Source organism: Phyllostomus discolor, chromosome 8 (assembly GCF_004126475.2).
Source record: "Phyllostomus discolor isolate MPI-MPIP mPhyDis1 chromosome 8, mPhyDis1.pri.v3, whole genome shotgun sequence".
NCBI classification, from domain to species: Eukaryota; Metazoa; Chordata; class Mammalia; order Chiroptera; family Phyllostomidae; genus Phyllostomus; species Phyllostomus discolor.
Genome location: NC_040910.2, coordinates 87,292,066 through 87,363,998, shown reverse-complemented (window position 1 = coordinate 87,363,998; position 71,933 = coordinate 87,292,066). Strand labels below are relative to the sequence as shown.

The following is a 71,933-nucleotide window of genomic DNA, read 5'->3' as shown; positions in this document are numbered from 1 at the left end:
CTCCTTCCATCACCATTTATACCCCCTTTACCCTCTTCTGCAACCCCCAGCCCCCTTTCTCTCTGGTGAGCACCATACTGTTGTCTGTGTCTATGAGTTTTTTTCTCAATCCCTTCATCTTCTTCACTCAGCCCCCCAACTCTCCTCCCCTCTGACAGCGCTCAGTCTGTTCTCTATATCTATGAGTTTCAATTTGATTTCTGGGTTTTTTTATCATTAGATTCCACATATAAGTGAGATCATATGGTATTTGGCTTTCTCTGACTGGCTTATTTCACTTAGCGTAATAGCCTCCAGGTCTATCCATGCGGTCTCAAAAAGGTAAGCTTTCATTCTTTTTTATGGCCAAGCAGTATTCCATTGTGTAAATGTACCACAGCTTTCTTAAAATTTTTTACCCAAGAATATGTTTAGAGAGAAAATGGGTGGGAAGAAAGTGAGAAACATCAACTGGTTGCCTCCCATATGCACCCTGACAAGGGATTGAACCTGCAACTTAGGTATGTGCTCTGATCAGGAATTGAACCCACATTTTGGTATACAGGATGACACTCCAACCAACTGAGCCATCCAGCCAGGGTTAGGGTTCGGGTTTATCTCACAAATGCAACGGTGACTCGATACTTAAAAATCAATCAAGGTAAGTCATTACCAGAAAAAAAGTAGAATCATGAACCATCTTGATAGATGCATAAAAATAATGACCTCAGGGAAAGAACCTTTGAGAAGTAACATCAAATTCATCTTTCCTTCCTCCCACTAAATTCTGTCCCCCCCAATTTGAACTAACTTGTAGGAAAAAACTAGAGTGTGTTCCAGGCCTGGCCTGAGCCATAGGACCCTGATAACAGGACCCCCTGGCTTTGCATATGGATCCCCATCTCTGGTTCTATGTGTCTTTTCCTGATGCTTCCATCTATGAGGCAAACAGAAAGAGGCTGGCAAGCAGGTACAATTAAGCAGTTAATTATTGTACCAAAAGCTCTGGCAGGTACTAGAGAAACAGAGAGGAACCAAGGTCCTAGAAGATTAAGTAGCTCATCAAAGGTCCCACTGTTGATAAATGGCAGGCCTGAGATTTGAATCCAGTCAGTCTGGTTCCAGAATCCATACTCTTACTCATTCTGCATCACTAACTCCACGCGTACTTAACTAACCATAACACTAAGCATTTAGCACCCAATAGACATAAGGTACATGTGCTATGAAAACACAAAGGAAAGAGATTAATTTTGATTGGGGTGGGGGTAAGCTGATTCTGGAAGGCTCTTAAAGAGAGGTAGCATTTAAACTGGTACTTAAAAGATGAAGATTTGAACTGACAGAAAATGAGAGTGTGTGAGTCAGGACAGGCTGGGTTATACTGTAGTACCCAAGGTTTAATGCAACAAAGACTTCTTTCTCACCCAAATGCTAATTCAAGTTGGCAATGTCCAGGGTACTCCCTCAATGTCATGACTCAGAGAACCAGGCTGCTACCATCTGTGGCCCCTCATTCCATTGCATGCTTTCACTATCACTAAGCAGGGGAAGGGACAAAAACGCAAAGAATTTGCAGCTGCCCTTCAGTGCTTTCAGCTTGGAAGCCACACACATTTGTGTTCATGGCCCAGTGGTTCTCACTAAGACAGCACATGGGCTCTTGGGCGATGTGGATTTACTGCCTCGGGCACTGAGAAAAGGGGCATTCCAGGAGGAGGAGCTAGCAGGTGCAAAGACATGAGAGGAGGAAAATGCAGGGCAGGCATTGGGAAGAACAAATAGATCTAGGACCCAGCGAGCCTAAGACCTCACTTCATAGGCATATTAGTTTGCTCAAGCTGTCATAACAAAATTCCAGACTGGGAAACTTAAACATCAGAAATTTATTTTCATACAGTTCTGGGAGCCAGAAAGTCTGAGATCTTGGTGCCAGCAGGTTGGTTTCTTCCCAGGCCTCTCTGCTTGCCTTGCAGGCAGTCGCCCCTCTGGATACACGCTCCTCGTGTCTCTCCGTGTGTCTTTTTTTTTCTCTGTGTGTCTTAATCACCTTTTATTATAAGGACACCAAATTGGATTAGTATCCACCCTAATAGCCTAATTTTAGCTTAATCGCCTTCTTAGAGGTTTTATATGTGTTACAGACTGAATGTTTGTGTCACCCCTGCCCCCAAGTCCACCCACTGAAGCCCTAACCCCTATGTGTGACTATATTTGGAGGTGGGACCACTAGGAAGTTCTTCAGGTTATGTGAGGTCATAAGGATGGAGACTTGATCTCAGAGGATCCGTGCTTATGAGAAGAGACTAGAAAATGTGCTGTCTCCCTCTCTCTCTGGGAACACAGATTTAACTTAATTGAATGCTTTTTATGGAACCAATTTTATGAGAGTTACAAAAAACATAATCTCTGTCCTTTAGGAGTTGGGGTGACAACATATATAGGCAGATAAAGATGAACACGCAGCACAGGGTAAATTGTGCCCCAAGTGCATGATTATTGAGATAGTCAAGGAATGCTTCCTGGAGGAAGTAGACTTTGAAGAGAACTCATGTTGTGACCAGATTGAGAGACCCAGCTGCATTGGAGGGAAAGAACCATGCAGGGGAGCCCTAACTTGTTAAAAATCTTCCTGCCACCTCCCCCTCAGCCAGCCAGCTCCTACAGCTGGAAGGTTCCCAGCTCCCCAAGGAGGGAAGGAGTGTGGGACAGTGTCCTGAGTCAACCTGACAGCAGGGATGTCCTCTTTCAATCTGTTGCTGAACCAGAGTTTGCAGCTGAATCACCGTCTCAAGGGACAGCTACCATCAGGAGCATGGTCAGGGTCACTCAGGGCACAACGCTAGCATTCAGCCAGCAAGACTGACTGCGGGCTGGCGTCATCTGCACGGACACTTGCTTGGCTCACACACTTGTTCTGGAATGGAAACTTCATTACAGCTCCATGCAGAGCTGCAAACCTTGGTCTTTGCAATGTCAAGGCCTGGCAGTGTCCCACTGGGTCAGCAGAGCAGCCTGCAGCAGCGAAGGGAGCAAAGAGGTGCCCCCAACATGGTGTGGGGGTTGCTGGGAGGTAACCCCACTCCTCCTGGACATGGCCAGGGGACCTAGGAGCCATGGGCTGCAGAAGTCACTCCTTTTGGTAGCAGCCAGCTGTCCCTTCTTCCCCAACACACACACACACACACACACACACACTGTTATTTTAGATTCTAACAACAGGGCTTAAAACTTTCTCTTCCTTTCACTCATTCATAACTTTTCAGGTTATAATAACTTTGTACTGAAAACACTTACTACCTCACTGGGTGAAATGACCTTCTTCTTAGGGAATCAGGGAGCTGAGCAGTGGATAGAGGAGTTTTACCTGTTCTGCTAGTTTGAAATGGAAACTTATCTGATGAAAATATCAGCAGCTTCATTCCTTTCCCTCTATGTTAAAAAAGAAAGTATTAATCTATAAGGAATTTTGAACAAATCTTCAAAGAGACCAATAAGAACTATTTTTCTTTTTTATTTTTTATTAAGTTTATTGGGGTGACATTGGTTAATAGGGTCATATAGGTTTCGAGTGTATATTTCTAGATACAAGATTTGTACATTGCATTGTATACCCACCACCCAAGTCAAACCATCTTCCGTCACCATATATTAGGCCGCTTCCATCCCAAGAACTAGTTTTAAAGTCACAATAAAGAGAAGCAGGCTTCTTTACAGCAGGAAAGTCCCACTGTATACAAAGTAAGGTTTTGCTGGGAAAAGTGGAACACGTATGTTCCATATGTGTTTTTAGGGAGTCACTATGGTCTGAATGTTTGTGTCTCCCCTAGCTTCATATGCTGAGACCTATCCCCCACAGTGATGGCATTAGGAAGTGGGACCTTTGGGAGGTCATGAGGGTGGAGCCCTCGTGAATGGGATTAGTGTCCTGATAAAAGAGACCCCAAGAGATCCTTTGTCCCTTCTACCATGTGAGAACACAACCAGAAGCCTGTGACCAAGAAGACAGTTTGCATCAGAACCCAACCATGCTGGCACTCTGATTTCAGCCTCCAGAACTGTGAGAAGTAAATTTCTGTTGTTTATAAGCTACCCAGCCGCTGGTATTTTGTTTATAGCCGCCCAGACTGACTAAGACAGGAGTCTTCGCATTAGGGTACAGGATAATTTTCCTCTGACCTTTTCCCATGTAAATTAACTTAAGTGGTTCTCTAAAAAAAGAGTTATAGCCCAGGCTGGTGTGGCTCAGTGGATTGAGTGCTGGCCTGCAAAGCAAAGGGTCGCCAGTTCAATTCCTGGTCAGGGCACATACCTGGCTTGCAGGTCGGGTCCCTGGTGGGGGGTGTGCAAGAGGCAACTACACATTCATGTTTCTCTGCTCTCTTTCTCCCTCCCTTCCCCTCTCTCTAAAAATAAGTAAGTAAAGTCTTTTTTAAAAATTATAATAAATCTAAAGTGTAAGAAATATGACCGAGTCCCAGGGTCTTAGAGATGTAATCTTGGTCAACAGGAACCCTGCCCACCAACGACAGAAAATCTACCTTGATTTTCAAGCTTGCCAGGAAAGGTACTGCTGTGGCCTTGCTCCAGGTTGCCTTCATCTTTGTGTTCTGTGTGCATCTCTCCTGAGCTACTTCCTTTCCTCAGACACAGTGAAGACCCCCAGCCCTTCCCCAACCTGTCACTGCCCCTCCCCCAACACACACACACCATAGAGCAGACCCCAGCTTCTGGGCTTTCTAGAATCCAGACACCTCTCCAACTACTTCCTAAGGTCACAGACAAATTCTGTAAGAAAAAGGCCATCGTTGGCCTATCTGACCCCACCACAGGCCTAGCTTTTCCCCTCTCAGATTGCATGTGACTGAGATACAACATCAGGCATATCAAAGAATCCAGACAATCACTAAAAGTATCAGCAGTTCATGGCTTTGATGTGCTGTCCACCCATACTCACAGTTACTTTTCACGTAAAGTGGCTGCCACTCTCTGTAAGAGATCTTAGGGAGTGAAGTGTTCCTCATTCCCTAAGGACAATGGGAATCGTGTCCTGGCTGTGTAAAGATGTACTAGTGATCAAAAATAAAATACACTGCACCCTCTTTCCTAGTAGGGGCTCATAGCCCAGCTGCAGTGCTGCCATTCAAAGTCCAAATGCCCAAGTGCCATATGCTGTTAATCCTCATTTTTGTTACATTCTCAATAACCACTGAGAATCATTCTCAACCTCCTTCCAGAATCATTCCAGAACCTCCTTCTAGAAACAGAATTGCCTATTGGCCATCATTCTCTGGCTCTGATCAACAGCTGACACACAACAGATCCAGAGCTGAATGCATGTCTCCTGTGTCACGGCCCTCTTCCAGCACCCCAGGGCCTTAAGAACCTTCTCACATCTTTCAAGATGCAACTAAAGCACCACCGAATCTTTCAGAATCCTTTTGTGATATTCCACCCAGGAGGCAGTGAATGCCTGCACTTGGACACTTCCTCTACCCTCCAGGTTTCTACTGTGGCACCTGTGATGTGCCATTGGGTTGGTGTATGTGGCTGTCCCACAACTGGACTGGAAGCTACTTGAACACAGGGACCATGTCTTGAATGTCTTCATTATCCCAGTGTCTATCAATGTCTGACACATAGTAGGTACTCAATAAATGTTCAATGGAAAAACATACATGATACAAGAATTCTAAATCCACTCAAGCCTCATTAAGATCCCTACTCCTTGCAGTCCTTGCCAAGCCCAGCTCTTTCTGTCGGAGAAGAGGAAAGCATTTTAGAGAGCTGCCCAGACATAGGAGGTAAAAGGCAGCAGCCAGAACAGAGCCCTGTGGATGCCAGAGGCCACAGCAGGCTGCCTAGGCATGCTCTCGGGTCCACTGTGCATCATCAGCTAACTCCCCCAGGCAAGGCTCCTGGACTGTGGATGCTCCATCTCTTTCCACCACATCTTAAGCCCAGGAGCCCTCCCTGTTTGGGTGCTAGTCATTAAGCTTTGCAACTCAGAGAGAATGGCACTGTGGCTGGTGGGACTGTCTACTCGGTGTTTCAGTGGGCATAGGAGCCACAGGAGAAAGAAGAGCCCTTCGGCCCAGCACCTCTTCCCCAACCTGTCATTTCTTAGGCAGCTGGAATACAGTGGACACAGGAGGACCCTAAGTGAACTCTCTTAGTTGAAGGAAAAGAAAAAAACACCCCAACCATTTCTCTTGTTCACATCAGAGTGGTCTTTTGAACTTGAATCTGACCACATCACTCACCTGCTCCAAAGTCTTGAATGGCTTCTTCTGGGAAAAATCGGATGAACTTTGAAAGGCATAGGTCTAAGGAGATCTTCATGATCCACCTTTGTTAAGCAACAGTGAACAACTTGCTTCAAACACAACACACTGGCACAGACCTCTACTCTGGCACATACTTCTGCCCTCAGCTGCCTGGGTCTTCCTTCTGCCCTTTCTTTGCAGAAGCCCAGCATCCTTCAGTCTCAGCTTCAAGGTTCTCTCCCCATACTCTTTATGGGGAATTGTAGAAGCACCTTCCCACTGCCCACTGTACTGTATGTTTCTCCCATTGCAGTGAGACCAGTGTCACTGTCTCACAACCTTCCAGTGTTGGTTCTCAATTTCCTTACCTGTAAAATGTGAATAATAATCTCCTAGTGTTAGTGGAAGGATTGATCCTGAGAAGTGGCAGCAGAGGTCTGGGGGAAGTGAGCAAGGGGAAGAAAGGAGGACAATCCAGATTCATTCTTTGGACCACTGGAGTCCTGAGTGAGCAGAGCCTCTGGGAGAAACAGTGTGGAACACCTCCAGAACAGTCCCACCCGAGAGAGGAGGAAGTTCCTGGCAACAGGCTCTGCACCCTCCAGCACTCTGCACAAGCAGTGCTGATTCTTCAGGATCAACAGGCCAGCACAGAAACCTAAACACATAACTGTTGTCATTCCACTACATGCTAGTCATTTAAGACCATAAGAAGTGCTCTCCACTCCTGCCCACACGCTCCAAAATTCCCAGCATCTCCGCGGACACTTCCCAGAGTTGGGTCCCTGCCCAACTCCCATGGCCCGGGTGACCGGACCACGCTTACCTTCGGGAGAAATGCCATCCTCGGCCAGTAGTGCTGGCCTTGGTGTTGGATTGTCATCCTGGATCCTGGATAAATTCAGAACCAGAATGCAAAAGGGAGAGAAAAGGACAATCTTGCAAGCGAAAGAGCCCTCGTGCTTCCCTCACACCCTTAAGTCTAAGGGGAGATGGGGGGACTGAAAGGCGCGGGGTGGGGGCGGCAGTGCTTGCGGCGCCCCTTTATTCTTGTAGCGCTCATGCCCCTGGGAAAAGTAGCTGGAATCAGCGCCAGCCAATCAGCGAGCAACGTTGAGGGCTCATTAGCATGCGCTGCCCTTGCGCCCACCTGCCGCCAGGAGGCCGTGTGTGGCTCTGCCGGGACCCAGCAGAGCCTCAGGTGAGACCTGCGAGTGGGAGGCTCTGTCGCAGAGATCCAGCTTTGGCTCACACCACTAAAGCCTGGAGAAGTGAAAACAGTCTACCACGAGCTTTGGATCCCTGGCTGGCTTGCCACCAAGTCACTGGATGGTGGTTACCAAATTATTTAAACATTACAAGCAGGTCAGTTTCCTCATCTAAGCAGAGAAAAGGAAATTAGTGCGTGGGAAATGACACCTGCCTGTCAGGTGCTATGAGGACGAAATGAATAACTGAGTCAGTTGGTAGTGGAGTGTAGTTGGCAGCGAAGAATGTTGCTCACCTGCCAGATGGGCTGGTTCTAAACACCAGATTTGCCACTTAGCTGTAGGAACTCAAGGGAATTATGGAAACTCTGTGGCCTTCATTTTCCCACTTGATAAATGAGGATACTGTGCCCTCTTCGTGTGTGTTTTGTTTGGGGGTTTTGGGGGATGATTGTTTTGGTTTTGGTTTTGGTTTTGGTTTTGAGATTACTGAGCTAACACTTGTAAAAGCACTCAGAACAGTAGCTGGCACATGCTGAATGTTAGGTAAACCATAGTTTCTCTTGCCTTGAGACTCTTTCTTAAAGGTCGCCATGCCTAGTGGCTCTGTTATATACATAATCCGAGGTCTGTCCTGTTAGAATAATAAGGGAACTGTTGGAGTAGTAAATGGAGGTGAGGTATAGGCTCTGCGTGCAAGCAGACTACCTGGGGTCGGATCTCAACTCTGCCTCTCACTAACTAGCTGTGTGTTTCAGGGCAAGTTACTTAACCCCTCTGTGCTTCAGTTTCTGTAACATGGGGATGGAGCAACGACTGCCTTCCTCATAGGGTTGTGAAGGGGTGCTGGAGTAAACCAATCAGTAGATATCAGTTGTTAACATTATTAACATTAGTATTATTAAAGATAGTGTAATAGGCCCTGGCTGGTGTAGCTCAGTGAATTGAGCGCGGGCTGGGAACCAAAGTGTCCCAGGTTTGATTCCCAGCCAGGGTACATTCCTGGGTTGCAGGCTATAACCCCCAGCAACCCCACATTGATGACTCTCTCTCTCTCTCTCCCTCTCTCTCTCTCTCTCTCTCTCTCTCTCCCCCTCCCTCCTTCCCTTCCCTCTCTAAAAAATAAATAAATAAAATCTTTTTAAAAACTATCATTTTAAAAAAAAGATAGTGTAATAGAGCACACAACTTGGAATGAAAATAGTCTCAAGTTGACAGTTACTTTCTTATTCTCAATTTCTTCATCTTTAAAAGAGGGACTGGAACTAACCAATCTCTGACAAAATGAGACCTCTCACATCTAACACTCAGCATTCTCAGGATCAGGGACATACCTGTTTTTCATTTTTGGAGCAGGGCAATGAAGGTGGCAGATTAAATGGAGATCAGAAGGAAGTGGGTGGCCATTTGCCATAAGAGGTCCAATCAGCTAACAACTCTTCACATACTCTGGTTCCTACCCCGACGGAAGAGCCGAGTTCCTGCCAGGCTGCCCAGACATTTTAGCTTTGAGTTAAAGCACTGGGATAACACTTTCCGACACCAAACTCTGAAGTCTGGTTGACTCATAGGGAAGTGACTTGACAGAAAGCTTACCTGACATGTAGCCTGCAGCCCCAGCTGGGGCCACTGCAATCGTGTGTGATTGGGGGCGGAGGGAACTGCTAGTTCCATCCAGGCTTTCAAACTTACCGGAATGGGTTAAGCAAAGTAACCTCAGAATCATTTTAAATGTGTGACTATCTACAATCATTTCCTCATTCTCATATTTTCTTGCTTTGGGCTTTCTACCTTTTTTCTTGGTCAGGTTAGATAGTGATTTGTCTACTAAAATGAAATAGTGTGACTGTGTGTGTGTGTTACTTGAGAACCAGATTTTATTGCATAGTTAACACTTTAAGATCATTCAGTCATTGGATATTTATGCTGTTTAAAGTAGTTAACAGATGTGAGAGGGCTCTGTAAAACAGAAAAATACTTTAGGTGTATGGACTGGCCACCTGTGGCACTTTGCATCTATTGCCCTAAGGTAATTCATGGTGTCCTCTTGCACTCTCAAAAGTGACTATGGATGATAAATCATGATCCTTCTGATCATGTGGTCTAACGATGGTCTAATCAACCTCTTCATTTCCTAGATGAGGGGGACATCATGGGGTGGTGGGAAGAGAGTGTGACTAGGACTCAGGACACTGGATTCTGATTCCAGATCTATTACTGACCCACTGGGGGATTCAGGCAAGTCACATCACCTCTTGGAGACTCAGTCCCTGGCCAAAGTCATTCAGCACTGTCCAAAGTTTGCAATGCAAGTCATGTTTCTCAAACTTGAGTGCACACACTGGAGAACTTGTTAAAACACAGGTTCAGATTCTGTAGGTCTAAGGGAGGCTGAGAGTCTACATTTCCAGCAGGCTCCCAGGCGGCCCCAGGCTGACCTCAGTCTGAGTAGCAAAGGTCTACAAAGACTTGTTCCACAGACTATAAATAAACATGACATTCAACAACAGCAAAAAAAAGTGGGGAGAGGGTTATAGTGAAATACATTCAGAAATCCATATGCCTCATACATTTAAAAGGGAGTGCTTACTTTAGGGCTTCCCATGCCCTCTAAACACACTTCCACAGAGGATGACTTGAGCAACTCAGAAGAAAAGATTCCCAGAAGGACAAAGGTCCTCATGTTATCAACTGATGCAACAGAGGCAAAAAGGCAGCTGGTTTGCCACGCCCATGCTCAATCCCTCACCCAGGTGAAGAAATGAAATCTTTGCTTGCTTGCCACACTTAAACCTCTGTGCAAAGAAAACGATTTCACACACAGCTCTCTCCACATCCCCACCCCAACCCCTAGCTCATATTTTGGACCACGTGACTTGACATGTGAGTAACTGTACCAGGGACATTGGAGTACCTGACCCAGGCCACCACGTCATAGACTGGCCAATTGTAACATGGCCAGATAGAAAATGATGACCTGGACCAACCAGATTGTCACTATTGCAAACAGTCATTTGAGCTGGCTAGCAGAGGTGGCCAAATCTGAAAAAGCAGCCCCCAGGTGGAATCAGGCCCATGATGAAGCAAAGCCATAGCTGAGCTAAAGTTGTAAGAGAGACAAACTCTGAGCAGGCAGTGGGAGGCTGGGGTGGTAACAAGAATAGGAGAGCCACACAGAGCCAGGCAGAGATAACCAGGAGCGCTTCCAAATAGAAGTGAAGGCCACGGTGGGGCTATTGGTAAGTAACAAGAGCAAATTGTATCATTTTTAGTCAGTCTTCCCAGGAGGTAATGGGCTACAGACTGGGGAATGAGGGACACATGATCCTGTGGTGTTCCAGGAAGTCCAAAGCAAGCCAGCAATTTGTAACAACAGTGGAACCTTATTGTCATCAGATCTTCATTCTGTCCAACCTCTTCCTATACCCACCCTGGTCTTGACACTGTATTTCATTTGTTTTCCCTGTTCTCATATTTAATTTACACTTCACTATTTATATTATGCATCTCCTGTATGCCTTACTGACTCAACTATAAAAAGAGACATGGTATAGGTAAATAAATAGATCAGATGAGAACTAATTTAAGTGGAATTGTGTCTGAATGACCATATCCCCAAATCCTCCTTAACCATCAGTGTGGGCATAGAGATAGGTCTCCAGCTGCACGTTACAGGATTCACCCCAAGTTGACTCCTGTTTAAAATCATAACGATTTGGATGATGACAGTGTTTACGTTTTTCAAACAAAGACACGATAAAAGAATAGCTAATACTTTAGGAACAGCACTTGGACCCAAAAGATCTTGCCAGTGACAGCTTAATCCAGTACACTGATCAAATGCCCACCCTGAATCAGCATCTCTGGGCTAAAATGCAGTGTTAGGATTTCTAACTGCTACCAAAAATTATGATAGGAACGAGCCATGGGAATTTCTTTGTGAAAAAATTCTGGTTTGAGCCAAAACTGTTGTCAAGATATTGACCAGTCTAACTCTCTACTATCTACTGCAGGATACATTTCTTTCAAAGTTTAGTACCAAGGAAGACTCAGTTCTCCCTGTAACCGCCCACACTGTGTCCGTTTCCCCGATCAGGAGAGATGTGCATTTCTTGTTTCCCTTTTCATCTTGACCAGCAGAACTCTTCAAATATATGGCAACAGGCTCCCTTGGAACAACTGAAATGAACATTTGATTTCTAATTTTCTTCTCCAATCTGTTTTCCTATTCGAGTTCACATATCATTGGTTTTATTGTCTGAGCTTCTTTCTTTTCGTAAGCCACAACAACTCATTTTTGGAATGACTTGAAATATAAATATGTCAAATAAACTATATTTGAATGATGAGTGGGAGATGGCTTGATGAATTGGACAAGATGAGGAAAAAAAGAAAAAATAAGCAATCCTAACAGTCTTCAAGATAAACAACTATATTTATCCAAATGATGTGTTAAACCTGTACTGTTTCATTTTAGTCTAGGATGCCTATTAGAGAAAGAACAGTCTGGTAAAAATATATTCGAGTTTGATAAACATCTTCCTGTTCTTACAACACAATTGATTAGAGCACGTCTGTTCATCTAAATTGATTAGTTCAGCTCAGAAGTAAAAGGATGTCTCATTCCTGCAGGCCTAGGTCTCCTCCCTCTTCCCCGCACCACCTTAATTTCCAGGTGGGGTGTGTAGTGAGGACCCGAGGGAGGGAGGAAGCAGGTAGGAACAAGGATGGATGACTTGACATGAAGGATTTCATGTAGCATGATCTGACCTCAGAAAGACCACCCAGTCACCCCCAGTAGGTCAGCCTATAATAGGAAATGTTTTCCCTCCATCCTTCCCATCCTAGGGAGCGGAGTCCCTGCAAGGAGCCCAGAAATTTCCCAGAAACTCCTGCTAGAAATCATCAAAGGCAAACAGGACAATATGTCCCATCCTCTGTACCTCAAGAGACACCACAATACGCCTCCCTTAAATGGGAGCCAGGTGGTTTCTGTTGAATGATATTGATGTCTTTCAATATCATTGAGCAAATCTTTCTTCTCCCTTATAAATGTACATGCTCACCACTAAAAATTTAGAAATAGAGAAAAGCACATTTAAAAAAATTTAATAATATCTAATCTGGGAAAAGAAGCTTGCGTGCCCCGAAGTGGAATGCATGAGGCAAAGGGAAGTGCTGGGAGTCAGCAGGCTTGGATTCTGGCCCTAGCTGTGCTTGCTGCAACTAGCTGGCATGACCTTGGGCGACTGATTTATTCTTGATGGGTTTTTTTTCACTTGTTCAAGGTTGGGCCGGGCACACCCACTTGTAACACTCCAGGATCACAGGATAGTTAAACAGACAGATGCTGTAGGCCCACTGCCTGGCTTTGCATTCCTAGCACTGTCCTTCATGGGTTATTTGAGCCTCAGTTTCCTAGCCTGTCCATGTTTCAGTATTCCCATCTATAAATGGAGACAATGGTACTATTTCTCACTTACTGAAGATGTGGCGAATGTTGGCCACTACTAGTATCTTTAACACAGTCCAGCCTGCCTTCCCAGCCACATCTCATGCCACACAGACCTCTTTTCAGGGAGCCGTGTGTCCAACATTGTCTACACAGCATCACCATGACCTCTTATGGCATTTGGGATCTCCACTCTGTGACGTCCGAGACAGAGGGGATACGGCCCATGGTCCTATAGGCCTCCTTCAGTGTCCCCAGTCTCAGCAAATACCAGCACCCACGTACTTGCTCAGGCCACAGACCTGGACATCGACCAGATAACCTGCCCTATTCTACCTTCCACAGGCCCGTGCAACTATCAGACTAAGCTCAGGTCTCCAACTTAGCCTCTATCAGAAAAAAAGGGGCTGTTTCCATGCTCAATCTATCCAATTCAGGCAGAGGAAGGGGGCTCTATCAGATATGCCATCAGAGACCCCACACTCAGTAGGATCTTCAGGGTGTCCTGAGCGGCCTTGGCAGATGAGTGGCTTTCAGTTCAAGGTCCCTCTGAGTTCAGGCACTACAACCCGAACTCCCAGCGGCAGGTATCTGGGACAGGTGCCTCCACTCCCACCGACACACTGCCCCTGCTGCACCTGCCTGTGAGTGGGGAAAGTGGAAGGCGCCGCTCAGGGATGGGAGGTCGAAGGTACCCTCATTCCACCTGGTGGAACCCAGGCCTGGTCTAGATACCTCCACCTTGTCCTTGAAGTCTCTGCTTTGTCAGAGCTCCTCACGGTACCACAGCTGATGCTAAAGGAGATAAGCCACCTTTACTGGGTGGGTATAGGATGCTGAATCCTTATACCTTTCAACTCACTTAATCCTCACAACATCTCCAGGGGGAACCTACATTTGTGATCCCCACTTTACAGATGGGGAAACTGAGTCAAGTAGGCTTTAAATGAGTACCCCAGATCATGTAGCCTTGAATGGCAAGTGGCAGAGCTGGGGTTTCACCCCAGGCAGGCTGTTCTATAGAGTCCACACTCTGCCCTGGGCTGCTTTCACCCAAGTGGGCACCAGCTGGTGACCCTCAGGGGCACCAGCCACCACGACCTCCCTCAGGGTTTTCACATCCCCGGTGTTCCTGCGGCGGGCTCAGCCACCGTCCGAGACCTGAGCCCCTCCTTCAGCTGCCAGCAGATACCTTCTTCCCAGGCGAACAGATGGGGGAGCAGGAGCGTGTGTCTGTCCAACTGAGACTTTCCAAAGCAAGGGACTTTCCAAAGTTCCCACTCCGCTGCTCTCTGCCTCTGGTTTTCCTGGGAATACTGACAACGATGTCTTAAAGGGCACAGGAAGACGACTGATCCGGGATACACACAGGAAATGAAAACATGGGCACCTGCAAGGACTTGTTTATCATCCACACGTTTCACTTTCTTTATTTAGACAGTTTTGGGTTCCATCTCCATCACTAGTACATCTCTGTGCTCCCACTGGGTCTAAATACTGCCGCCCTCCCCTCTCCTCCACTGCCCACCCCCCAGCATCCACTTGCTTTTTCAGGCTACTTGCTTTTTCCTGGGCACCTGAACCAGCTTGGGGCTCTTGCATCTCCCTCTGTCCCATTCCCCTCCTCCACGTGGTTGACCGTTGCTGCAGCCCGAGCCCCCTTCCGGACCATAGGCCCCAGTCAGAGCCAAGCTTCCTTCCTCTTCGTTGGCCCTAGTTCTGTGCCTGCTCTTGACACCCACCGCTCCCAGGGGCTCCTTGTCCCCTTTGGACTGCAGGCGTCCCCAGGGGCACAGCCAGGGGGCTGGATAGCCTCCTCACACCCCTCACCCTGCACTGCACACTTTGCCACCCCACCCCCATCTTACCTGCAGTGCCCCAGGAGCCCCCTTCCTGAGCAAACTGCCCTCAGTCCTCCCAGAACCCCACCCTGACACTCAGCAGCCCTGGCCTCTCCCCCAGCCCCACCCCCACACAGAAGGCAGCAGTAAGCTGAGTTCTCTTTGCTTCCCAGGACACTCCCTGAATCAGATGCTACAAGTCAGCCTTCTCTGGGGTTCATGCTTCCCCGTTTTGCCTCTTTTCACCCACCCAGTCATGGCTCCAGCTTTTCTCCCTATATTCAGTTTCTTGCCCTCCCACCCACAGACACACCCTCAGATTTCACAGGCCCTGGGGCAATTCCATACACGAGTGAATGAGAGAATTGGAGGAAAACCCCACTGTGATAGCCCAGCAGTGCAATGCCAAGGTTACCCACTCCCTCTGCAGCTCTCTCACACATTGGCCCCCTTCTCAAGTCCCCATCAAACCTCCACCCCTCTCATTCTCCCCAGGCAACAGGGCGTTTTCTCAGCTGAGCAGCCAGTGGCCTTGACTCCCACCTCCCCCTCCAGCTCATTCTTATTCACTCCTGCTGGAGGATAGGTGTCCTTTCTCCTGGTCAAGGCCACCGCCTCCAGCTGTGTGTGCTTCTGGGTCTTTGTCCTACTATCTCTTCCTTGACCTTCTTCAATCCTGCTACTCTTCTCTCTGCCTTCCCCCACCCCCCCCCCCTCTCCCATTGATATAGGCCTTGCCAAAAATAGGCTGGTGAGACTGGTGATATGCATTGAATTGCATCCCCCAAAAGATATGTCCAAGTCTTGACACCTAGCACTTCAGAATGTAACCTTATTTGGAAATAGCGTCTGTACAGAAAAAAATCAAGTTAAAAATGAGTTTAGGCACACCCTAATCTGATATGAATAGTGTCCTTATAAAAAGGGAAAGTTTGGACAGAGGAAGATGATATGAAGACACACAGTGGGAGGATGGTCCTGTGAGGTACAAGCCCCTGGCAAAGGAGTTCTGGCAAACACCAGAAGCTGGAAGAGTTTGCCTGGAGAACTCAGGAAGGGCTCTTCCCTACAGCTGTCACAGAGAGTATGGCCCTGCCTACACCCGGATTTAGAACTTGTAGCGTCCAGAACTGAGACAATGCATGTCTGTTGTTTGAAGTCGGGGCACTCTGTGACGGCAGCCCTGGGAAATGCCTGCAGTTGGGGAGGCTGACCCTGAGAGTGGCTTTGACCCCTCCTCGCTGTGAGGCTGGCATCCTGGAATGACGGTTGGATGAGGACTCTTCCTGGGCCTCTGCTGGGAACACTGAGTATATGTCCTGGCAGTCACCAATATAAAGTTGTACTTTAAAAGTGACTCTATAGGTCTGTGACATGTGGTAATTTGTAAACCCGAGGCACCCCAAGGACATATCCTAAGTACGTTCAAGTCCCCAGCACCTGGCACTGGGCCTGGTACCATACAGGCTTCCAGTGCTGTGCACTGACTCATTGAGTCTGGTCACCTAAGGTAGCAGAAGTCCAGGGAGAGTCTGGGGTTTCCAGAAGCATCCCCAAGCCTAGCATAGCTTTAGTGCCCATTCACACAGGTCAGTCCCCAGGACACACTTGATCTCACGCCATGGTGGAGACAACCAAGTAAAGTTCTGAGATGCCCCGGTGGAGTCTGCTGACAGTTTCCCAGGGGTGACTCACAGCTCTGCAGAGAGAAGTAGGGCTCTCCTGTTCCTCCTTCTGCCTTTCCGGGAAGCCCTGGGAACAGAATGCAAAAGCAGCTCTTTCCCTCCAGCCTGGCATCTGCTTCCAGCTGCGGGAGAACCAGCAGGCCATCAGATAACATTGAAGTGGCTGTGACCACAGTGTTCCCATTGGAAGCCCGGAGCCCAGCAAGTGCCCTCCCCCACCCCCATCCAGGCCTTTCAAGTGGTCCAAATGGCATCTTCCACTTTCATCAGTCTTCCCTACTAGATGCAACCCCTGTCGTATTAATACTCTTTATAGACTGGGGCTCATCTCCTAGTAGGAGCTCAACAAATGTTTAATAAAATGAATTTTTAAAGCAGTTCTTGAGTCGTCAGGTCAATGCTGGGGCAAAGTGACACAAAGGAACCTAACTCGGCGGAGGTTTGTCAGCCACCTATTCTATCGGGCTCCTTCTGGCACCCCCTGCCAGTGACCCTCCTGAACCAGCACTCCACGGGTCCTCCGAGTCCACACCCTCTTTTCTCCCAGGTGCTCACAGCCCAGATTCCCAGACCAGCAGGCAGGAGCCGAAGCGGACTGGTGTTTAGGTGGAATTTGGATGACCGTGCTTTCAAGTGAAATGGATAACAGAGGTTCCTCTGAGTGTCTGATTGATAAATGGAAAGTGCTTTTAATGTCCCCAGGGTCCATGGTGGGAGCTAAGTACCCTGGAATGGGCAGACTAGGGGCCTGGAGGATCAAGGAACATGAGTGCCTGCAGGTCAAACCCCAAGGCACAATCCTGATCTCACATTTCCAGCAGCCTGTTTGATAAGCCAGTTGAGTGAGTCTCCTCATGGGTCTATTGAAAAAACGCGTTCCTTCAGGCAGCACCGTTGTCTTGGTGGCTCTGAAGGATGGGCTCGGGCCTGGAAAAGCTTCACTGTATTTACATGTGATTGGTGCCCCAATCAATTGGTTGAACGATGAGGTGCCGAGCTGAGGAATGCCGTAGACCTCGCGGCATTTATGGAGCCCTTTAGCACATGCTCATCGTGGTGGAGAATCAGAGGCAAAGACCCAGCCACTAGAGGAGAGTCTGCCTGTGTTGGGAAGCCAAGAGCCGCACAGAACAGCACAGCATCGAAAAGAGCGTTCGGGGCACAGGCTTCAGAGCCGGGCTGGGTTCCAATCCCGTTCTGCCCCATCCAAGCTGTGTGCCCTGGACTGAAGAGGCTACGCAACTTTTTCCTGTCTCAATTTCCTTAAATGTACTAATCGTAGCACCTACTGTGTAAGGCCACTTCTCAGGATTGAATGGACTATGCACGGAGCGCTTAGAACAGTTTCTGGCACGTCGTCAGTGTTAATGGCTGTCGTCATTGTTAGTGTTGACTAGACTGCTAAGTGAGATAGTGTGTAGAAAGTGCTAAGCAGTGCCTGGTACTCACCGAGCAGTCAGTAATATTAACTAATACTATTACCATTGTATGTTTAAATTATGAATCAGTTATCTATTACTGTGTGTAAAATTACCTCTAAATTTAGCAGCTTAATCCAACAATAAACATTTATTGTCTCATACTTTTTGTGGGTCAGAAATTTGGCAGCAACTTAACAACTTCATGGTTCTAGCTCAGGGTTTCTCAAAAGGATGCAGAAGAGCTGCTGCCTGGGGCTCGACTAGGGTCTGCTTCCTAGCTGGCTCACTCTCATGGCCAGGGGCCTCGGTTCTTCCCCCACGTGGACTTGTCCTGGGGCTGCTGGAGTGTCTTCACGGTACGCAGGCGGGTTCCCCTCTGGGGAGTAACCCAGCAGAGAAAGGTGGAAGCCACGTGTCTTTGACTGTGAAACTCTGTGCCACAGGAACCCATCAGTTACACGGGGCCGCCCTGTTCACTTTGGGAGGGTTACACAAGGCTGGGGATCCCAGCAGAGACTCCCTGGGGGCCAGCCTGGAGGTGGGCTGCCCCAAGTCCTAAACTGTGTGGCAAAGACTATGATTTCGGATGAGGGAAAAAAAATGAAGGTTAAAGTACTCAGGGAGTGGGGTTTTGTTGTTGTTGTTGTTGTTGTTGTTTTAAGCTAAATCTTGAAGGATGTCTTTCACCATTTCTTTTTCCTCAGAGTCATTACTTCTGTAGTACTTGGAAAGAGAGGAGGGTAGGACTTTTATAATCATAAGGACAATAGAGTAGCAAGGGTAATATGAGGAAAAATTTAAAAGAGGTGACCTATTTGAGGGATGGCAAAGGGGAGACTGACATTAGGAAGGAAAACTGTCTAGAAATAAGGTAACAGACACAGCCTGGGCCTGTCCAAAGCCAAGAAAATACACTTGGAGTAGCTGAAGTAGAAAGTAAACATTAAAGGCAGAAGGCTTTGGCTAAACACATTTTCAAAATGCCTGTAGGCTTGTTTGATGTGGGGGTTTGAGGCTGCATAGTGGATTTCTGAAGGTGAAAAATATTCTCCTTTAAGGGACAGTCTCTTCAAAGCAAGCCTGCCTGGGCAAGGTCAAGGCAATACCAGGAAACGGAGTTGAATAGCGTCCTTTTATTAGGATAGGAAGCTCCAGTTGATAAGAGAGTGGGAATCAAGTATTCCAGTTGGAGGAAGAGCCTCCCCAGAGGAAGCGTTGGAGTGGGAGATAGTCTGTGTTTACTCAGCGTGCCCGCAGGTCTGCCGTTTATACAAACTGCAGCATCGGCATAGCTGAAGATAGACCCGCCTGACGTAGAAAGACCAGTGTCTGATGCTTAGCCGGCCCAAGGGGAAGCGCCTGCCCAGACCCACCCAGCTGGGGGGACTCGCAGCCGCTCAGACACGTTGGGGTGGGGAGGGCCGCTCTGCACACTACGGCCCCAACGCTTCCCGCTGCGGTGCTGCGCAGGGCCAGGACACTCGCGAAGCACCCCCTTCCTGCCCTGCAGGAAGCATGGAGTGTCTTTTCCGGTGACTCGTCAGCTGCAGGGAGCACCTCATGACCCCCTAAGACAGGACTGTGGTCCAAGCATCAAGACAACACTAAAACCCAACATTTGTAGATCAGCGTGGGGGCCCCACGTGCTCCCGGCATGACGCTGGACAACGTGCAGCCCTGCAAGGACTGTGCTGCTGAGGGGGGTGGCCAAGTCAGACATTTCCAGGTTTGAACCAGCACCTCCCCTTGCGTTCGATCTCGGCTTGTGCGGCTGACCGCTCAGGGCTTCAGTCTCCCAATGTGGGAGATGGGGAGAAGGCTTACCGGTGAGGAGCCCTCGGACGGGGCCTAGCATTGAGCAAGAACTCAGAGACAATGACCACCACCGCGATCCCATTGTTAAATTCCGTTATTATTCCACGCCTTCGAGTCTTCATCTGGATGTTATTTCCAGCCCAGAATGCCCTGCTCCCCACCCCCCTCTTCCCCTTCTCTTCTTTCAAAGCTTAACTCAAATACCACCCACCTGCTTTCAATGAGGCCCCAGGCTGGTTGAGATGCTCTAATTCACAAGCCCTGGGCAGCTGTCCCCACTCCCCTCCTGGCACAGAGCACTTAGTACAGTGATAACTGGTTGACCAGTTGGCCTCACCCACTGTAAACTCCTTGTAAATCCTTTCTTCTTTGTATTTCCCAACATGGACACAGTGCCCGGCCCAGCCAGGCACTCCCCAACATCCTGACAATGCACTACTGGGCTTGTTTCATAGTCCACAGTTCAGTCCCTAACTGTGCCAGCAGCCCCGGCAGGCTTGCTTTTGACCTGGATCATCTGCAAGTCAAGGCTGCAGATTACAGTGATTCAGGAGGAATGGGGCGGGCTGGGGTGGGGAGGTGGGGGTGAGCAGCTTCCTTTCTAGAAGAGCCTTCCCTCTTACAATACAGCAAGACCTGAAGTAATGCTTTTCCCAGGGAAGATACTGGGGGTATGAAAAAAAAAGTAGCCAGGGAACAGAGGGCTTGCAGCTTAGACCTTTCTTGTGACTTCTGGAAAGTCCTTAATTCAGCTCCAGTCTAGAACAAGCACCTCAAGGAGTTCCCTAGAACTAAGGAGCAACTTTCACAATCTCGAGAGACTCTGGACAAAGTCCGAGATCACCATGTGATTCATAGGGTGGAGTAGATGATATAAATTATACATTTGCTTTTAAAACTCCATAAAAAAAACACAGTCTCCTGGGCCTGGCTTCAGTGTTCTGTCCTAGGCGAGTCACTTCCTGACCAGCAGAAGCACCCTGGTTCCTTAAACTGTTTCATATGAACTCAGTCTCCCAGGCGTGCAGGCTCAATCCTCCTGCCGTCTCTGCCCCTTTCCTTGCCCTCACTCTAAAGAGCCTCTTTGTTTTCTTAGACCTATGGAGTCTGGCTTTGTAAAGCCTCTGGACGGTTCTATTGGCTCACACTAGCCAGGAGCTGTCACCACCCAGCTGAATCACAACAGTCATCCCCAAACCACTCTTCTCAGCTGCTGTCTTTCCTCTGTCCACCCACTCCTGGCACCTCCTGGGCTCCCATGCCAGATGTGATGGCCCTAAAACATTGCATGTGTTGCCCCTCCCCTGCTCAGAAATATTCCAGTGGTTTCTGTTTAGTGACAGAATAAAATCTCAGCATCATCACGGGGGATTCAACCCCTTTCCAACCTGACTCCACCATGTCTCTTCAGCCTCAACTGACTGGCTCTAATCAAACCGACTCCGACGTTGTCCCGACCACACATCAGGCACATGCCCACCCTCAGGCTGCTCCACCTGCCTGGATGCCCTTCTGCACTCCTTGTCTTGTGAGCAGTCATTCAAGGCTTCTGTCCACTTCCCATGGGTTGGCCCAGGAAATAACCACTAGCTCCAAGTAGCTATTGAGCACTTGGGATGTGGCTCGTGACACTAAGGAACTTAATTTTTGTATTTTATTTAATTTCAGTTAAATTAAATTTAAAGATGGATACAATGACTCAGTTTTTGGAAAACATTTAAGTACATTTGGGATGATTTGATTTTGTGAATCTGCTTTTTCAGCTGTAAATTTTATGAAATCTAAATACAGACAAGTTATCTTCAATGAAAATTTAGCATCTGAATTGAGGTTCCTGCAAATGTAAGCTGCACACTGAATTTTAAGACTCAATATACAAACAAGAATGTAAGGTATCTCTCCATTAATCTTTATGTTGATTATATGTTGAAATGATATATTTGGCTATGTTGGGTTTAATAAACTATATTGTTAAAATCAATTTCACTTTCTTTTTATTTTCTAAAATAAAATATGCTCCTAGAAAATTAAAAGTTACACTGTGACTTGCATTTTGCATTATATTAGTAGTTTTATTAAGCAGCCGTGCTCCAAAATCTAGTTCCTGAAGCAATTATCAGGATAGTTTACTTAAAACTTAGTATGAGCAACTTTGTTTTCTTAATCTCTATTTTTATATAACAAAATCATTAACCACTTTTAATCGCCAATGCCTATCAGCACGTGCTCTTATTATTATCTGACACCTGTTTTGCCTGAGCAGTTTGCTGGGTGCTTTACATGTTATCACACTTACTCCTCTCAGCAACCCAGGGAGGCGTGGGCATAATTAGCTCCATTTCTCAGATGAGGAAAGTGAAGCTCAGAGAGGTTAGGTGGTTTATACCAGGATACTACTAGTAGCTACATGAGTTAGCAGAGCTGGGATTTGAACCCATACCTGCCTGCCACTTGCTGATACTCTTTGTGACTTCAGCTCATACCTGTTAGAAATGAGCACTAAGTATTGCTGTTGAGAATAGTTCTAGTTTCTCCTGCCACCACTAGTAACTCCACTGTCCTGTATACCTCACTGTGAGAGGCTACTTGACTGATGTCCATTATGTGATGATATGTACTAATCATGCCTACCCTGCACACACCTCCCACTAATTCAAGTCACCTAATAACCCATTATGTGGTATTATCTAGCCTTTCCAGGTTAGTGTAGTATGTAGCAATATGTAGGATTCTGGTTTTGACAAATGGGGCTGAGCCAAAAATCTCCTGTCTAGTCACTGCATAGGTCCCCATAGTCCTGGAGGGGACCTCAGAAATGCATGAAAATGCTTTAGAAGTAGGCAGAAGGTGCATATGTATTTAAATGATATATGTTTAGTGAACCTTTACCATATGCCATGCTAGATGCTGAAGACACAAGATAAGTTAGCTGTGCCCTTGCCTTGAAGGGTCCACAGTCTGGCACAGTAGGTGAGGGAGGGGACAATTAATCTAGTGTGACCAGGGCTGTGATGGTGGGGAGTGAGGATGCTATAGGACCTCAGAGACCAGGTACCTTGACCAACCTGGGGAAGGGGAGCAGGGAAGGAAGGAAGGAAGGAAGGAAGGAAGGAAGGAAGGAAGGAAGGAAGGAAGGGAGAAGGGAAGGAGGGAGGGAGGGAGGAGGGGAGGGAGGGAGGGAACTAGGGAGGAAGGAAAGAAGGAAGGAAGGGAGGGAGGGAGGGAGGGATAAGACAGTGGGATGGAGGGCAGGGAAGCAGAGGGGAGCCTGAAAGGAAAAAGTTTAGGCTGGGGGATAGAAGAAAGGTTTTTCAGAAACACTTCCTAGTTCCTGGCTATTGAAAAAGTGCCCCCACAACTATTCTTTGTTTCTTTATCTGTGAAGATTGAATTAAGAATAGGGCCATAGAGGGGCAAATCTTTTGGGGACCCAAGACAAAATTGTAGGTATAAAATTAGTTTAGATTTTCCAGCAGAACTTATTGTGCTTCCTGGGTGAGTCTATTGCAGGGGAGTCAAACTCATTTTCACCGGGGGCCACATCAGCCTGACAGTTGCCTTCAAAAGGCTGAATGTAATTTTAGGACTGTATAAATGTAACTATTCCTTAACTAGGGGCAAGGAGTTTGGCACTGCCACTGGGTAGAAACAAGACGTTGGGCCGGAAAAAACAAGGTGGAGGGCCGGATTTGGCCCACAGGCCTTGTGTTTGCTACCTGTGATCTATTGGGTCAGTTATGTCTGGCCCTGGAGGAGTTACTTAGCACCCCAAATTCCAATTCCTTGATTGTTGCAACAAATTAGCCAACAGTCTCTGTGAATTGCTCAATTCTGAAAGAGAAAACCACCTAGGGAAATAGGTGTTTAAATTAATCTATTTAAATTAATTTTTTGAGGTAACACCAGTTGATAACATATTGATCTCAGGTATACAACATGATAATTTGATATCTGTATTCTCTGTTGTGGGCACCATGGAAAACACTGTGCAGGTTTCTTTAAGAAGTAAGAATATAAAATAAAAAAAAATAAAAAAAAAAAGAAGTAAGAATAGAATGATTACATGACCCAGCAATTATTCTTCTGGGCAGCTACCCCCAAAATATGAAAACACTAATTCATAAAAATATATCTACCCCTATGTTCCTTACAGCATATTTATAATAGCCAAGGCATGGAGGTAAACAAAGAAGATGTAACACACACACATACAATGGAGTGCTACTCAGCCATAAAAAGATGAAATATTGCCATTTGTGACAACATGGATGGATCTTGAGGGTGTGATGTTAAGTGAAATAAGTCAAATGGAAAAGGACAAACACTGTTTGTTAATCTTTTAAAATCTGAGCACCTAGCTCCTCCTGCCCTCCAGAATACACACATGGGCAGTCCTGCAGAACTCTGCCTACTCTGGGAACTGGCTTTAACGTTTTAAAAATAACTTCTTCACTTTCCTGGCAGCCCTTAGCAGAAACCCAGGGTAAATGGATAACTAAGAGTTGGTCCAGACCCATTTATGTGTCTGCTATTCTAGAAAGTGCTCACTGACTTTTTGCCCAGGGTAGCCTTGGGAAGGGCAGGAATACCCCAGAGCGTCAGCAGGCTCCTGCCAGAGGGGCACAAAAGACCTCAACCAAGGACTGGCTAATAAATGCCTTAAAGACAGTGTTTCAGCATTTCCTCATGGGGATCCACTTTAAGACCCCAGGAACTTGGGTGTTTTTGAGGTCTAGTTGAGGCCCCATGTAAAATGAGGTCCATTTAGATGTTACCTCATTATACCCTCCCAGCCAGCACGCACTTAGCTCCAGGCCAGAGAAGTTCTTACCACCACTCCTCCCTCAGCTATGCTTTAGAGGGTCCTGCTCTGGCCTTCCCCTGGTGCTGTCCCTACTCATGGGGCAAGGCCAAGGGGGCTGCCCAGAGCCTGTGCTCCCCCTCATATCCAGCACCAGGTCCCTGGGACCCCAAAATTCCTTATTTAAGCAGGCCAAGCCAGTTCCCTGGAGTCTGTCCTGACCAGGGCACTGCACCACTAATGTGCCCACACCTAGGCCCAAGGGCGGTCCAGTGGTTGCTGTTGATGGGGGTGTGAAGAGAGCCAGGGCATATGGGCTGAGGCATCCCCTCATTACCCTTGACCTCGATGACATGGGTGCCAGTTCACCAACTGGACAAGTACGTGTATACATTCTGATAGAAAGAAACATGTTAGCACTGACTGAAAGCCTGCTCTGTCACCTTATACAACTGTCCCCAAATACCAAGATTATTATACCCACTTTACAGACTAGAAGACAAGCCCATGGTCCTAATTCACTGTGCCAACATCCCCACTTGAACCTCTGCTCTCTGGCTGAGGAGATTCCTTGTGTTCCCTGTGCTGGTGGGAAATAAATTCCACCCCTCCAGAGTTCAGATTTGGGGGCCACCCCTGAAGTGCATGGATTTGACTCTTTGGACCAGAAGCAGATCTTACAAGGGCTGGGGGTGGGGAGAGCACATCAGCTGCCGTGAGGGAACCTGAGCACAGGAAGGAGAGCAGATCCATTTAAACCACAGAAAGACACGGGAGAGCGAGCAGGTTGGGACAACATTGTGAAACTTTCAAAGGGTTTTTTTTTTTTTGTCACTTTAAAACTGAACCTCTCATTTTGGACAGACACTGAGGGCATCTGTTCTACAATTTAGTCCTCATGCCAAATCTTTATAGGTAACTACTCCCATTTTGCAGATATGAAAGGCGAGGCTCAGACGTGTTCACTTGAATTCCACCCCCATACCACTATTCAGTCCCTCTCTGGAAACAAAACAACTAGCAAACAATCTGATACCATTTGTATGGTTTAGACAAAAAAGTGGATGGCCTGACTACTGAAGAGAACTTTTCCTATTCCAGTTTTGTTTATTAGCAGAGAAAGGGAATACAATCACACATGCAACGTTTGCTTGACACATGCAGAGCAGCTTGCTCTTGCTTTCATTTCCTCCTCTCATCATCTCACTGGGCCTGGCCCAACCCTCCCACAGCCAGCAGAAAGCTAATAACTAAAGCAAGAGAGGGACCTTGGTGACAGTGCCCATCTTCTGGACACCCAATCCTGTGATTCTGACTCAGCAGGAGCTGCCTTTCCTTGAATGCTCTCATGCCCTAATCCTTAGTCCTTTATTTCCTTAGCAGCTGACACAGAAGTCTGGGGACAGATACGTTGATGACATTATTTGCTCCGGGAGCCAGCCTGGCATAATCTGACAAAAACCACATGGACCATGTCCCAGTACCATCGGGTGACCCTTTACTGCTTATGGTGGACTCGGCCAGTGGACGCACTCTGGCGTATGGACCGAGGCAAAGGCCGGGTCTGTGTGCCGTGACACGTGATGCTACCCAGACAGCTAGCCAGGAGTGTGGTTCCTGGAAGCGGCAGGTCCAAGCTTGCTAATCAGTCCAGTGTTCTGAGGGAAAGAAAACTGCCGCTGAGTTGGGAGCAGAGGGTTCTAAGAATAAATTGAGACTCTGAAGACTTAAACTTCCCTGGAGAAACAGAACTTATGTTAAAAAAACAGTTACTATTTCCGACAAGGAGCAGCCCATTTACGGGCAGTGAAACATAAAAAGTATCCCTCATCTTTAAGCTCTGTAAGGGAACATAAAAGAGAGGGACAACAGGATGTTTTGAATTTCTCAGAAAGAATCTCAGATTTACAGGCAGAGCCTTGTGCTCAGTGTTATATAAATAGATTGCCCGTATGCGGGTGATGCAGTAAGGTGTGAGAGTTCCTATACATGTTGGTGAATTTAAGATGCACAGGCTTCTGACTTTGGATAAAGCCAGTGAGGTCAGAGCTGATGAACAGCAGCTCCTGGATCTTTCTTGGAGGGTGAGAAAAATATAACCAGTAATTAAAGTCATGTTTTCCATTAATAACAATGAGCAAAAAAAACACCAACAATGCAATGCCACATGTCTAGTTTCATGCAAAACTTTCCACATGAGAAGCTTATTCTGGTAAGGCAACCATCAATTTTCATCACAAAAACAGTGGCCTTTTCATATGTAGCTCACTTAAGGGGACGTCCGGGGCTCGTGCACCCTGTAAATACTGCTGTAAGCTTGGCTCCTCTTTTCTTATTTCTACACCAACCACCTGGAACATTTTACACACCAGAAGCTGAGCTCAAAGTATGGAACACTACCAGAATCAGCCCTGAGAGCTGGTTAACTTCCAGGTGGCAGTCAGCCTGAAGGGGGCTGGAAAAACAGACCAGCCAACCAACAGAACTACTGGACTCTATGCTACCGCATGGGTAAGTACAGATAGCTACTTGTTTCTAAAGTTTGAACTTCATACGCCTGGGCATTTGGGGCACTATGACAAATTGGGAATAGCAGAAAGAGCACTGGATTCAGAGTCAAAAAAGGGAGCGTCTAGTCCTGGCTCTGTAACTGGTCCAGCTGAGGGAGGCTGTGGGTGTGTCACTTAAACTTCTGTTCCCCTTCGCTTCTTCGAGCGCGGAAGGGAGTAAGGTTAATGCTGGGTGTTCCTAATCATGCTATTGTGGGCGGGGAATGAGGTAGGGTGGGTCCAAGAGCTTTGGGGTGTTTAAAACATACGCAAATGTAAGGGGTTTGTATATGGGAGGGCTAGAGTGTTCCCTTCCTCTTCTTGTAGGCGAAGGAAGGTAGGAAAAGTCCAAGCTTATTTTATCTGTAAGAAAGCTAATCCTATTTTTATAGAACCCACCTATTTTATATTGATAATAAGACAGAAAATGATTGTGTAACAAGAATCTGGATGGGTCATCATCCTTTCTAGAAAATCAACACCAGGTTTAACCACTGAGTAATATCACTGATTTTTAAATAAATATATCTAAATGGTGTGGTCCAATCCTGAGGAGTGAGTAGTCACACTTTATTGAAAAAATATCCCCCATGACTCAAAAAAAATTTAACTCTTCTTTTGGAATTGTTCCTAGAGCCTCTGGCACACTCTTTGAATATGCCTTAGGGTGACAAAAATTTTAACCTTTGTGGACAATAATGACTTTGTAAACAGCATGAAGTTACTTGGCACAAAGGTTGGTAAATGGGCTAAGTAATGCCATTTTTATTTAAATTGAAAAAAGGCTGTGAGTATCAGATAGGAAGTCTATCTTTCTTTTAGTTCCAACAGAAGAGTTACAAATAGTAGCTTTCAGGAATTGGCAGTATTGTTGGAAAGGGCTGGCTCCATCCTAAGGTGATCACGTAAGAGGAGAAAAACCATTTGGAAATGTATTTCTACATTTTTTTAGTCATACCATTATTTATCTTGCAAGACTGGCATTAGACTTTGCGTTTCTAGAAAAAACGGGTATTGCAACTAAGCAATTGTTTGATCATTTTATCACAGCTTCTTCGGGCTTCTGAATCCCTTATTTGCATTTGAATTAACAGTCTAGCAATACCAATGTTTCCAATGAATTAACAACTGGGTCTAGTGGAAATACACACCCATCAGATTCAGTTCTAACCAATAGGCTCTGCTCCCTTAAAAAGTTTGGAATATTTTTTCAGTTATGAAAAATGTATCTAAAAATTAAAATATCACTAATATCATTACAATGTAACCTGAAACAACTGCCAGTGTTGCTTCTGGTGCAAATAATTTGAATTGTGTTATTTTAAAATAAACACAGTCGTACTTTTATTCACTGAATATTGTACACTGTGGGCACTTCGGCGCTAAATGATAATAACTTTTTCATGGAAAGTATTATTTTCTCTACCCCTTTTTTTATTGTGATAAAAGTCACACATCTAATTACCTGATCATTTTAAAGTGAACAATTCAGTAGTATTTAGTACATTCCCAGTGTTCTGCAACCATCACCCCTATCTAGTTCCTAAACATTTTCATCACCCCAAAAGGAAACCCTGTACCCATTAAGCAGTCATTTCCTATTCTTCCCTTTCTCTAGTCCCTGGCAACTATTCATATCCTATTTCTATAGTTTGTCTACTTTGGACATTTTGTATAAACGGAACCTCACAATATGTGGCCTTTGGGTATAGCTTCTTTGACTTAGCATAGTGTTTTCAGGGTTCATCCATGTTGTAGCATGTGTCAGTACTCCATTCCTTTTTGTGGCTGAATAATTGCATTGCATGGATGTACTATATACACGTGTCCATTCATTCATTGATGGATAGATAGGTTGTTCTCACACTTTGGTTATTCTGAAAAATGCTACCATGAACACAGGTGTACAATTTTTTCTTTGAATGTCTGTTTTCAATTCTAGAATTTCTGGGTCATATGGCAATTATATGTTTAACTTTGAGAAACCACCAAACCTCTAACTCATTTTTACACTTACAATTTCAAGGTGGCTTAATTACCAGACAGTTAGAAGCAGTTGGACTCCTGCAGCCAAACCCCAGGCTCAAAGAGGTCTCTTTTTCAGAATCACTGAGCCAAGCTTGTTCCAACACAAGCTTATAGGCAGGGCTTTGAACAGCTTTCTCTGCTGTTCTACCTGTCACAACATGAACTGGCTGGGCAGGAATACCTTTCTGCCTCCTAGGCATCCTTGGTTCTCCATCATGTTGCACATGCTTTCAGAAATAAAAAAAAGTTAACTACCTAACTTACTGGCTTCTCACCAAGAATCAGGAGTCTATGTAAAAACCGTATTTGGCAGCCAACCATAGGCTCCTGTCCTGGGCAGTGGTTAGTCCTTCCACGGATGGGGCAGACAGAGGCTTCCAAATACCAGTTGAGACAATCTTCCATCCAGGGTAGACTGTTTACCAAGCATTTTGCCTGAAGGTACAGCCCAGAGATTCTGACTCTATCAACCCACAGATACCAGAGTTGATTCTACCCCACCATGTACGAGTATATTGTAAGCTGTCTGCTCTATGAGCTTGGCCAGGACAATGGGAGATAGTCCTACTACAGGCATTGTTTATTGCAGCCAATTTACTGAGTCATGAGGATCCTCAGCTGTCAACCCAGCTCAGACAGTAATTGATTAGCATTGATTTTTTTTTATATTTAAACCTGTTTCATGAGCTTCTCAGAATGCTGACCTCTTACCTCAACCGCCTAACACATAGGTAGTTTCTGAGCTATAGGAGCCCAAATCAAGGAGTATTACTGCCAAAAACAGAGGCAGACCAAAATGGCTTTTCCACTTGAAACTAAACACTAAGAATGAAGAAGTTGGTTTCCGGGGTTTTTGCTAGCAGTCTCTGCCAGCCCAGCTGTCAGGTTGCTCGTCTCCTAGCAGCCCTTTCAGGTGTCCTGGCCTGAATCTGCTGTTAGGACAGAAGAAAGTCCCTTGGCTGATCATATCCTCTGTAACCTGGCAGGAAACCTAAAGTTTGCCTGCGCCAGTCCTCGGGTCTGTTTGCTTATCTGCTTCCTTGTAGGGAAGAGTCTGCATCACAGTGTCCGGTTTAGGGGGATTTTCACCATGACCTCACCCTGCCGCAGCTAACATCCACTGATTTCTGCTTCGCCTGCTGCAGTTCCGGAGGGAATCCACATTAATGTGACATTAGCCAACGCCTCCTAGCACATCTCAGTTAATGTCAACTCCAGTTCTCATTGTGTGTGTGTGGGTGGGGGTTGGTAAGAGGAGTTGCAGGGGTCTGAAAATGCCAACAAGAGCTCGGTGGGTGGATTGATGACGTTTGGTTATTTTCAGGGCTTGGGAGAGCAGGATGTCAACAAAACCACCTTAAGAAAATGTACCGAAATCTTCCAGGCTCGCGCTCGCTGTTTGAATAACTTTGTAGGTAATGGCTTCGAAATAAGGCGCACAAGCTGTGACAGCAGGCTTTGGGGATGAAACCTGGAAAGAGAGGAGCAAGAGCCGTCGGAGAGTCCAAGAACCGCGTCGGAGGTCTGGTTAAAGGCATACAGGGTCCCGGGAAACGGGTGCAACTAATTAAAGGGAAACAGAAAGGCGCCCCAGCCGCGCGCCCGGCCCCACCGGAGATCACCTGACCAAGGCGGCCGCGCGCACCGGAGCAAGAGCGTGCCTCGCCCGCAAGGGGCGGAAAGCAGGGCAGGGGCCGCTGCGTGCGTGCGGGTTCCCGGGAAGCAGCGGGCGCGCGTGCGCGCTCCGGGCCACCGCCCCTCCCGGGCCCGCCCTTCTTCCCTCCCTCCTTAGCTTTCCCGGCCCGCCCTGCCCGGCCCGCCCTGCGAGTCAGTTCGCTTGTTCCCTCCCTCCCCCGGCGCGCTCCGGCCGCTGCAGCGCTCCCCGCCCTCGAGCCTTGGTGCCGGAGTCGTCCGCCGCCCGAGGAGGAGGTGGAGGGAGCCAGAGGGGCCCGCCGAGGCGGCGGCGGCGGCGGCAAGATGGCGGACTTCCTGCCGTCTCGGTCCGTGCTGTCCGTGTGCTTCCCCGGCTGCGTGCTGACGAGCAGCGAGGCCGAGCAGCAGCGCAAGTCCAAGGAGATCGACAAATGCCTGTCTCGGGAGAAGACCTACGTGAAGCGGCTCGTGAAGATCCTGCTGCTGGGCGCGGGCGAGAGCGGCAAGTCCACCTTCCTGAAGCAGATGCGAATCATCCACGGGCAGGACTTCGACCAGCGCGCGCGCGAGGAGTTCCGCCCCACCATCTACAGCAACGTGATCAAAGGTGCCGGGCGGGGGTCGGAGCCGGGGGACGGAGGGCCGGAGCCCGGGGAGGCGGCGGCGGCGGGCGCGGGGCCGGGCACCGCCCTCGTTTTCTGGTCACTGGCGGAGGACCCGGCCCAGCGGGCGGGCGGGAAGGGGGCGCGCCCGGGGATCTGGTCCTGCTGCCCTCGTCCCCTAGGGGAGGGGATACCCCGCTGCTCCCCTCCTTCCTTCTTGGTGCCCCGGTGGGAGTTACGGATGGTCCCCCACCCCGCCCTCAGAGAGGGAAGTGAGGAATGCCGGGGTACGGGGTGACATGCCTGTCTTCCCTCCAGATGGGGCAGGAAGACCCGTGAGACAACCCCAGATCCTCCATCCCCACCCCGGGCCCCGGCGGTGCCTACCCAACCCCACCCCGCGGGTGGGTGACCCGAGTCACATGGGGTCGGTCTGCTCCCAACTCCCTGCTTCTTTGGCTGACTCCTGAGCAAGGGAGTTCTGGAACCGTCGCAGTAAGGAGACTTTTGCCCGAGACTTGTCAAGGGCAAAAGGTGACAGTCCCTGGCCCTTTTGGACAAGGATATGAAACTTGAGGGTGTCGTGTGTTTGCTGTGCGTTTATCATGGAGCTGTAGACTGTTATAGTTAGTCTAAAAAAATTAGCATCAGTGGTTTTTCGCCCCGGTGCCACGGCTGGGCAGGATGTTTGCCTATAATCACTGTGCAACACGTTTCTGTCTCTCTCTCCCTCTCTCTCTCTCTCTCTGCCTCTCTCTGCCTCTCTCTGCCTAACTGGAGGCCGCGGTGGGGGGTGGGGGTGGGGTTGTGTGTGCCACAACTCGCTTCTATTCTATTATATAAATGAAACCGTGCCTTGATATACAGACTCCTTGGCTTGAAAGTTATGTGGAGCCGTTATAGGTAGTTAATGAATCAGTGTCAGCTTGGATCATAAACTCTGCTATTTGACATTATTTTTTAAGAAAATCAAAGTTATACTTTATTCTTAAGTGAAAAATACCCAAGAATTGTATTTCTGGGATTTCAGAGAATTCGAGAAGATGGTTTTTATTTTGTCATTTGGGCGTTATGCAGCACTGATTGTTTTTAGTGTCAGATATTTTCTACTTTAGAAAAGATGTTTGAGCAAAATTGAGAAACAGAGCCTGGCACTTAAGGTGCATTCAGATGCTCTTTATTTCACCGGGGTAGCAATTATCTAGGAGTTTGCAACAAATTTCAGGTCTTTTCAGGCATTTTTTTCTTAAGTGGGATTTTTTTTTGTTTGGGAAGTACTCAAGCAGCTCCTTTGGGTCACTTTTTTTCTCCCTGGACTGAGTAAAGGAAAACTGCCTGGGAGTGGGGGGGAGGGGGGGCGGGGCGTGTTGTGTGGGGGGTAATGACCAGAGGAGAGCACTAGGTGGGGGGCTCACAGACCATTAGGAGCTCGGAGCCCCAGTCCCACTGCAGTTAAAGTGTACAAATCAGTTGTATTTATCGTATTTTAATGTTTAGTACAAAAGTAATTAAGGTCTTTTTCAAGGCCGCAGACTCTGCCTTGCCAGTCCTTAATTAAAGGTACTTTTGTATCCTGATGAGGCAGAACTTCAGGGATTATGTCAATGAATATAGTCAACATGTTAACTGATTATGAGCCAAGTAAACACTTGTTTCTTAAGTTTGTGCATGGTCTGAAGTGTGACCTATTTTGAGCATTGATTATGAATTGAAGTATCTTTCTGAGTGGACATCTCCTCATTTGAGTTGGCATGATCAGAACATTGACAGCAAAGACAGTTTTTCGACTATCCAAACAAATGAGTTCTTGAAAGTCATGTGACTGTTAAAATAGACCAAAGGTAATAGTTTAGTGATAGAATTAGTGGGTTTGACTAATCTCTCTGAGTTGAAATCTGTTTTTATATGTTTTGTGTGTTTTTTTTGCATTTGGTCTTCCTTTTAGAAGAGTCTGTTGCCATCCTGTGACTTACACTGATTTGAAGCTTGGTATGAGACAGGTGGTTTGAGTTTTGAATGTATTCCTAAACTAGTGTTGGATTAAGCAGGAAGCTTAGGGACCAGCCAGAGCCCAGAGCCATTATGTTTGGTACTTGGCATTTGTTAAGCGTCTTTTGAGGGGGCTCAGAAAATCTTGGTTGCAGCCGTTTTCTTCTGAGCCTGGACATGATTTCTGTTTTCTTCACTCTTTGTTCTCTTGTGACTACCTTTTGCCTCAAAAGTTATTTTATAAATTAGAACATGTTAAAATCCTTTGGAGCTATTGTTTAATAGTGTATGCTTTTCAAGGCTCTAATTTTATGATTGTAACTTTGTTTTTTAAACTCTGAGCAGTTACCGATGTCCTTTTGATGTTGGTCTCCATTTTTGGAGGAGATGGGCCTGGAGTAGTTAAGAAGTTTACGAAAATTATTCTGGAATAGAATCTATGAGAATATATAATAACGCCTGTCACACTTTTTTTTTTTAAACAAAGGTATGAGGGTGCTGGTAGATGCGAGAGAGAAGCTTCACATTCCTTGGGGAGACAGCTCAAACCAATGCCATGGAGACAAGATGATGTCGTTTGACACCCGTTCCCCCTTGGCGGCCCAGGGAATGGTGGAGACTCAAGTTTTTTTGCAGTATCTTCCTGCTATAAGAGCATTGTGGGCAGACAGTGGCATACAGAATGCATATGACCGACGTCGAGAATTTCAACTGGTAAGAGACTTTTCTTTTAAAATGTTGTGATCCTATTTTAATGGCATTTATTATCTGAGTCTGACACACCTTTTTCACCGACTTACACAATATACTCTATGAAGAATTTTAGCCTCAGAAATTGGGGTTGCTATATAGATGAGCTTTTTACTAGGCAAGATAAAAATAAGGTAGACCCTATAGATTCAGTGAAACTGTTATAATTAATTGGTAATTTTTCCTTTTTGAAAGTAAGATTATAATGATTTTTGTAGGCACTTTTAATTTTGCTCTTTTCAAAATAATTATCTCCCAGTTATAGCAATAATATTAACCCTTCTTTTAAAAAACCCTTTTACTCTTGGTCTAAGAGTTAAGTAGCTGAACTAGGTTCAGATGTGCTATTTAGTCTTTAGAGGTACTCATTTTATGATACAGAGTAATAGAGAAAGAGAGTAAAGTTCTTGATAGTATTTAACAGTCATTGTGCTTTTTGTATGTTTGTATTCTATTTTACATGTGTGTTTTTTAAGGCCTCTAAGCACATTTTACAAAATAGATCTTTTTTTTTCCCCCAAGCAAAAAATTTACTAGATAAACTAAGCAGGTGTCCAAGTCTTTTTGGGCTGTAGCAATAAACTATGATAGGCTCACAGACAGCAGAAATGCGTCTCTTATAGTATTAGAGGTTGGGGCTGTGCTGTCAGATTCAGTATCTAGAGAAGGCCCACTTCCTGGTTCATAAATGGCCATCTTCCTGCACTGCCCTCACTTGGCTGAAATGTTTCTTCTTAAACAGCAAAAAAATCTTAGTTATTTTTTGGACATCTTGTTCCACATGGGAAGCACCTAGATTTTGTATTTATTTTTTGTACTTTGTCTTAAGACTACCCTCTAAAACTTTTTTGTTACAAAGCATTGAAGAGAGGGTGGAAGAGAAAGGTTCTGATCTAGGTTAAAGATACAAAAATAATAATTAAAATAGATTTTTAAAAACCAAATGTTTTGTAATTTAATTGTGAATGCTTTGATTGTGTTCTGGGTTTTATTTACCAAAGACAGGAAAGATCCCAGGAATGATAGCAATCTAGACTGTATACAGTTGGAGGCAGATCCAAAATGTTGTACTGTACTGTGATCAAAATGAAGTGACAGTTACAAGTAAAACTGCATAGAAAGTTATTTGATGAGGTCACCGACATTAAAGTGATCCACACTTATGGGTGTGGCTACAAAATGATGTACAGCCGGTAGTCTTTGCTATTACAGTTGTACTCAGAAGCAGTCTTAGCTATTAACAGTTCTAGAAAAGTGTTCGTAATAACTTTGTATAAAACTGATACTTAAATCTTCCTTTCCCTGAATTATGGCTCTCATTTGCATCATATAACCAAGCACTTGATTATTGCTGTCTTATATAGTTCTCTTCTTTGATATGTGTTTCTTGTCAAGTAACTTGTCCATTAATGCAAAGCGGAGATTTATCTCACATTATTGTGAAAATTGAGTAACTTGCAGCATTACATACTGAAAATTAGGAATTTAACTTAACAAGTGACCTCCATCCAATTCTCAGACTTGTAGTTGCTTTTTGTCCTTTGGTCAATGTTTGTTCTATGAGTTTTTGTAGTCTTGCATAAGTTCCCCCACACAACCCCTTCTCATCTCCCTTCACTCCTGTTTTTAAGTGCTGCTTATTCTCCTTTTTTCTTAATTCATTTTCTCAACAAACCACACTTTCCACTCTTAAGTTTTTTTAAGATGTTACTCAACTTTCCAGGTAGGGAAAAAACACCATCTGTAACGGCATCCAGTACACATTGACTGCATGAGGACACGACTGTGCTCTAAAGTTCTCTGTAGGCAAGTTCTGTAAGTCCATTTAATGGAACATGGTGGGCTTCCCTGACACTTGAGTTTGGACATTCACATCTTACAGTCTCATGTCAAGACTATCTTGTCATCATTGCTGAGAAAGCATTCCTAAGTATTTGCCATTAAGAACAAATGTGTAAGACCACTCAGGATGAAGACCTGCATGTTCTTGACTTGAGCTAGCTCATGCTTCAGGAGCAAAGAAGACATCGGGCAAGGAGAGACAAGTTCTAGAAATACTGTTTTCCTGATAAAAAGTAGGGGCACAAATAAAAAGGAAGAGGGCAAGATCTAATTTTAAAATTACCGAGGAGCAGGGATTTTTTTCCCCTGTATATCCTCAGCATTGTTCATGGTACCTGGCACCTGGTGTTCAACTATTATGTTGAATTAATGATTCTCATACTCTTGGGATGCTCGGGTGCTTGGCATAGTGTCGGACACTGAGAAGGCACTTGACTCATTTAAAATTTTCTTCAAAGTCATATTCATTTCCTCCTTTTCTCTACAGGCAGCCAATCCCCAAGTCCTGTCTTTCTATACCTGTGATGTCTCTTGCACGCATTCCCTCTTTTCCTCGTCCACATATTGTCCTTGTACCTCTTGCTTGGACTCCTAGTTAATCATGGTCAGGTAAGCTGCTAAGAAAGCTTTGCTCATTCTCTACGGCCTCCAGAAGAGAGTTTAGCCTCTTTATGTATTGAGTCAAGGCTCTAGCTAGCTTACCTATGATTCCTGCAAAACATTTTATTTCGCCATTGCACATACCCTATAACCCCTCAATTCCTGTATATGCTGATGTTCTGTTTCTATGGCTCTCTTCACAGAGTCCCTCCGTTAAGTCATTAGGTCCTACCCTTTTCTTAGGACAGTGGTAATCCAAATCCCCTCCCTTTTTTTTTGTATTGTTGTTCAAGTACAGTTGTCTCCGTTTTCCCCCCACCCCAGCCATCCCCACCTCCCACACTGGATCCTATCCCCCTTTGTCTTTGTCCATGTGTCCTTTATACATGTTCCTTGAGAACCCTTCCCTCTTTCCCCCACCCCCAGTATCCCCTCCCACCAAATTTTAATGTGACTAAATGCAGTCCATAGATCCCTTGAGTCAGATTCACTGGAGTGATTGTTTAATACAAGACAAAAAAGCATTCTGAGACTTCATCACAGGAGGATCTGTTTCAGGAATCTGGGATGGAACTCAGTGATCTGTATTTTTAGCAGACAGCCATAGGCAATTTGGGTGAATTGCCTGTGTGCTTTAGGGTCAAGGCTTTCTCCTGTCCTGTCAGCGGGAATGCCTCTCCGCTCTGGGCTCTGGATGGTATGCTTGTGCTCCAGCCTTCATCTAGTCACATGTGTTTGAGTTACTTGCATTTGTGTTTGGTTCTCACTCTGATGAAGAAGCTTCTTTGGTGTGTTTTGTTTGTCTTTTGCTTTCTCACTAGCATTGGACTTGACATTTATTTCATTTCCTTTTTTTTTTTTTAGGCATTTGAATTACAACATTATTCTGGAAAAAAAGAAACACCCCACATTAAGTTCCTTCCAGAAAATAGGAATATTTCCATATGCTAATTTAATTTTACAGGAGATGGGAGGTCCTTGTATTATAGAATAATAATTTCTCTTTTTGCAATGTTTGATAATGTATATTCTTGAATATTGAATAGAAAAAGTAAACATCAGAGAAATGGAAGGAGTTAGCAGATAAAATGAACCATCTTTGTTTTGACTAACAATTGATTATTAAACTTAATGCAAATTGAAAGGCAAAAGAAAAAAAAGGCTGATTTTTAAGTCTCTTTTGCTTTAGATGAGTGACTGCCATGTAATGAGTCTCTGGGACAAGGGATAGGATAGTTTTATCACAACTTAGGTGTTTAGCTATCCATTTATTTGTTAGTAATAACTTTGGGGGCAGACATGAGTGTTTTTTCTCCCCAAGTTCTCAAAGGGAAACATTCTTTTTCTGGTTAGTTTCATCATGGGTAAGCTAAGTGGCTTACTGTGGAAAAAGAATCTAATCTGTTGTTGTAGCTTAAGGCACTATTCTAGTTCTTAACTAGCACACTAAGGATAATACATATATCCTAAGAAGTGGTCTTTTTTATTTGTATTATTATTTTTTTATTGAATTTATTGGGGTAACACTGGGTAACAAAATTGTACAGGTTTTGGGTGCACTATTATACAACATCTGTACACTGTATTGTGTGTTTACCACCCCAAGTCAAGTCTTCGTCCATCCCCATTTAAGAAGTGGCCTCTTTTAGTACTGAATGAGATGTTTGTAATGCTCAGCTTTGGCTGTACATTCACTGTAGCCTGCCGCTGCACTAAGAAGACACTCTCTCTTCATAAAAACCTCTTATGTGGCAATAGCTAGGGAATTTGGTAAATTAGATGATTAAAGAGATGGGAGTCCAGGGTTGGCTGGGAAATGATACAACTGAAGATACATAGTAAAACTAACAAAATAACTAGGAATCTGCCAGTTAAATTTTATGGGCATTAAATATTACTCAGAAAAGCAAGCAAAATTTGTAGAACTAGTTATATAGGACAGGAAAGTGTGTGACATTGGGAGGAATACTCTAGAACTTCTAGTTTCCATAATCACTTTAACATTGTCAGCATTAATACAACTTCCTGTAATGACCAAGTGGTTTCTTTGCAGTCCCTGAAGCCAAACTATTTTCTTTGTTATCACTGTGCCTTCAGTTAGACTTAATTTTCATTACTCAAGTAGTACAGTTTGTACTTGACATAGTTACAGTTTAAGCTGACAGGATAGTTTGTTCATTAAGACAGCACTTCCCCCGGTCTGTGTAACAAAGTAACTACTTAATTTCATGCATTGGCTGCTGAAAAGGAGCTGAGTGCCAAGAACTTCAGGTTGGGGTAAATACTTATTTGCACTGCAGCATAGATTTGAAATATTACAGAGTTAGAAGCATTAGTTTATTATTTAATACTAATTTGGATTTTCTTTAAAGTGAATTAGTTACTACATTCAGTTTAAACTGTTATGTTTCTGTTGGAGAAGGATTTGGTTCATTTTCTCTATGAATAAATGCAAAACAGGACTTTGACTTTAAGTTGCTAAATACCTATTGTCTACTTATTCTAGGGTTAAGGTAAAATATTTCAGCCTGTGTAAGATAAGGATTATATACAAGACGAGAGGTTGTAGAGATTTTAAAATTTCGGTCTCTATTGATAGGTTTTCCTGTGGGTAAATTTGATCAAATGTCATTCCAAACCTTGGAAGGCCAGAGCTGTAGTACTATTTACATTAAAACCAAAGAGATGTTTTAGCATGTGCTTATACAACTTTCTGAGATTGTGTACATGTATACACGCACACTTACGTATATGTCTTGATGTGTTGTGTTATATCGGCATGTTCATGTTTATATCTTACATTTCTGGGTGGGCAGAGTAGAAAGTGGACTAGCTGTGGGATGCCTGGCTCTGTGTGCTGAAGGGGGACTGCAGAATACTGTGTGGGTGTCCATATCACCTTTTATTGCTAAACAGAGCTAGTGATACGGTAAGTTAGGCTGCTCAGAAAAACGTTTATTAAAAAACTAAGGGATGAAGCAAGGAAATAATTTTGTTAGGAAAACTGGATGTTAGTTTCAGAATTCTTTACTAGAATGTGGACCTAACCCCAGGAGTAAGGGTTGTGAACTCGCTTTGAAGGAAATGCTTTCCTTAATGGTGAAGGACTCTCTGGCTTGAATATTCCCTGTTGACCTCTCACAAATAGGCAGTAGCCCAACCAAGTTGAAGTATCTAGTCGTATTAGCCTAAAACAGGTGCTGATTTCTTTCTCCAGAAAATTAATTCAAGTGCTGGTAATTATCACTTCTTAATACCTTATGTTTTATCAGAATGCCTTTGTGCTTTTTAAAATTCTGTCACACTTATTCTCATATAATCCTTAAAAAAATAGAATATCTGTTACTGTCCCCATTTCACACATGAAAAAAGTTCCTATGCAGAAAGGTTCCTTGATGCTGCGGATCACAGAGTGGACACTGGAACCCAGACTGAGTCCTGGCCCATAGCACTAGCCACTAAACTATTTTGCAAGCACTCAGATACTATTTTCGTAGAACATTCTTTTCTTTTATTCCTAGCCTCTTCTGACCAACACCCATACGCTCATAGATTATCATCCCCTTGTAAGTTCTAGTACAGTTGTTTTAAATATGTATGTTGTCTTAAGAATACATAGCATTGCACTGATATTCACAGTTCTTTTTATATCCTGAAGTTCCATAATACCTTGTACCATTGCTTTTTTACTGTATTAACTTAGATTATAGTATAGTTATGATATACATAAACTTAAATGCCACTTAATGGCAGATTTCTTAACTTAGAGTGTTACAGTTCATCCTAACCACCCTTCATCATGGTAAAGGCTGTTCGAATCCTCATCCCTTGAAAACATCCCTTGAATGTACTACTGTTGATCCAAAACTGATGTTTTATCAATGAACATGGTTTTTTAATTTCTATTTATTTACTTATTTATTTATGGACATATTTTATAGTATACCCGGAAAAAATAAAAGTTTATTGGCAACCGGTTATCTGAAAGGAAGCCATATATTTTTCTAGGAAAGTATCCTTTGGAAATTGTCACATATCTGATATATATTTGCTCTCGTTTTGAAGAAGGGGATATCAGAATACTTTTTATTTTTATGAGCTCCTTTGCAGTGTTCCTCATGTAATTGGCACAGTTTTCATACTGCTGTTGAGCATTCCAGATTATAGTTTGTTGCAAATTTTTGTTATAGTTAGAAACTACCTGAATTTTTAAGTGCATATTTCTGAAAATTAACAGTGATTTTTATTTTCTTGTTTAAAAGTACATTTTGTCTAGCTACATAATAAATTCACTTCTTTTTATGTGGAGAATATATATGTGTGTATATATATATTTGCAAGATATCTTTTTTCAAGAGAATTTGTTACATCCACATTAGCAGAGCGTTATTAGAATGGGCTGATAATAGATCAAGGAAATCATTTTGTTTTGAGAACTGGACTAAAGTACCCATCTGCTGCACTGATAGTAGTTGTTTGTCTTAATCTTTCCAGTTTAATCTCTCTTCTTTTGGCAAAATGAATACAAATTTTTTTAAATCAGTGTAGTAGGTGTGCCTTTTCATCCCCAACTACTATACAGTAGATGCCAGATACTTGAATAGAATTGCTCTTCCTTGATATATTGGCTTTGGTCTCAGTCATAAGACCTTTGTACCCAGTTTTGCTTCAGGAAACTTTACTTTGTATCCTCCAAACAAATTAGAAAATAACCGTGTTCAAAGTTACTGATTTATTTTGCGTATTGTAAAACATATTCAGAAATGACTTTAATGCGACAACCTTAAGATTTGATATGGTATTCTACTGTGTGTGAGATAGATAAAGTAGAACTCAGTGGCCAACCAAAACTTGTGTCCTGGTTGTACCGCTCACTGTGTGTGTTTGAACGAGTCCCTTGGTGTCTCTGAATCTCTGTTTCTGCAACTGAAATATAGGGACAATCCAAGCACCTACTGTTATTAATTGTCAGGGATTGTATGAGATAATCCATGTGAAAGTCTTTGGCACAGTGTCTGATACATATTAACCGTATTATTAACATTAGCCATGTACGCATAAATTATATGTAGCTTTAAAAAAATAAAGCACTATTAAGTTTTGATTTGACCCACTTTTTGAACTCTATTACCAATATAAAAATTTTTTTCTAAATAATGCAGACCTATGGCTTACATTCTCATTAGACCTTATATTATCTGTAATAAAGGTAGCACATCTTTTTTTTTTTTCTTTTGAGAGAGAGGGGAAGGGAAGGAGAAAGAGAGGGAGAGAAATATCAATGTGTGGTTGCCTTTCCTGTGCCCTGGCTGAGAATTGAACCTGCGACCTTTTGGTTCGCAGTCTGCGCTCAATCTATTCAGCTACACCAGCCAGGGAAAGGTAGTACATCTTAAGAGAGATTTGAGGTTTTCATTACTGCACTGGTTCTTGTTGCTTTCTCATGTCACTTTGCTTGATTTTCAGTCTGATGTGTAGGTTGAATTAGCCAAATCCTTACCTACCCTGCTGGAAGTGTGGTGAGATACCTTTGGTGAAAGTACAGGTGCTCTGCTGTTCTTTCCTTCTCCCTTCTCCTCTTTCTGTGTGGTGCCCCTTCCACCCCATCTGCCATCTCCTGTGCCTGCAATGGGCAGAGGCTTTGTGAGTACTCAGGTTAAAGAGGGTATTTCGGTTTCTTTTTCCAAGGTTAAAAAAGATTCCATATATTTATAAAATACAAAGTGATTTTTTTAAGACTTCATATTTTTATGAGATTTTAGAATTTCTGACCATTTTGTATAAAAACCAACTAAAACCTTAGTCTAGTAGAGAATTCCTACTTTTTCTTGTGGCGCAAAGTAAACAAATTTCAAATTTGTTCTAAAGAAAAAAAGTAATTGACTTTGGCATTTAAAAACAATGTTAGCTAATAAACAAAACTTTTCTATCTGCTCTCCCCCAGTGGTTTCACAGTATCTTTGGGGTCTTTGAGCCTGAGCAGTTGCAGTTAGCATCTTAATAGGATGTTTCTCTTTTAACCCTTCTAGAAATGTTACAGAGAAAGGGCTGAATTAATGAATAATTGGGGTGAAAGACTTTCACTTTCCTTTTTAATATCCTGGTTACTGTTTTCATATTCCCTGGGTAATGTTTTTTAAAATTGTATTTCTGTTAAACAGGATGAACTGTCTCAGTAGAAGTGCAGAGAATTTGTCATATCATCATGTGGTTTTCATTTAGGTTTCATGATGTAAAGTGTGGTTGTATCTGTTTACTGATAGTAAGTAAAAGAAAAATTCACAGGAGCTACTAGCAGTTGGGCAACTATACTAAATTTTCTGAGTTGCTACTCACAAGTTATTGCCTGGCCAACTCTATGCTACACAAGGCCTAATAAATGAGAAGATATACATGAATATACTTGAGACAAATTGATACTCAAATGTAAGATCTCTAAAGTTATTTTTACTGATTTTTCAAAAAGCTAGTAATTGAATGCTATATATTCACAAAGCTGTAAATACTATTTATTCTTATTGAAATAGTTATAAAAGAGTAATGTGATTTAGCCTTTTGAATTACAATATTTTGATGCAAATGATTTGCTATTTTTAACTGTTACTTGCCACATTGCAGTAAAACTGTCTTTATTAGCTATAGCTTCAAAAATGATTAAAATTGTTACCATATAGATGATATACATTTCAGTTCTGGAATAGGCAGGGAGAATCATATTTTCCTTATTTTTTTCTTGATCTTTTAAATTATGATCAAATGTTTCAACCAGTTTTGAGGTTGGTGTTACAATTTAGTAAAAAAAAACTAAGGTTCTGACCATTATTTAGAATTTTGTATCTGGCCTTAATATAAGACACCTTCCTTTTGGAAAAAAAGGGCTCCATTTAAAAAATGGGTATTCTTTTAAAAAACAAACTTTCACTCTGTAGAAATGCATTTTTTGATAGGTCTATGTCTTCTGATAGTTTTCTGTGTATTTATATTTTGTATTATATGCTGGTATCAAGGTTTAGAGCATGACTTTGAGTGTGCGTTTTCATCATTGGCATCTGAATTCTTTTCTCCTCGTGTGAAAAGTGAAGAGCAAATGTTCAAGGCAGTGGGGGCAAGAAGCCTTGGGGAGCAGATTTCATGGGGTCAGTCATTCTCTGACAAGTCAGATAACAGTCAGCTGACAGCTTTTAGCAGTCGTTAAGTAACATGTGATGGAACATCTATTAATGAGTAGGCACTTTGTTGCAGGCTGGGTATTTGCTAGTGAACCAAATCTAAGTAATCGCTGTTCTCATTGATCTTAGATGGTAGTTGGAGGAACTTAGATTATATGGGCCAACAAATAATCCCACTGGTGATAAATGCTTGGAAGAAAAAGAAAAGGAAACAGTGGCAAAACAGGAGAATGGTTTGAGGAGGTGGACATTTAAATTAAGATCCCATGGGTGAGAAAGGGGCAGCCAGGTGAGGGGGGAGAGCAGTTTGACAGGCAGAAGGAGTAGTACCATGTGCACAGAACCTAAGGTGGGGGACAGCTTGCTGGAGTGTGAGAATTCGAGAGAAGTGAGGGGAGCAGTGAGTCAGTAAACACTGACCAAGAACCTTTCTGCTATTCCGGATGTGGAGCAGTTCCAAAGTTGGATGGTAGCCGTAGAGGTTTAGAGAAAACGGTGGGTTTGTGGTATGCTTTGTAGGGAAATTTAGTGGGAGTCTGACAGTTTAGGTAGGAAGTGAGGTAGAGAGACATGTTTTAAGAGTGACTCAGGTTTCTGGTTTTAACAAGCAGGTGGATGGTGCTTTTTGCTCAGGTGTAAAGACTGCAAGGAAAGAATTTGAGAGGAACGATTAAGACTAATTTGGGCGTATTAGGTTGAGATCTCTGTGAGACATGAAGGTAGAATCAAGTAGACAGATTGATACTTGAGTCTGGAATCCAGATTAGAGTTTTGGGTTAGAGGTGAAAATTTAGGAGTTGTGTGTATCCAGGTGATATTTAAAATCTGTAAATGTTTACCGTTACTCAGAGAAAGGGTGTAAAGGGAGACTAGGGCTGTGAGGATAGAGTCTCATGGAACATTCAACTTTTTGAAAGTGTTCTGAGGAGGCGATGCTGACAGAAATGGCCAGAAAAGGTAGGAGCAATTCAGGAAGATGTAATGCCATGGAAGCTAGGGCAGTGTTTTAAGGAAGAAAAACGTGCCACTGAGAGGTCTTGGAAGGTAAAGAAAGACTGACATGTTCATTGATTTTTGGCAACAGGGAGGTTTTTGCTGATTGTGGCAAGAGACATGGCGAGGAAGAAGCCAGGTGACAAGGGCCTGAAGAGGGAAGAGCGGTGAGGAAGTAGAAAAGATCCACTTGAAATCAAGCCGACCATTCTCATTTCTTTTTGTAGTGCTTTCAGCCACCTGGTTTAATAGTTGTGGTTTTTCAAGCCTTTTTAAAGTTCAGGAGGACTCCATAGCCCATATCTGATATTCACCACCAACCATGCTTTCCTGCATCCCTTAGTAGCACAATTAACCAAATAGTGACTTGGAAAAGGAACCAATGTACCAATAGAAATTTTGAGCTATTTCTCACCTTCATTAGGTTGTACTGCTTTGCTCTCCGGTATGATTGTTTGCTTGGCGAGTGGGCAAGGGAAGGTAACTAAAGCTTTCGTAGGCTGTGTGGAGCTTCTCCACTGGCAGGAGAGTTGGCATGATGGATTGAACACTCAAATGGGAATAAAGTACTCTGGGTTTTCCTCTCACCTGCTGTGTGATCTTAGGCATAGAATTATTTTACTAATTAGTAAATGTTAATGTTATTTAATGATTATTGTGTAATGTTTGAGTTGTAGGGATTTCAAGGTTTGTTGTAGCACATCATAAAGAACTTTCCATCTGGTGTGCACTCACAAGGATATTCTGGGTATTACGAAGTGCTCTTACAGGCCCCTCTCATGTTATCGGGGAAATTGAAACTATTTGGGAAGTATGATCTTTGAAAAACTATTACTTTTTTCTTTTTAACAATTGAGTTCATTACTTTTTGAGAATCAAAAAAAGTTTACTCCTGAACGGTTCTAGTTCTGGTACAGAATATTTCTTTGTATGCTGTTAGGGTTATATATAATTGACCCTTTTCAAAAAGTTATTTTAACTGTGTGGAATTTTTCTTTTCTCTTTTCTTTTCTTTCTTTTCCTTCTTTTCTTTCTTTCTTTCTGATTGTTGTTCAAGTACAGTTTTCTGCCTTTTACTCCCATCCCAGCCCACGCCCCAGCCCTCCCCACCTCCCTCCCGTTTCCACCCCTCCCTTGTTATTGTCCCTGTGTCCTTTATACTCCTTCCTGTAAACCCTTCCCCTTTTCCCTTGAAATTCCCTCCCCTCTTCCTTCTGGTCACTATCAGCCTGTTCTCTATTTCAGTGTTTTTGGTTATATTTTGCTTGTTTGTTTGTTTGTTTTGTTTAGGTTCCTGTTAAAGGTGAGATCATATGGTATTTGTCTTTCACTGCCTGGCTTATTTCACTTAGCATAATGCTTTTGAGCTCCATCCATGCTGTCACAAAGGATAGGAGCTCCTTTCTTTCTGCCGCATAGAATTCGTTGTGTAAATGTACCATAGTGTTTTGATCCATTCATTTACTGATGGGCACCTAGGTTGCTTCCAACACTTGGCTATTGTAAATTGTGCTACCATGAACATTGGGGTGCATAGGTTCTTTTGGATTGGTGTTTCAAGGTTCTTAGGATATAATCCTAGCAGTGGAATTGCTGGATCAAAAGGCAGATCGATTTTTAGTTTTCTGAGGAAGTTCCATACTGTTTTCCACAGTGGTTGTATCACTCTGCCTTTCCACCAGCAGTGCACTAGGGTTCCCTTTTCTCCACAACCTCTCCAACACTTGTTGTTTGTTGCTTTGTTTATGACGGCCATTCTGACCGGTGTGAAGTGGTATCTCATTGTGGTTTTAGGAATTTCTTAAAACTCTGAGCTTTTTGTTGTTATGTGAAAACTGAAAAGTAGGAAAATTGTTTTGTTTTATGAGAGAATTACCTCTTGGCTCCAGAATCCAAATTAGCTTTTTTTAAAGTTTAAATTTTAAAACATATGTACATTGTAGAAAATCATCCAGTTAGGCATTTATACCACCACCCTAAGACATCTTTGTTGATGGTTAGTGTATTTCCCTCTGGTGTTTCAGTACAACATTGGGTGTTGAGATGAACTTTTTTGTACTTTCTGTGCAATTTTATATCCTGTTCATTTAGTGTTGTTGCAACATTAGCATTTCCTGGAGGAGGTGATTTTCTTAGAGAACTGGTAAGGCATTCTTTTAGAAAATGGATGTGGTTTTTTTAATTAAATGGAAAAATTCTCTTGTATGTATTTTTTTAATGAACAGAAAGTGGTGGTACTAAATGGTAACATGCAACAAATGTGGGATAAATCTTACCATGTTGTTACCGGATTGAACAGTGTCATGTATAATGTTAGAGCTAGCCCATCTCTGTAATATTAAACTTCTTCCTTACATTTATTTACAATTTATATTTATAAGAGAAGTTTTAAATTTTTTTTTTTAATCCCAACCTGAAGACATTTCTTTACTGTGTTTAAATAGAAGGGGAAAGAGGGAAGCATCAAAGCGAGAGACAAGCATTGATTGGTTGCTTCCCATACTCGCTCTGATGCATCATATGCGCCTGGACCAGGGACTGAACCCGCAGCCTTTCGGTTACAGGATGACACTTCAGCCAACTGAGCCACACTGGCCAGGGCAAGGGAAGAAATTTTTAATTATTTTTCATGAAAAAAGATTTTTAAAAGAAATGCTGGCCTCCACTCTGAAACCTGTATTATTTTAAAGAGAGGGCTATAATTCTCATACAGACATTTGAGAGTCATTAATACTTTCTTAAGATAACAGAATAGCTTACAAGTGCTACATATACATGCATAAATATAAGATACATGTGTATCCAAAAATGCTTATTAGACATATGGCTAAGTTTTTTCTCATATCTCTAGGATGAAGCATTTTAAATTGTTAAGAACAGATACTGCACTTGATCTTAGCCAAAAGGCTGAGAAACGATAGAATGAGGCATTTTAATAGAATAAGTTTATTTTTATGACTTCTGTAGTAGAATTACTAAAGTGCATTGTATATTTTGTGTTATGTGTAAATCAGAATTTGGTGGGACTACAGGAATACTCTTGGAAAACTAAGATCTAGCTTTAAATTATTTTGGTGATAAGTTTAATTGAAAAACGATGTAAAAAGAAATTTATTTATGAGCAGTGGCAAGAAAGGGCAGTTTATAAAATAAAGTGATAACTTAGTTCTTTTCAAAAATCTCTCACTTTTAATTTTGTGCACTAGTTTTATTTTTATAGCTTATATGCAAGGAAGAGTTAAAATTAATTGTCTAGATTAGGCAGGTATTCTTTTGGACATTGGATTTAGGCTATTATAAATTATCTTAGATTAATCTGAATAGATATTTAATCTGAAAAAATATTTTAAATATTGGGGGTGGTTTATGTTGTTGTAACTAATTTTGATCTTTTGGAAGTTTTAAGTGACACACATAGAAAACATTAGCAAGAAACTTGAAACTCTGCATTCATTTGGAGTCTGCATAATTTTGACCTGTCTACAGAGCAAAGGGAAATAGCTTATATTTCTCTGAGTATAAGTAAATGCTGTCTCGCTCCTTGTGAACTAGACAAAAAGGCATGAGCGGTAGTACCTTAAGTATGCTTTAATGATAAAGATGATGACATTACCCTTATTAAAAGTGTGTGCTGTGAGTCACATTAATACTTTACAATGCTTTTTCCAAATAAAAAATAGGGAACATTATTAAGCAAAAAGTAGGTCATCTCAAAGATAAGAAACAATAAAATAGGTCCTTTGTGAAGACCAGGCAATGCTGGAAGGGCAGTAAATGAAAGGAGAAGTGAAACTGCTCCATGGCAGGCTCTGAGAACCCAGAGGAGAGTTTGATGCCTACCCTGTGTATAAGCTAGCCTCTTTATTATATTTTATTTTGAAATTAAAATTAAGGGGAGAAAAAAGACATGGAACCCATTATAGAGATGGTATATTTCAAATATTTGAAATAGAATGTTTTCAAGATCTTTTCACTTTAGAGTCATTTTCAAAGCTATGAACAAATTCTTTAAATATAAATAGGCCTGGTTTATGTTTATTGTCTTTATTGAATTAAGTATGATTTTATAATCTTAGATTTCAAATAGTGTGAGCACAACAATATCATGTTGTATTTCATATTTTCATGTGAATATGTGAAGAAACAATAGAAAAAGGACAAATAAGAAGGGAAATTGAGTCTTTAATTTACCTTTGTTATTAGCCACTTCCGTAGATTGAAATGAAAAGTTTTTTTAATTATATGTGTTTCAGATGTATACTTTTTAAAAAAGATTTTATTTATTTATTTTTTAGAGAAGGAAGGGAGGGAGAAAGAGAGAGAGACAGACAGACAGACAGACACACATCAATGTGCGGTTGCTGGGGGCCGTGGCCTGCAACCCAGGCATGTGCCCTAACTGGGGATTGAACCTGCGACACTTTGGTTCACAGCCCGTGCTCAATCCACTGAGCTACACCAGCCAGGGCAAAATGAAAAGTCTTGATTCATTAACCAATTTTAACCTCAAACTTTTTTCATTTTGTAACTTACTTCTTTTTGGTATTTGATTCTTGCTATAAAACTTATATAAGTAAATGCTAGGTGGAAAAGCTTGTATTTTACAAAATCTATGCATAAAATGTTGTCCAAAAGGATCCTTATTTAGATATGGCTTCACGAAGATATTTGCAGGGCTTAAATTACTAATGTATGCAAATGTGAATTATTGATTTTTAAAAAACTTACAGTTCACTTTTAAAGGCAAGTTAATAAGTTTCCTATTGAGTAGATTTCTCCAAACAGGCTGAATGAAACTTACTTAATGAGTATTTAGGAGATACTTGGATCTGGCTTAGTTTGGAGATTATAAAACTGATGAAAATTAAAGGCGTATTACAGGTAGATAAACACCTTATGACAATAGATGCAATCCAACATGGCAATAGAGTTAACAATTATAATTTAAGGGTAAACAGATTTCTAGTTTTCTCTCCTGTCTCTTGATTTTTTTTTTTCACTGAAATATTTCAACCTTGCAGGTAGGACTTAACGTTCATGGAAAGTATGTAAGCCACTGTAAATCATTGGACTTAGCCATTTTAGAAAACAAATCTCTAGCAGTTTGCTAGTACTTCAGGACATATTTTGCTGTTAAGTTATTACAACACTTCTCCCTTTTCCAACAACATTTCTGTTTAAGGTCAGGTTTTTATCATAGACTTCAACCCAAACAACCTAAAGTAGCAGTTTAAATGCAGAAGCAGATGTGTGTCTCACTGTCTTTTATTAAGATATATACTAAAATATGTTCACAGGTAATTGGCTTTCTATTGATATTTTAAAATGAATTAATAAATATTTGTTAAAATTTGTTTTACTTTTCACTGTGATAAATATCAATAGCTATAACCTTCATGAACAAAGTCTCTTTGGAATCCCGAAGATATGAAAAGGGATCCTGAGACCAGAGATTGTGAGAACTGTGCTCGCTTTGGCAGCATCTACACTAAAATCAGAAGATATGGAGAAGATTAGCATGAAAAAAAAATTGTGAGAATTGCTACTTTAAGGCCTTGTGACTGAAAGGGTGGTTGGTCCCAGAAATCACCTCAATTGCAGAAACTGCTCCCTACCCCAACAGTCAGAACTGATAGTTGGCAAAATCTTCCAGTGGTTCCCCCATACAGTAAGGAATCACTGCCATCAGGAACTTGTGGAAGCAGCTTCAGTCAGGGGAAGTACATGATAGTAGAAATCCAACAGGAAAGTGAAAACATAGGAAGAGAGCACTGGGAGACCCCAAGACCCAGAGGCTTCTTTCCCCAAATGGATTCCTCTTAGGTATCCTCTGCTCAAGTGTTTCCTTTTAGGAATATATTCTCATGTAGTTTATATGTTTGAAATTACCTGGAGGTCCTACTGAAATCCGAGCTCAGAGAGAGTAGGCTGGCCACTCAGGAAAGGAAGACCTATTTATTGGAGATGGGAAGCCTGCAGCATCATTCAAAATCTGCCTTAGCAAGCTATGTCTCCAGGCAGATCTCTGTTCCTGGAAGACTTTTTATATGGTGTTCTCGCCTCATCTCAGGTTTGTTCTCATCTCTGAAGATAACCACCATTGGTATAAACTGCAGGTAGAAAAATGTAGACAGAAAGAATCCCACTTAAATTTTAGTTGTTATCAAAAGTGTACTTGTAATCCTGTGCAAGTAGACAATCACTTATTAAAGCATTTGTGAAATTAACCAGGCTGTGGCCCTTTGTGGCAGAGGCAGACATTTTATACGTTTTTAGTGGGGCTAGCTGTTCGGTCTGGAGCAAACTATGTTTGGACTAAGTGAACAACCAGACAGTTTAATATAAACTGTTGTAACAAAGGCTTCCATTTCTAAGCCTTAATAACTTTGTTTTCTTCTTGCTTTTAGGGTGAATCTGTAAAATATTTCCTGGATAACTTGGATAAACTTGGAGAACCAGTAAGTTTTTTAACTGAGTATTTAGTGCCATTTGAAAGCAATAGCCAGGATATTGATGTTTGGAAATTTAGAAGAATTATCTATCAAGCTGCTTGCTTCTTTCTGTTTCCTAGTGGCAGCATTCTGACTACTCCTGCTTCAGTTTTTCTCCCTCTACTGTCCAAATCTCTGACATTTCTTTAAGGAATGCACTATCCACTGCTTAATGAAAGTAAAATTGTTTAGAGAAAGAAGTTTATGTTTGAAAATGAGATTGCGCATTATATGTTCTACTTCACTGTCTTTTGGGTTTTATGTAAGCAGAAACAGAAACAACACAGTGGATAACTGATTTACAAACCTTTCAGAAAATGGTATTTTCTAGTTCAGGACCTCTTTTTTTGTATAGGGTAGGAGGGCTAGATTCTGAAGGCCTGATGAAGGGATTCCATGCTGGAGAAGAAGGGGTTGTCCTTGGAAAGAAAGTGTGTGATTTTCCTGCCATGTATCCCTCAGCCAACATCTCTCAGCCGGCACTGGTTCCCTGGGCCTGCCGCGGGCAGAGCAGCTGCGCCGGCTTCTTGCTGTGTTGAACTCATGCGGAAAACGTCCTTGGAAGAAAGGTTTCTTCTGCCTGGAAAATGTTTGGAAGCCTTTGCCCTAGAGTCATTTGTTAGCTACTCAATTTAGTGTATTTTTATTCGCTTCCTCTTAGCAAATTTCTGTTAAAAATTTTAATATGATCTCATGGATTCTATGAGATATTTAACTTTAAAAACATAACTGAAGGAAAACACAAAATGAATCCCATTACAAGTAGTAAAGTAACATACTAATGGGATCTAGGACATGTGAAAAAGTACCTTCTTTTTGCTCTAGCAGGATGATTTTTGTATTTTCCATTATTTTGTATCTGTTTTGCTAAAATACATGCATCTGCCCTTCAAACCAATATGTTTTTCTCCTGCCTGCTTCCTATACACAGGTATTCCAGAATTTGGGATCCCTGTCTTTATCTAACTCAGTGCATGCACATCAGTGAAACTTTTATTAAGACTGATGATTTCATTGTCACTTTTTCATCTGGTCAGATTATAAGCCTTTAAGAAAGTTAAGGGAAGCCTTAGTAGGTAAACTAATTTTTTAAGTTATTTCATGTTTTCCAATCCAGACACTGACTTGCTTTTCTTAATTTGCCTGTTCATATAGGCCTTTTGAGCATACCATTTAAATTATGTCCCTTCCTCTTGTTTTCAGTATTGACCCTTGCTTTTTTCAAATTTCATTGCTCTTATTACGATTGGTTTATTTATTTATATGTTTACTGGTCTTTCACCAACCTCTTTCTATAAGGGCAAGGTCCTCCTCATCTCTTGATTGTAAAGGGTTGAGTTCTTGATGCCTAATTGTTACTAACACATACGGGGCACTCAACGAATGGCTTTTGAATGAATGACTGCAGGCCAGCTCCAGTGAATTTTGTACTAGCTGCTTAGTATCTTATGGTGAGGGCAAGTCTGAGGCCACATATGGAATAAAAAGAAAAAAGGGCTATAATCAGTTGGTAGTTAAAAAGGAGGGAAGAATAAATCTGAGTGTGGTATACATTGGCCACCCATTCTGTGCATATTTGATAATTCACAGGATTGCATTTGCTTCTGCATCTCTGGCTAAAGTACCAGGCCATTGAAGCTCTACTTCATGCCAGGCCCCCTGACCCTCTGCTGGGTGAAACAGCATGTGGGGCAGGGACATTGGTTCTGCAGCCAGACCACTTGGGTTCCTGGCCCTGTGACCTTCCAGGGCTGTCCAACCTTTTGGTGTCTCTGGTCCACACTGGAAGAAGAATTGTCTTGGGCCATACATTAAATACATTGTGACACGTAATCACAAAAAAATGCCATAATGTTTTGAGTAAATTTATGATTTTGTGTTGGGCTGCATTCACAGCCATTCTGGGCTATGATTTGGATACCCCTGTGCATTTGTAAACCTCTTGGTTTTTATTTAATTTATTTTTTAGCAATATCATAGGCGGCATAGTAAGAGAACTGTCCTCATAGAGTTATGGGATGGTTACATGAAATAAACCCCGTGTGTTAGTCTGCTAAAGCTACCATAACTAAATACCACTGACTGGGTGGCTTAAACAACAGACATTTGTTTCTCACAGCACTGGAGGCTTGAAGTCCAAGATCAAGGTGCTCTCTAACACATTCGATTTTTCTTGATGAGGTATCTCTTCCTGGCTTGCAGAGTATTTATGGCCTTCTCAGGCTTGACATGGCTTTTGCTCGGCACACACACACTGAAAGGGAGAGAGAAAATTTTTTACTCTTCTTAGAAGGCCATAAATACTCTGATTAAGAAGGACCTCACCCATATGACCTCATTTAATCTTAGTTACTTTCAGAAAGCCTTGTACCCAAATATAATCACATGAGTTGTTAGGGTTTCAACATAAGAATTTGAGGGGGTGTACACAATTCAGTCCATAGCACCCAGTAATGCACTCAGAATAGTGTGTAATAAATGCTCAATGTTAGCTCTTTTGTTCTTTGATCTGTGTATGTAAGAAACTCGTTCTAGTCAAAGGCTAGAGAAATGTTTCAGCTAGAAAAGTTGGAGCTAGCCCAAAAGAGTAAGTGAAGGATAGGTTGGATTTAGATATGGAGAGAGGAGGTGCAGCCTGTGGAGATGGAAACAGCTAGGTGTGTTTAGTTTTAGGAGGCACATCTGTCTGACAAAGGATGTGTGAAGTTCTTGGCTCTAACTCAAAAACAGATTTCTAGAAGGCAAGAACTTGGGTATGCATGCATTGTTCATTGCACTTGGACTGTATGTAGTGCAAGTCAGTGGGCAGGTAATGGTATTATACAAGAAGATTTGTGTAGGTCTTGGTGTCAGGCTCTGTGGTGGTCCTGAGCAATATAGAACAGTCTGCTAGTTCCAGAAAACAAGGAGTAAGGAGGGTCACGGAAGCCAGTAGGCAGAGTCGGGATCTGATGGAGTCAGGAGCTGCCCTGTAAGTTCTGAAGTCATGATGCCAGAGAGGTCAGTCTGGGAGGGGCTCAGAGATGGAACCAAGAAGTGCAAGACATGCAAGACAGAGAAACTGGTGAAAAGATGGTAATTCTACACCTGAGAGGAAGAAAGTGGGAGAGTGGAAATAAGGAGGAAAGGGAAAGTGTAAGAAAGATTCAGAAAAGGAATAGCAGGATTCAATGTAGGATAGGAGATCATAGAGAAGAACCAGGGTGCTTGAGAGGCCTCAAGAACACCGACATCGTTGGTGGGACAGGAAGTAGGAGGAAAACATACTGGCTGGACTTAGAGGAGTTGGTAAGGAAGAAAGTTAATTTTCTCATTGACTGCATTGTGTTTGTGAATAGACTGTCAAGTGTAAATGAATGGTGAGCATTTAAAAATGAGACTGGAGAAACTTGAGTGGAAGTTTACCTGCGCATCACAGCCTCTCCCTCTTCCTCTCTACAGCAGGGCCATAGTGGTGGCAGACACAGTAGGAACCAGCAGACTAGTAACACGTAACATATGTGCCAGGCACAGCTCTTAAGCACTTCACCCATTTAACTCATTCAGTTCTCATAGCACCCCTATGAATATTACCGTATTTTAAAAATGAGGAAATTGAGACAGAGAGGTTAAGTGACTTGTCCAAGATCATACAGCTAGTATTAAAGAGCTGACTCTAGAATTCCCAATCCTAACCACTGTTACTGCCAGATCATTTAGTATTTGATTACATTGTCCTGTGTTTTATGGCTTGTATGAATTAGCCTAATTTGAACTAGGTTATTAGTTTCTAATTAAAGTAATGATAAAGAAGGTTTTATTTTTATGGAATAAAAAGGTTTTTTAAAAGAACAGCTCAGTGTTGGCGTGTTTCTGAGGCAGCTGGCACACAGGCACTGTAAATTGGTACCACCTTTCTGGACATTGTCATTAAGTGTCCAAGGGGTTAAAATATTCATAACCTTTGACCTCATAAGCTTATCCCTGCTTATTTACTCTCAGGAAATAGTTTAAAAGGAAAATAAAAAGTGTTTGCATAATAATTTAATTGCTGAGCTTCTTTTCATCAAAGCAAAAATTTGGAAACATCCAAAATGACCACTAGTAGAAGAATGTTTATGTAAATTATATCACATTAATCCATTTGATGTAAAGTAGGTAGGTATGTGAACAAAAGCTAGAAGAAAACATAGAAGTGCCAACGCATTTATCAGAGTCCCAGAGTTACTTAATAAATGGCTGTGGATTATAGCTGTAACATCGCTGAGAACTCCCTACTTTTTTTCCTAACTAAAGTGCACCATTTTCAAGAGATAAATATTCTCAAAATGACATTTCAAAATCATACAATGTGGAAAGGCATAAAATGCAGCATTGCAGATAACAATCAGCATTGTTTTAAAATCTTGCCTTGATTTTTAAAAATATTTTGACCTTGATAATGAGCATTAAAAGCTTTTCTCTTCAGTATTGCCAAAAAGCTATGTCAAAGTTGTGGAAAAATACTAGCCTGAGAAGAGAAAGAACAGTTCGACTGTGTGATGAAGTGCACTGTTAGGGGCTAGCCCGTGACTCATGAGACCAGCAGCTTCTGTCTGTTCATGTCTAGTAGTTAACCAGTCCTGTTCACAGAGGACTCATTTGATCTTTGTGTAAACTGTCCCCCAGAGGCAGGTAGACCTGCCATGGTCACCATCATTTCACAGGCAAAAGTGCTGACAGTAAAAGACTCCTTGTGTCAATAGATGAGATAGCTGGAACATGGCTACACTGCACCCTGGAAACAAACTGAGGAAGTGGCCCAAAGTAAATGCAGTTAATTATAGTAGAGGAGGTGTTTTCCAGGCACGTAGCATAGCAGCAGTAAAAATGTGAAGTGATTGGTATAGAAGTTCTTAGTCATAAAGCTGGTAAAGGAGTGTTTAGAATGGGCTAGAGAGAGGCAGAACCTTAGACTGGGAAGTGATTCTCGTGAACTGACATTTCAGACCAGCAGGTGGGTATGTGAGTAGTGAGGTCACTGTGGCGGAAGCTAAGAGCGGTGGGCCAGAGTGTGAGGACAGCTGGTAGGTTTGGTTTGAGTAATACTGCGGGAGGGGAAAATAGTAGATGCTGCTCATTTGTAGTGAATTTTGAACCAGTCTGTGTACACTAACATTTTAATATATTTTGGCATTTCATAATGGGAATAATAATAATAATAGTATTGGTGCTTTAATGTTATCGGGAGGTGTCATTTAAAAAAGTAACTTTGTTTGCATATCCATTCACTAGACCCCTTAGTAGTACATTAAAAATTCTAATCATTTCTGGATTACTCAGTGTAGAACATTTTTTTCTTTTGCAGGATTACATTCCATCACAGCAAGATATTCTGCTTGCCAGAAGGCCCACCAAAGGCATTCACGAGTACGACTTTGAAATTAAAAATGTTCCTTTTAAAATGGTTGATGTAGGTGGTCAAAGATCAGAAAGAAAACGTTGGTTTGAATGCTTCGACAGTGTGACATCAATACTTTTCCTTGTTTCCTCAAGTGAATTTGACCAGGTGCTTATGGAAGACCGACTGACCAATCGCCTTACAGAATCTCTGAACATTTTTGAAACAATTGTCAATAACCGGGTTTTCAGCAATGTCTCCATAATTCTCTTCTTGAACAAGACAGATTTGCTTGAGGAGAAAGTGCAAATTGTAAGCATCAAAGACTATTTCTTAGAATTTGAAGGGGATCCCCACTGCTTAAGAGACGTCCAAAAATTCCTGGTGGAGTGTTTCCGTAACAAGCGCCGGGACCAGCAGCAGAAGCCCTTGTACCATCACTTCACCACTGCTATCAACACGGAGAACATCCGCCTGGTTTTCCGTGACGTGAAGGATACTATTCTGCATGACAACCTCAAGCAGCTTATGCTACAGTGATGTACAAAAGACTTGCTGTTTTAATAGCTTTGTGTCTTTTTGATTGTTTTCTGTTTGTTTTGTTTTTTAAAATAGTTTACAACAGGAATTAGAAAAATCTTGATTCTATGTTCAAGTTCTTGGAACTCTTAGTCCTCCTTCTGCGGACTTGGGTTTGTGGCTGAAAGCTGCTGAATAAAACATGGCTAGTATCTGCTGAAGTTCAGGCTTTGATCTGTTTCGCTGTGGCTTCCATTGGAGTGGAGTTGTAATTTCCTGCCAAACCTCAGACGAGGTATATATCAGGCTTTAAATTCTTGTACTTCCAAACCGAATTCTGTGGTGCCAAGTAGAAAAGGTGCCCTTAAATATTTGTAGGCATGAAGCTAACAGTGTTCAGTTCTGAAATAAGTAAGACACCTTCTGTCTGCCTAGCACAGAGCACTGCCACCCGTGCCTGGCTTGGTGATGGCCTGCTTTGAAATGTCTGTTGGAAAAATTTTGATCTGAAGAACGATATTCTATAGATTTACACAGATTTAGGCTTCATGTGTTTTTAATTACTTATGTATACAACATTTTTTGTTTCAGTTTCTGTGGTTTCTAGTGTTTTAAAGTTTACATGGAGATTTCTGGTGTAATGCTAATGAAAGTTCACAAATGGTACGGGGCAGCAAAAGGCAAGCAAGTGCCATATATAGTGTGTTGATCAAAGTTACAAGTGGAATATAATTTATCCTTTCCATATTTAAATATCATAATAAAAGTGCCGGATGTGTGAGACATTGTGGCCATAGCAGTAACTAAAAATTCCAAGCAACTTAACAGAACTTCCCATAAAACATCCTTCCCAGAACGTTACGTGTTTTACTCTTAGACTTGTAAATCCTGTCTCAGATGATTTGTGGCCCTGACTGTAGGAAATCATTGTTGTACCATCACAAACATCTTTCTTTTGCTCTCCTATTTCCATCGACTCAGACGGTGGCATTTATGAGATTTTTTGTTGTTGTTCATTTGGAGCTTGGCAATGGCAGTATTTTCATGTCAGGCTATTCAAAAACGTATTATTTCAGATTCCTTTTCATCCTTGGTTTGTTACTAAAAACACAGTATACGCATGTTTATGTCATTGTTTAAGAAATTCCAGCTTTATCGAAGTACAGCTTGAATATTTTAAGGATACTCACACCAAAATCTGATTGCATCTGACCTCCCTCTATCACTTATCAAATGAAAAGATACCCATGAGGTAGCTTTGTGACTACAGTGTACTCACAGCAAACTCTTCGCAGGGGCTGGTTTGCGGGACTGAAAATACTGACTTGCAGGTTATGTGCAGTGTTAGAATTGGATGAGAGAAACAGATGTACAAGGCTGAGGCGGTTTGGAAAGTGGCAGCTTTTCTCTTTTTTCCTGAAAATTGTGATTAAGACTGTGATATCCATCACTTTACTGTATAGCTCACCAGGTTCTCAGGTATTTTCTTGGCTAGAAAGTTCTTGAAAGATGGGTCAACATTATTGGGCACCCATGCTTTCCAAGACAGTGGCTCTTGGTCTGTCTTGCTGTCTAGTATGAGACTATGGCTTTTCAGTGAGCTAACCAGGGATTGCTCTTAACATACCTGATTTTGCATTTGAAGTTTCATCCTCCATCAAGATGTCCGTAGTCACTTCAGTGTTTCATGCTTTGGTGTACACGACCCCCAGAGCTGTCTCCCATGTGGTAGTGCAAGTGTTCATAGTATAGTTCATGCATGTTTGAATAGTTTTTCATCTAGTGCTTCTTGCCAAAAGAATACTTTGTTTAAACTCACAGAATTAGAATAATTTCAGTGTTAGTGAATATCTGAATGTGTGCACGGTAGCATTTGGACTTCTTGATAGAAAGTTTGACCATTTAGCAAGTAGTTTTATGGAATGGCCAAACCATTAATTCCACAAAGACTGAGGTAAGTTCCCCATGTAAAGAGGAAACTGAGTCTATTTATGTTGTATTTATGTTTAGTGATATGAACCATAAATATTGCCTGACAAAGCAGAAATCACATTTCCCCATGTTGACTACCACCAAGAAATGTTGAAACGCCAAATAGATAGGGTATTATTTTGGGCATTTGTGATTTTCTTTCCCAATGTGTGTGGTATCTCTGCCAATATCCTCATATAGCAAAGTCTAGAATATACTTTGAGGCAGTAATTATTTTTAATGGCAGGCTTGATTAGATAGTAGAACTGTGAAGTTCAATCTGAGTGCATTAGTCCACACTTCATATACTGCATTTTTAAACCATTTGATGGTGTTGTTATGTCTGTATCATGAAAACCAAATCCTTTTGAAAAACCTCTCTATGAAGGGAGAGGTGAAATTTAGTGAACAAAATGGAGGGGGTGCTCATAGTTTTTGCTGTGCTCATTTTCTCCTGATCTCTAAAAAAGTAATTGAAATGGAAAATTCTTTCACCTGTTACATTTTCTGACTTTGTGGTTATGATTTTGAATAAGATGTGCCTAATTCTCTTACATTCTGTTCTTAAATCTGAATGTCTTCTTGTTTAATTTGTAAGAAATGTCACAAGTGTCTTCGTTGACCTTGAAATTTATAGTACACAGAGTTGCCTTATAAATCAAAGAACACCACTGATTTGGGCCTTGATTTTTATACAGGGAAAAGGCTTTGTTAGCTATTTTCTCAAGGTCCAAAGAATTCAAGCTGTGCCTCTCTCACTTAAATATTATTTTTAGTAACCTGAATCATTGTTGCCTGCCAAATATTGTATTGATTTCAAATCTTCTTTCAATCTTTTTTTTTAAGATTTTATTTATTTTCAGAGAGAGGGGAAAGGAAGCAGAAAGGAGAGGGAAAGAAACATCAGTGTGTGGTTGCTTCTCATGCACCCCCACTGGGGACCTGGCCTGCAACCCAGACATGTGCCTGACTGGGAATTGAACCAGTGACCCTTTCATTCGCAGGCCCGTGCTCAATCCACTGAGCTACCCCAGGCAGGGCCTTCATTTCAGGCTTATTGTCTGGAAAGGGCACTTCATGGCTACGGGGCAACTGCAACCCAAGAAGGCAATGTGGAGTGAAAAAGGTCATTTGTTTTGTTTTGTCATTGGCACGTATTGATATTTTACAAAGTGCAGATCCTCTGGTAAATCACTCAAGTGAGGTTGTTCAGGAAAATCTTTGTTCAGTTGGTGGCAGTGGTGGGTTTAGAGGAGAAGGAAGGAAGATGACCTTAATGCCAGAAATGAGTAGAAGTACTGATTTAGATTTCACAGAAATCATATGCCCTTTAATTTTTTGTTAAAAGGAAGGAGTAAATCTCAACTGTCAATATATACCCAAATACTTAAATGTCTGCTTTTGATAAAATGTATTTTCAGCATTAGTACACATACCCACTTAATGCCTTATTTATATGAAAAAAAGTTACCAAGTTATGTTGTGAAACTCAAATCACTGTTTGAGAAGCCCTCAAATTGGTGCTTTCATTACATAATGATATATTTAGACAAAACCCCAAACCAAGCCATTTGAAACAAGATTCTCTCCACTGCAATTTGTAGCAATGTTATTTCTGTTTATGTAATGAGAAGACTAAATATCAGTGTTAACTCAATTTGTTGTGTGAATCCATGAAATCATGCCTGTAAAGCTCAGCCAAATATTTGTAACAAACTCCCTAATAAATCTAGAGAAAGTCACTGTTACCTCTTAATGTCTTTTAGTTTTATTTGAGGCATCAGGACAGAAATTTTGCAAGTGTCTTCTTAGGCTGGAGATCTGACTTAGTGCTGGGTCCCTTTCTCTCTCCCAGCATATCAACAGGTTAAGTCCCGTTAGTCACAGATGAGCTGCTCGTGTTGAGCTGCTTGACTAATGCTGGTTTTTATTTTTTAAGATAGCATACAGGTTGGCTTTTTCTTCAGTAAACATGAGGAAGGGAGGGATTGTATGTGAGTGGGTATGTGTTTGTCTCCACGTTCCAAATAAAGGAAATGATACAGTATATACCCGTTATTTTATGGTACAAGGCTAGGGCTTGAGAGGTTTATACTAGAAATTGAATTGTAAGTCTAAACCCAAAAATTTTAAACAAGTTGGACTTCATGGTTTTTCAACAAGTTGATAATAGCCTTAGAAGGCTGATTAGTGGTTTTTAACATCTTACATACAGTGTTTGTACTGCTAGCATTCTCATGTCTGTACTTGAATGTATAGTTAGCATGTAAATAAATATGTTCATTCCTGTATCATCCAGATCTAACCATTGGATTTCAAATGCCAGAGCTTATATGGACCAAAAAGCGTTAATGGTGGGGTGTAATTTCTGGGTTGATAGAAATTTTGCGACCTATCCAAATCTGTCAGTGATGAAAATTTCCAGCTGTATTGAAGTACGCTAGGACTCACTATGCATACATTTTCAGTCAGTGCATGTCATGATAGAAATGTGCTACTTCCTTGGTATCTGATTTGGGTTTGTATTTCGAAAGCTTGTTATATCTCTTGCCATAGTAAGGGATGCGCTTGTTCTCCAGCATGCCTGTTTGATGGTACCAGGGGGAAAAGCCAAGGGGGGGGCAGCAAGTAGGAGCCGATGTTTTTTGGAAACATGATGTAACAATGCAACTAAGTATATACCATTCTTTTTTTTTTTTACCTCTTACTTGAAAGCAAAAGCGCAAAATGTTTTCACTGGCTTTCTTTCCTAGACCCTGGGGAGAGCTCATTTACCACAAGAAGCCTTATCAAAAAGTATATTTTCTAACAACCTCATAGATACTGTACCTAACAAAACATGCTTTGTATTAGCCTTGTATAAAAGTATTTGTGGTTTAGGATTTTTTATACATATATCTTTTTATAACTTTCCAAGAACTAAGCACATTATCTGATATTGTAAATTATTTTCTGTTAGGCTTTACTTCAGGATTGGCAATAAATTATTTCTAAAGGAAGTGGAAAGAACAGTTTGGTTTTATGAGTTGCTAGTTCATTAAGGCTTTTTACTTTTGTACATATTTTGCAAAATTTTTGCCTCTTGCTATTATATTTGCTTTGTAAAGATTACTGACATTTAATAAACATTTTTAAAACTTCAGCACTATGATGTTATTTAAACTGTTTGCTAAATGTGAAGTGTGAAGCAGACACTTAGTTTAAAATTTGAAAGCAAAAATTTCATCTAGTGACTTAAAGCACGGAAATCTCTAGTTTGGCAGATCTCCCAACAAAACTTTGCCTTAATATTACTCTATAAACTTTTCCTCACTAAAGATGGGGACGTGGGCTTCATCCACGGAAGTGCATAGATTTTTAATACGTTTTGATGTAGCAATGGGGAAAGGAGAAACACTCTTTTTTCTCTGTGCTCCTCTTAAAATTACTAAAATTGTACTGTGGTGGTTCTGGACTCATAGTTTGTCCGCCTGTGGGGGTAGTGCTGTTGATGTCTAGTGTGCTTGGAATGGTGTTTAAAAAACAGTCCTTACCACTCATTTTATATTTCAAGAAATTTTATTTTATACGACTTGAAGAAAATTGTAAATGTACCAGAACTCCTCCCCTATCCTCCACTCCGTTTATAGTAGTTTCCCCAATTAACATCTTGCATTCATATAGTACGCTGGTCATAATTCATGAACCAACATCGATATTTTAATATTAACTAAAGCCCACCCTTTATGCAGATTTGTCTAGTTTTTCCCCAGTGTCCCTTTTTTGTTCCAGAACCCGTCCAGGATAGTATACTTCACTTATCTGACCTGTCTACAAGCTCCTCGGCTATGACAGTTTCTCAAAATTTCCTTTTGATGACCTTGGCAGTTTTGAGGAAGGGGAGTACTGATCAGGTTCAGGCATATCTTTGCTGCATCTCACAGATGGAAGGCAAGACCCTCCACCAGCAAGATTACACTGTCTTTACTGTGGTGGTCTGGAACTGCACCCACGATACCCCTGAGGTATACCTGTCTTTTCTAGATTATCCATCTCTTGGGATCTGTCTTGTTTTCCCCTTCTCATGACTAGACCAGGTTATGTGTTTGGGGACCACAGAGGTAAAGTAGTATTTTCATCAGATCCTATCAGGCACATACTCATCTTTTCCCTTTACAACTTCAGCTGAATTAGAAGCTGTTAAATACATTTGGGCATGTTTGTACCTTTTCTCAACTGGCATTGGCTGAAAGCTGAGCATGTCCTCTTCTTCCCCAAAGCAGAAGGAAGGGCCTTTCCCCACAATGAGTTGCAAAGTAGGTGTGTTAAATGTTCAGTAGCAAGGCCCATACTCCTGTCTGGCTGGCTTCTTTTCTTTCTGGCAAATAAAATTTCTTTTCCAAGTCCTCACCATTAGCATTAAGTTTCATTGTTGGTCCCAAGAAAAACTGAGATAAGTTTGGACTTAGAAATATCTACAAATCTACAAATAATCTGCAGATTGGAGCCAGGTCATTCAAGGCTTTCTTCTAGAGATGGAAGATCTTTTAAGTAGACTCAAAACTCTTGAGTATTCAAATCCCCCCCCAAAACCCAAGAAGTCTTCTTATGTTAACGTTGGAACAAAAATATTCATCATTGTCAAAGGAATCACTAAAACCCAAACTATTGTCTAGTAAAGCGTGCATTTGGCACAGTCACATCATGAACACGGTTGTTCTCTCAGAATTACCTGTTCCTCTGCCCCCAAGCAGGTTGTTGGAAGAGAAGAGACTTTGGTCACAAGAATGTAGGCAACTCAAGGAGTTTATAGGTTAAACCGGAGTTTTGTGTTGATGACAGGAAGTTTGGCATGTCCTCCAGGGCAGTGTTTTAAAATACATACTGTACATTTCCCTCAAATTAGCGGGCACCTGGAATACAGAACAGTTGGGAGCGAGGCGCATCTGTGACAACACCACAACTATATCGCACAAGCATCCCCTTTTCCAAGCACGTCAAGAGAAAAGGCTCAGACAAGTGTTCCGTACAAACTAACAATGCCAGGCATCTGTGCGTTTAAGCGACTGTGCTAGAACACCGAGGGGAGTTGTATCCACAGTGGATATTTATACTCATTGGAGGAGTGTGTTGATTTTTCTTTTCTCCATAAAGGTACGTGATAGAAAACACAAGGAACGAAGTGTTTTTAAAAGTTGATCGTTCTTGTAATTAACTACACTGCAGCTTTTAGACTTGGGCTTGCTGTCAAGTGCCAAAGAGAGGGAACAAGTTTATATGACGAAACTAAAGGCCAAACACTGCTGGCCTTGGGAGAGAAGTGTGGGGTTTTTCTAAAAAAAATTTCCTATTATTCTATGTGGAAAATCCCAGTTCTTAAAAAATTTTGTGGGATTTATTAAACTAGCTGGTTTCCTTGAAACTTTACTTTGAAAAAAAAATCACAGCACCCATGGCTCACCAGCTTTGATGAAATTATATTTAAAGCTAATTCTGTACAGGCAGCTCTGGCATGTATGTAGCAGGTTATAATTCGGGAGAAATTGCTATAAATCATAAAAGAGAAGTACAGAGTGAGGACCGGATGCCCAGAATTAATGGGCATCGTCAGTTTAAGATGAGTTTAATGTACAGCACAATCCTTTCTAAAGTGCCCATAACAGGAGCTCTCAAATTCTGTACAACATTTAAGGCACAGGGTATCAACCTCCCTTCCCAACGAGCACTCCAAACAAATGAGCCCTTTTCCCCCCATAGCTTTTCTCTCTGGCTCCTTGCCTCAGGGTAAATCCTACCTGTCCTGCAAGCCCTCCCGCCCCATCTCTCCGTCTCTACCCACTGCAAGGCCAGGAGCAGTTTTCTTCCTTGGAACACTGTGTCGTCTGAGTCCCCTCTCAGGGCACTTGAAAGGTTCCACCTTACTCTGAGCGATCTACATGCACATTTTAGCTCCTCTACTTGACTATGAATTGAGCTTGACAGTGTCACTCACACAGATGGTGTTGCTAAGAGCCCTGAGTGCCTGTCTGGCACACTGGGCTGTTCCTGAGAGTAACCAACAGAGCCTCTCCCTGAGACTCCCAACAGAGCTGTGATGGGCACCCGAGTGAAAGCGGACTGTGGAGGGGTGGCGGGAATCCTACCCTCCCAGTGCGGAGCTGACTGTCAACTAGCTTAAGGAGCAGGCTAATTAGACCTATTGAGAAATAAGGAGGTTGAGCTAGATGACTTCCATGTTCTTGACTACATTCACGTTATTTTTTAATTTAATTTTTAGAGAGGGAAGGGAGGGAGAAAGAGAGAGAGAAACATCAGTGTGCGGTTGCTGGGGACCATGGCCTGCAACCCAGGCATGTGCCCTGACTGGGAATCGAATTTGCGATGCTTTGGTTTGCAGCCCGTGCTCAATCCACTGAGCTATGCCAGCCAAGGCTATATTCACATTCTTGAAAGCCTTCTAGAATATTTGAACTTGTAACAGAAATGGTTTATAGCATAATATAGAATTGTAGTCGATAATATAAAGTTCCTATGATAAGATCTTTACTTTTTGCCTGAGGGAAAAAATCAAAGGGAGGGACTTACGGGGAAAATTATAAATATCTTTGAGGACACTACAGATAATTCAATAGTTTTTTTTTTTAATTCACCTCAGTGGTTTTTATTTTAATTTTTTTCCTGTACTCTTTCTCATGGGGAATTTCCCTGTATCAACCCATAAATATTCAAGATGACCTTCATCTTCCTGTGGTATGAAAGTCAGGATCTGAGAGCCTCAGAAATTCATGGGAGCTTTCCAGTTCACTTGTTTTAGGGTCACTGTTGGGCCTGCTATAAAAGGTACCGCAGACTGGGTGGCTTATAACAAATTTATTTCTCGCCCTTCTGGAGACTGAACATCTGAGATGGAGGGTGTGAGTGCGACAGGGTTCTGACGAGGGGCCCCTGTGGTCTGCAGACTGCCAGCTTCGTGCCATGTCCTCACTTGGCAGAAGGGAAGCATTCATGGGGTTCCACCCTCATGACCTGATGACCTCCCAAAGGCCCCACCTCGAAAAGCCACCACATTAGGAGTGTGGCTTCAACATACAAGTACAGGGCTGGGCAAACATTTGGTCCATAATAGTCACCAAACCCTCATCAGAACTGACTTGAATCCTGCTTGATTGTCTCTTTCCTTCTCCAAGAAGAACCTTCTTTTTTTCAGTGTGAATTTTCTCCGTGTTCTCCATATGCTGTGTGAAACTGAAAGTCTTAATCTTACCACTCCACCACAACCACCGTAAATAACTTTGATGTTTTTAGTCAGTTTCCCTATATGTATCCTTAACATGAGCCCCAATGACAATTGCTTCAAATAGTTGTATATTTCACTTGGTGTCTATATCTTTATACTTGAACTTCTTGCCAAAGCTGGTGATGTGACCTATTCTTACAGTAGAAAAATGATGACATCCACTTTGTTTTCAAATTCCTGCAAATCAGATTACTTCTGAGGCTGACTTTTTCTCCAGGATACTAGTGAGTTTGCTTCTGAAGTTCTCCAGTGTTCTCAGAAAGCCACTATCTCAAAGGCCTTCCATGTTTTCATGGGAGTTGAACCACACCTGGCTTGTGGCTCCATAGAACAGAACAGAAAAATTTAAAAAGTGATCTTATGTTTTCTGGGTTACTAGTATTGAATGAATAATTCTCAGTTTGGGGAAGATATCTCAAAATTTGATAGTAAATAATTTTACCCATTAAGTAATAAAAATAATAAAAATTATTTTATTTCTACATTGTAAGATTAAGCTTGATTTTAGTTTTACTCCTATGTACCTAGATTTGGGGGCCTTTTTGTTGCTTGTTTCATGTGTCCTAGCAGCATAAGGCACCTGTCCAAGGATGTCCTCATAATTGTTTGCAAAACTGTCTGTGAGCAGGGCTCAGGAGGGGCAGTTGGCTACCAAACCCTCAGGCTTTTCTATCCACTATAGCTCAATACTTGTCTTCAGCACAGTCCTCAAGTAACCAAGACTTGTAGCAATATGCAAGTAAGGATTTGAGCTTTCCATAGCACATGAAAAGATGCTCAACGAGGGGGGTGGGTAGGGCAGGGGAGAGTAATGGCGGGGGGGGGAATGGGAACAACTGTAATTCAGCAACAATTACAAAAACAGAAAAGATGCTCAACTTGATTAACCATCAGGGGAATGCAAATCAAAACCACAGTGAAGTACCACTTCACACCTAACAGGATGTCTACAGCCAAAAAACAAGTGCATGATAATAAGTATCGGTGAGGAAGTGAAGAAATTGGAAACCTCATCCATGACCGATGAGATTGTAAAGTGTCACAGCCCCTTCGGAAATGTTTGGCAATTCCTCAAAATGTCAAACAGAGCTGTTATGTGGTCCAGCAATTTCAATCCTAGGTATAAACCCCAGAGAATTGGAAACACATTGTACAAAACTTTGTACATGAATGTTCCTGGCAGCATTATTCATAACGGCCAAAAAGTGGAAACAGCTCAAATGTTGTTAACTGGTGAATGGATAAAGAAAATGTGGTTTATTTGCACAATGGAATATTACTTAGCAATACAAAATGATGAAGGCCGATTTGTGGTACAATATTGATAAAGCCTCAAAACATTATGCTAAGTGAAAGAAGCCGGCCACAAAGGCTTCATCTTTACAAATATGTGATTCCATGTATGTGAAATGTTCGGAGCAGGTAAAGCTACAGACACGGAACGTAGCTGGAGTGGCTGCCTGAGGCCGGCGGTGGGTGAATGGGGAGGGAGTGCTGATGGGCACGGGTGTTGGGGGAAATGATCATACCGCTTTCAGATGAGATTGCAGTCGTGGGTGCACGACCCTGCCACTGCACTGAAAGCCATCAAATTGCATCCTTCAAATTGGTTAATTTTTCAGTGTCTGAATTATATAAATGATAATGCTGTTTTTGAAAAAGGAATTTGAGCCTTCACTCACCCCATACAGTTTGCAAAAAGGCTGAAAATACACACCAAAATGTTAACTTTTTTTGGAGTGATGGTAATCACAAGACATTTTGTCTTCTTTACACTTTTCTGTTTTCTAAATTTTTTATGGAGAGCATCTGTTATTTTTATATTAAGAAAACAAATCAATCAACATTTAAAATCAAAAGAGCAACTCTGCATTAGCCAGCACAGTATACAAGCCTCTCAGTGCTTCCTCCCAGGCTGTCCCTCTAGTCCGCCTGGTATCCTGGCCACCGTGTGGAATCACACATCTCCCAGCCTGGCTTTCGAACAGACCGTAACCTCCTGGAAGGCGGAGGTCCTGTTTGTAGAACGTCTCACTCACCTCCCTAGGCCCACAGTCTAACAGGGGGGCCAACCTGTGGCCCAGGATGGCTATGAATGTGGCCCAACACAAAACTGTAGCTTTACTTAAAACATTATGGGATTTTTTTTTCATTAGTGTTTCTGTATTTAATGCGTGGCCCAAAACAACTCTTCTTCGGTGTGGCCCAGAGATGCCAAAAGGTTGGACACCCCTGGTCTAGTAGCTTGCTAGATACAGGTAGGCGCTCAACAATACTTGTAGCACGTAACTGAATTTACAAAACATCAATTATGTCACCTCTGTGCTGGAGGCTGGTGATAAGAAAATGATCCACTTACAGAACTGAATTGAAAAATGCTCACAATCTAGTGGGAGAGAAGACATAGATGCATAAGTAATTAACCCAAGATATACAGTAATAAATACCACTTGGGAGGACTAGATAAAGTGCACAGGCCTTCAGAGAAAGGCGATGACTCCATCCAGAGTCAGAAACACTTTTGTGGAGGAGAGGGCATTTGGGCTGGGCCTTCAAAGATGACTTAATATACCTGGGCGTAAAACTGCATGCCTGATGGATAGAACAGAATAGAAATGAGAAAGCGCCTTTATTTGATAGAGCAGTCTTCTGTAAGGCACTAGCAGTAAAGAGGAGAAACAGCTTCCCTGTCACCATCCCAGGAAGTTCACTCACCAGCAGGGGAAACAAAGGTAATGGAAGACTAACAGAAAGGGTGAATACAACATAGGCCGGGGCAGAAAGCACAGCCTGTGCAAAGGCACTGTGGTCTAGTGGAGCTTACAAGTAAGGGTAGCAGCAAGAAGTCTCCCTGAGAGATAGTCAGAGATAGACACAGAGATAAAGCAAATGGCAAATATTGGTTCTTCATTGTGCTATTCTTTCAGATTGTGTGTATGTTTGAAATTTTTCATAGTTAAGAAAAAATAAAGAGGTCACGGTCTCATGGGGGAGGTGTTGTAAGTGTTACAACAGCTTCAAAGCCGCGGCTGGAGCGGGGTCCATACTGAGAGTATGCAGGGCTGAGTTGTGCCGAATCCACAACATCAAGATGCTTTCATCTGAGCCGCAGTCCCCGTGTGGCCTCTTGGCCAGAGAGCCGCAGGGGCGGCACTTTCTCACCGGGCTTTGTGCGATCCATTTCTTTAATGGCCTCTTTGCTCAACAACATAAGAGGCTCAAACTGCCGATTCCAGCATAACTCATTACATTTTTTTCACCCAAGCTTTCCACTTTATATTACGACTTTTCTAGAGAATTACTGTGTTCCTTTTTTAAAAAAAAATGTTGTAAGGTTCTTTAAGAAATGACTACAAGATGCTTCTGTGATTGATAAGTGAGAACACGAGCTTTCAAGTAAGATGAACTTGGACTGAAATCCAGTCTTCTCTCTGTACTGACCTGTGTGGCTTTAGGCAAATAACAGCCTTTCTGGGCATCAACGGCCTTATCCGTCACACCTATACAGTAAGTCAGATGCAGAAACTGCTACAGTGCCAGGCATGGGATAGGATTTGGGGGAAGCGACTGGTATTTACATCTTTTTTATTTTATCTTTCTAAACATCTTACTGTTTCTCAGTCCCGTTGCTTTCTTTGTTTTCCTTCTTCCCTCTCATCCTTCTGTTTCCTCTGTTTTTTTTTTTTATCTTGACAATTCCCCCCCCCCCCCAAAGAAACCACAAACCAGGGTGAGAAATTCTCAGGCTAGATACCACCCTTGCCACTCTGAGGTGACACTTAAGCTAAGAGCTCCCTGGGAAAGAGGTGTTGATACTAGTGCATGGGGGAGAGAGTACGGTTGGAGGCGTACAGTGTTGTATTGATAGAGTCTTTAAGCAAATGTGAAAAATCAATGACCAGTGACCAACCGAGTTCAGCTCCAGCCTATTGTTACTGTGGGAAAACACAAAACAGGTTTTCGTGGTGTAGTTAGCATTGTGCTCAGGCAGGAACTAAACATTCCTCAGTGGATGACGGGTGTGATATTCATTTTCAAGCCATTTAAATGCAGGCAAGGTTGACACCAAAAAATGGGTCCCAGGTTGCCTGGTTCCCACCCCCATCGCATTGGGCTCTCACAGCATGTGCAGTGGGTCACGGGTGGCCTCTGCCTGAGGCTGGTCCAGCAAGACCCCCTCCCAGGACCCGACTCAGGAGAGAGAACTCCCTTGCAGATTGGACTCGCCCAAGGTGGACTCGCTGTGTGACAGGCAGCAACATAAATTCAGGAAGAGATATTTAGAAGTAAATGAAAATTTAAAACGCAGACATCCGAGTGCAAAGATGCAAAGCAGAAGGGTTGGGGAGAAAACATGCTGACCGTGCAAATTTGCTTCTGCTTTGTGCCCTGCGAGCCCTGTGGGAGCTTCACCTCCGTCGTGAAGAATGGAGAGCCCTTGAGGCTTCCTGCAGGATGAGGGGCTCGGACCTGCAAGCTCCAGGCCAGAGAGCTCCAGGGGGCAAGGTAGCTCTGTGGACAGGCTGCTGTGCCTCATGTCTGTCTTTCTGTCTCTGTCTCTATTTCTCTGATTCTGTGTCAGTCCTTTCCACATTCTCCAGTTCAGCACAGGAAACTAGTCTGATTAATCTAATAGCTTGTCCCATTCGAGAGCAACCTTTAGGCCTCAGTCAGCCAATGGATGGGCCCGTTTGGGTCAGGTGACCTCCCCTGATCCAATCCTGGGAAGTACCCAGTCATGCTTCCCTGTGCATCTCTAGTTCTGGTAGTATCATACCCGACATGCCCAGTGTTCTTGTGCATGGAAAGTGTGTTTGACTTTATACTCTCATTCTGGAGAGTGGTCTTAGGACTGTCTTAAATAGCAAGGGTCATGTAGGCAAGCTAGCATGTCTTTTTTCATTTTTAAGATGCTTAATTTGCTCCTAAAATACACTCTCTGTGTTGGGTAGGAACATTCTGAACTCGCTTTTAATGCTGATTCTAACATCAGTGGACCAGTTTTAAGACCATGAACAAGCCACCCCTCTTAGGGTCCTAGTTTGTTCCCCTGTGACATAGCAGGTCACAGGAGATAAAATCTCAAAAGCCTTTTATAAGATGAACTTGCTATAACCCTGGGACTGAGTTGGGATTTTGAAGCATGGCTATTATGCATAATAATGTTGTGACTTGGGGTACAGAGAGAGTGGTTACTGGCACCTGGAACCTTGCAAAGGTAACATATTTTAAGAATATGTGTTTCCCTGGGAGAAACGCTAGCAGGATAGTTAAGAGGATTAACTGGAGTCACACCCATCTCAGCAGGAATCAGCGGTTACAGGCCAGTTCTGTGACCTTCGGAAGGTTATCCAATCTTGCTACACCCCATTTTCCTCCTTCGGGAAGTTTCTGCCTCACAGGCTCCTCAGGGGTAGGAGATAACACCTGGGCCCCCGGTGAGGTGACCTGGCTGTGAGTTAAGAGTCTCTGCTTTAGGGGATGGCCAGTGTTCACTTCCTGTGGCTGCTGTCGTGAATTACCACAAACCCTAGTTGGCTTAAAACAACCAAAATCTTTCTTCTCGTAGTGATGGGGGCCGGATATCTGAAAACAATACTGCTTGGCTGCAATCCCTCTGGCAGCTCCAGGGGAGAATCTGTTCTTTGATTCTTCCAGCTTCTGGGGCTGCCAG

The 71,933-nt window shown here is 42.6% G+C and overlaps 1 protein-coding gene, 1 long non-coding RNA gene and 1 pseudogene across 3 annotated transcripts; 1 reads left to right on the top strand and 2 right to left on the bottom strand.

Annotated features, from left to right (window-relative positions):
• Window positions 1-2,653: 2,653 nt before the first annotated feature.
• On the bottom strand, window positions 2,654-7,913 carry LOC118502159. 2 transcript variants are annotated; one of them, XR_004904851.1, is made up of 4 exons: window positions 7,072-7,913; window positions 6,243-6,903; window positions 3,280-3,411; window positions 2,654-2,896 (listed from the first exon to the last, which is right to left on the bottom strand). It is a non-coding gene; the product is annotated as an uncharacterized LOC118502159 (long non-coding RNA). The 2 variants fall into 2 exon arrangements; XR_004904850.1 differs by lacking the exon at window positions 2,654-2,896 and having other exon boundaries at window positions 3,223-3,411.
• Window positions 7,914-30,787: 22,874 nt separating this feature from the next.
• GNA13 (G protein subunit alpha 13) lies at window positions 30,788-62,125 on the top strand. The gene is made up of 4 exons (XM_028519215.2): window positions 30,788-31,305; window positions 33,777-34,003; window positions 51,051-51,101; window positions 56,461-62,125. The coding sequence occupies exons 1-4, from the start codon at window positions 31,023-31,025 to the stop codon at window positions 57,031-57,033; spliced, it is 1,134 nt and encodes a 377-aa protein (XP_028375016.1). The 5' UTR covers window positions 30,788-31,022; the 3' UTR covers window positions 57,034-62,125.
• On the bottom strand, window positions 47,395-47,562 carry LOC114504464 (annotated as a pseudogene).
• Window positions 62,126-71,933: the final 9,808 nt, after the last annotated feature.

Excerpts from the sequence above, each read along its gene's own strand:
- GNA13 (XM_028519215.2), top strand. The coding sequence starts at position 31,023 with ATGGCGGACTTCCTGCCGTCTCGGTCCGTGCTGTCCGTGTGCTTCCCC. Across the intron at positions 31,306-33,776 it reads CTACAGCAACGTGATCAAAG|GTATGAGGGTGCTGGTAGAT; the intron begins GTGCCGGGCGGG and ends TTTTAAACAAAG. Across the intron at positions 34,004-51,050 it reads GACGTCGAGAATTTCAACTG|GGTGAATCTGTAAAATATTT; the intron begins GTAAGAGACTTT and ends TCTTGCTTTTAG.